We start from the raw sequence: 54,375 nt of genomic DNA on the forward strand, positions 1-54,375 counted from the left end.
TTAGCAAAATGGAGGGACTACTAGAGTAATGGAGGAATGGTGGGAGCAGACACGTGTTGAATAAAGACGTCATGAATGTAGTTCATCAATGCATAGCTCGACCTAGTGATGAAGGAGTCGTTCTTGCTGTTGAGCTTGACACTGAGCAACTTCTTTCAGTTCATCGTGTTCTGGCACATCTGAAGAGTTTGAGCTTACACCATCTCCTTCAATTCATATGTTGACGCCAAAGAGCAATTTGCTGGCTTGACAAAGAGTTTATTGATTCCATGATAGAATTGAGGACTGCATCATCGAAATACTTTTAAAGCTCTACTAAGCCATCATTGATCGAACTTAGGAATGTGTGTCATTATCACACTTCCAAGGACCAAATAAATTTGTAACTCCAATCTAACAACCTTAACAACACGAAGTATACATGGTAAGAAAGAGATCGTCCAGAAAGAATCTAATGATTGTTTAACCTAATTTTGAATTCGAGTGGTAACCGGGAGGTGGGGGAGGGTTTGTAAAGAAATTAATAAAATTGTGCAAGAATGTAAAAGTAGGAATGTAAATGAATAGTTGAAAAATCGAAAACTCGATTTTCTTTATTGATCTAGTTTAGTTAGATTTCCTTTTAATTTTTCTTGGTAACCATAGGCATTTAACAAAATCAAGATTCTTGCTAGTTATTCACTTAGTCTATACACCCTAAAAACATAGGAATTCATAACCCTAATTTATTGATTAAACAATTAATCAAACCTAAATTACCTAATTAATAAGAATCGAAAGCCACCTAAATAATTTTGTTCATTTGCATTAAGAAAGAGAAATTCTTAACTAAGATTGGATTAGTAGTTCGAAAATCCTAGGTTACTAGTCTAATTGTTCTTGAATTACTAATCATGCATAATTGTGAACAAGATTAATCCCAATAACCTAAATTCACACATTTTTAGTTTTTAGTTATGATTGCTCTAAGAAATTAAGCACATAGACATGCTATTATTTCTAGCATTCATCAAATAAAAGAAAGTTGATCAAAAATTCTTAAATCCAATGCATATAAGTTATTTCACATTCAAGAATCAATTTCAGCAAGAATTTACTACAGAATTTCAAGAAATTACATGAGAAATTATTGAAAATTCAACCTCATACCAAGAAAATTAAGAATCTAACCTAAACTAAACTAGATTACTCACCTTAATGTTGCATCTCCTTCAAGATTTGATCAAGGAATAACATTGATGCATCAAAGATAAGGAAAGAAACAAAGAAAAAGTGCAGAAAGATAAGAAAATTGAGAGAAAATCGAGTTTGGATATGATCTCTTGAGTGAAAATGCAAAATTTTATTTTTATATCAAGGGTATAGCGTTGCAATGCTAAAGAGAAAATGCAGACCTCAAGCGTTGGGGCAAGGCTGCAACAATGGTTCGACGCTTGTTTGCAACAAGGCGTGTGTGTGAAATTTTGAGTTTTTTTTCATGAATCTTTTTAGCGTTGCGACACTTCAGGGTAGTGTTGCGACGCTGCCCTAGTTTGAAGCTATTGCCTTCAAGTGTTGCAGTGAAGCGTTGGATTAGAGTTGTGATGTTATTTCTACTGCTAGATGCTTCAATTGAGTGACATTTTTGTAATTTTTGTGACTTTTTTTTTATCTTGATGTTTTTAGGCTTCATTTTAGTACCAGTTTAGCTCATTTTTAACTTAAGTGACTCCTTTGGCCCTCAGGATGAATTTACCTATAAAACAAATATTTTATGCATAAGAATTATACAAATATGGTAAAGTTAAGGACATAAAACTATCTCTTTTTGAGCTATCAAACACCCCCAACTTAACTCTTGATTGTCCCGAGCAAGGAAAAATAAAAGTATACATTCAAGCAAAAAGGCTTTATTCATTTTATTCATTCGTTTGATTCATTCAATTATGTAATTCACTAAATTGTTCAACTCAATCTTTTGATATGCTCAATCATGTAATTCTAGGAAAGTAAATCAACCAATTACTTAGATAGCTAAAGATTTGCAAACAATCAATTGAAACTCATTTTTCAAAAGAACTTTTTTGAGTAAAATCATGGAAGAAAGAATGTAATGCTCTCATCATTTTGGAGTCTAAGACACCGAAAAAGGGTTTATTTAACACTCATTTCCTCTTCCTTCTACTCTTGCTCGATTTTTGGCCTAAGACATACCACCTTGCAAAAAAGAGAGGTGATACTAAGACAAGGGTGTCTAAAAATACACAAAATGTAAAAAGGCATATTTTCTACCTAGAGGGCTAGCTTTCACACTCAACCATCGAAAACCTATCTACTCTTTTCTCGTAGGGCCCTAACTAGACACAGAGGTAGCTCTTTTCACCTCTACCCATGCACACACACCTTTTTTTGTAGCAAGCTTGCATTGTTTTTTTATTTTTATGTAACAATTTTTTTATACACCACACTAAGCCCTTTTTTTTATCCATTTTGTCTAGTCTTGCTTCTAAAATAAGTTGGTTACTCTAAAAGCTAAAGGTGGACCTTCGAAGTGTCAAAGAAAGTCAAGAAAGATAAAACATTTCTAGAAATCTAGGATTCTAAAATGAACTTGAAACAAGGCATTCATTTTTTTCATGAGATTGACAAGAAAAAATTAATGAAAAAAATGAGATCAAAATCTTGTTTGAAAATTTTTTTGTATATAAGGTTTTGAAAGCATACACTTAAATGAGTGTATCATCACTGTTCCTGCTGCCAGATGCTTCAATTGAGTGACATTTTTGTAAGTTTTGTGACTTCTTTGATTTTGATGCTTTTAGGCTTCATTTTGATACCAATTTATCTCATTTTAACCTAAATGACTTCTTTGGCCCTCAGAATGAATTTACCCATTAAACAAACATTTTATGCATACGAATTTTACAAATGTGGTAAAGTTAAAAACATAAAACTAGCTCTTTTAAAGAGCTATCAATCATCTTCATTGCTAGGTTCTTGAGGAAGCTACTTTGAGGTACGTCATTAGCGAGCAACAACCTTGCGTTTGTTTCCATATAAGGGATTTGAGCCTCAAGCTGTTGTTCTCGATGTAGCTAAGATTCCCTCATCGCATTCTGTTGGCTTAGGATTTCGTCGTGTTGCCATGCCAATTGACTGATTGGCTGACTTAAAGGATTTAGAATTTGCTTTCTCCAAAATTTCTCCAAGTCAGTCATATCTATGTCGATGAGATCTGCGGTGGGGCTCTGTGATATTCTGTGTCCAAGTGTAGAAAAGATGCAGAGTGGAGGAAGCTTGCGTCGTGCAGACTCCTTAGGATCCAGAGTCTGTTGTTGTGGTTGTGGAGGCAAAGGCAAAATGCGATAGAGAAAGGATGCTTTCTTTTGAGGTGGGGATGGATAGCCTTTCATTGAGATGAACCGCCAGCCGCAGGGATTTTTCCTTCAATGTTTCATGCAGGAGAGAAAGTATCTCAACCCCTAAGCTTCTTGTCTAAGCGACGGTAGGGATTTTTCCATTATTTCTTGGGGAGAAGAGGGTCTTGTGCGATTATTGTTGGATCGACACCAGCATGCAGTGGAAGATATTAGGATCCATAAGCATTCTAATTGTTTAATTTTGGCATAAAAGAAACATGCTAAAATAGAGTTTAATGGGTTTCAAGAACATACCTTGGCCGAACCGTTGAAATCTCTATTCCAACTGCAAATTCCTCCAAATCTTTGTGTAGACCACCACAAGATCTTCCCTAGTATCCTCTTGGTGCTCTAAATTGAGTTGTGGGACTCAAAATAAGCTGGAATCAGAGGGAATATGGAGATAGCTCACTGCAATAACCCAAAATGAAGAAAGCTCACTGCAATAACCCAAAATGAAGAACATCTTCTTCATCCGATTTTTTCAGAAAAATTCTATCGGTTCATCAATCTCAACTTCACTTCAATCTCTTCAATATATTGCAGAATATCATACAAAAAGATGTGTTGCATGGAATGCAACTCATGCTTGGAGTAAATCAAGGAATAGGTGGGTTTCTTTGTGAGCTAGTTGAAGATGAACTTGAAAAACCCATTTTTCAAGTTTGTGTAATTTTTCAATATCCAAAATCAAAATTGATTTTAAAAACATATTTTATTTCTAAAATCAAAATTTATTAATTTTAAAAATTAATTTCATAAATTAATTTTCTAATAAAATTAATAAATAATTATTTAAACAATTTAAATAATTCTAATTAATTTAATATCCAATATTAAATTAATTTTTACACAAATTCATCTTCATATATTTAAATCATATTTATATTTTCTCCAATTCCGTTTGATTCTAATTTGAACGTTTCAAATTAACTTATCACGCTACTCTAGAGCTTATCCATTTTTGAGCTAGTAGGGGGACCTGTGGACCGATAGATCATGGGCTCCAACGATCTGAGATTAATCGACTAAACTCATTAGATCGATCTAACCCTCATTCGTTAACTAATGGGTCACTCCACTAAAGTCCATAGTTGAACTCCCCTCACTATAGATATATTATATCCACTCGATATAACCATGATTAGTAAGTTAAACCTTCACAGGTTGCTCGTAATAACGGTTGGGTCAAATCTTTGTTTTACCCCCGAAATTACCTCTTGTTAAGTCCCCACTGATCCCCTAATGAACAATTTTTTTGTGATCCAATCACAAAACTGAGTCTCTCTCATACCAAATGAGAGGGTGGGATCCCTTGTTCAAGCCCTAGAATCAGCACTTAAGGGAATAACCTCTCTACTATCCCTAAAGCGGGTAGGAGTGAATTTCCTCTTGCACCCTATGTCCCCAGCTATCTATCCGGTCTTACCCCTGAAATGGGAGTCTTATTGAGCCGGCGCTATTGAGCCAACCCTTACCTATGAAAATCTAAGGGTAATCTCAAATAAACAGGAGTTCATAGTTAGCTCAAAATTAAGGTCAAGTTACCTAGGTCATCGCTTTGAAATAGTCAGTCTTAAATAGTAAACAACGTTATAAAGTAAGAGTGACTCATTTCGTAGTCCGATCTTGTACAAACCCTTTTGCACAAGGACACCCCCACTCCTCATGTCTAACATGAACGAATTAGGATCACTTCGTTTGTAGCACTTTACAACTCCTTGTAACAACTATAGAGTGGGTCGCATCCAATAGTGTTACCAGAATAAGGTACCCGACCTTATCCATATATTATAGATCATTTTAACTATTTACTCGAACCTGATCCACCTTTATGTCTCCACATAAAGTTCAAGTACTCATCCAATAGTCAAAGGACTTTTAGGTTTATTGGATTTCTATTCAAGCAATAGATCTATTCAATAACACATTTATTAAATTTTTAGAATAAGTTCCATTATTTACATACCATGAGTTTTAGGACATAAAACCCAATAATTGTCAGCCCTAAGAAGTGATAGAATGATGTCTCTATTCTTCTCTATTGGTGAAGAGATGCGCCAAGCTAGTCTTTTTCTTCAATTAAATTTTCTTTGGTGCTCAATACCTCATTCACAAACTTTTTCAACAAACTTTTCCTTTTAGGTTGCTGAGATTGTGAGAAAGAAGAAATCTCAGATTGAAAGGGTTGTTTTTTGGTGGTCATGGGTTTAACAGCTTCGGGTTGAAGCGGTGAGTCCCTCAACAATCGTCGAATGGTTTGATTAGTAATAATGCCTTTGACAGGCACCTCTTGTTCATCTTCCATCAACCCATTCTTGATGCAAAGTCTCATTGCTATTAAAAGGGAAGAAGAGTTGACCCCTCTGTTTGGAGAACATGACCTTAATATGGTTTGTGATGATGTAACCGACATTCATAGGGATGCGTTGCATGATGCAGTAGATGACCATCACCAAATCTCTTAATATGGAGTGGTTATGTGTTGTTGAGATCAACTTCTTCTTAACAAAGTATAACCACAAATTTGCTTCAAGCGCTAGGCAGTTTGGGGACAACGTCTTTAACCCTTTTGGTGAAATGTTCCAATTAAACCCTGGCTTTGCTAACATTGTTAATGCATCCTCCATTTCTTTCAATGTTGGCGATTCAATAATTTTTTTTCCTTCTACCTCGAGGTCATTTGGCAAGTTGAATAAGGCATTCACCTCTTGAAGAACAACTTAGTCCTATTGATTTTAACGTGGTGCCTTACTCGATGGGGGCATACTCTTATAAAAGGCATGCACTACTATAGGCATGAGCACTTCTTCACAGAATTCTTGCCATCCTAACGCGTCAATAATGTTTGTGATGAATGCGGGCAGTAGAGTATTTTCGGGGAAGAACCCCATCTCCATCAATAGGTCATCAAATTGCTTCTTTCGAGCCTTACCCGCATCCTTGAGCGCCTCTTCTTCCATCACCTTCTCTTTTCCCTTTTCTTTTTTTTCTTTTTCCTTTCAGGGCTTGCAGGTGCCCTGCTTCCTTCTACCACTTTTTTCCCTTTCTTTTTCACTGCAAGTCTCAAGCTCGTCGCCTGCTTCTCATCATTTTGTTTAAGCTAATTTTTCTTTTCCTTCTCAACCTCTTTACTCTTTTTCTCTGATCTCGACTCCTTTTTTTCATCCTTTCTTATTTCATTATTTTTTATGCGTTGGGCCTTTGACCGTTTCTCTAGGTCACTTTCTTCCATCATTTCTCGCTCAAATTCCTCGACGGCTTTTTTTACACTATCCATTTTTTCATTCAGTGTTCACTCTTAACGGAGGAGTTATAGTATAGTGTAGCATCAAGCAAGGATGTATTGCTGACTCTACTATAGAGGCAGAGTATGTTGTTGCTTGTGAAGCTTCAACAGAAACTGTCTTGCTTAGAAAGTTTTTTAAAGACTTGGAAGTGGTTCCAAATATGTCAATGTCGCCCCTATACTGTGATAATAGTGGTGTTGTGCAAACTCCAAGGAGCCTCAGAGCCACTAGAGAGAAAAACATATCGAGCACAAATATCATCATACGGGAGATTGTGCAACGAGGAGACATGATCGTCACGAAAATTGCTTCGGAGCACAATGTTGCTGATCCATTTACGAAGGACCTCACGACTAAAGTTTTTTAAAGTCACCTAGAGAGTTTAGGTCTATGGGATTTGAGTCATCTTGTCTTGGATAAGTGGAAGTATTATGAGGTATAGAGTGCCTTAATTTATTGTTGTATACTTTATTTTGTATGTACTGTACATTCCATTCACTTTAGAACAAGTGGAAGATTGTTGGATTTAGTGTCCTAAATCTCATGGATCTTGTATTTTGTAATTTGTAAATACAAATTATTTATTTAATAAAATAAGTAGTATTTTATTCATCATTTAGCACGCATTAACTCAATTTAATAAACTAAGATCCATGGATAAGCTTGAACAATATGTGGTAGACATACAAGTGGATCATCTTTAAGTAATAACCTAAAAGATCCATAGTATATGGATATAGTTAGGTGCCTTATCCTAGTGACACTACGAATACAACGTACTTTGTAAATGTTACAATAATTGTAAGTGTTACAAACGATTTGATCCAAATTGTTTATGTGGAGACATGTGAGTGGGAATATCTTGTACAAAGAGTTTGTATAAGACCAGACCACAAAATATTTTATTCTCTCTTTATAACACCGTTAAGTGAAGAGATTAACATTTCATAGGATGACCATAGGTAACTCGATCTCAATCCTAAGTGGGTTATGACTCTTATCTATAAAGGCAATCTTTTGATTTGTATGGGTGAGAATGGCCCGTGTCGTCGACTCAATAAGCTTACCATTTTGGGGATTTTTCAAAATAAGGAGCTAGGAACATAACTCCACAAGAGAGAATTCCCTCCTTCCCACTTTTAGGGAAAGTAGATGAACTGCTCTTTTAAGTGTTGCCTTCGAGTCTTCAACAAAGAGCTCCTCCCTCTTATTGGCCCCAAAGGGATTTGTTTATGGTAGGATCATAAACAAGCTATTCATTAGAGGATTAGTAGGACTTAAGAAGAAAGATGTAATTACAGGGGTAAAATGATAATTTTGACTTAGCTTTATTTACAAGCAATTCGTGAAGTGACTTATTGATGACTGGTTATATCCATGAACACAGAAATATATCTACAGTACGAAGAGTGCAATTGTGGATCTTTAGTGGAGTGACCCACAATTACTGAATGTTAATTAAGTTAATTAAAAAGTTTAATTAATTTAGTTTCGAATCATTGGGACTCCTAATTTGTAGGTCCATTAGGTCCTCCTGCTAGCTCACTAAGGGTAAAACAAGGATCAATTAACTTTTTGGATAATTTGAATTATTCAAATTATTTAAGGGAATTTTATATTATTAAGGATTAATATAAAATATAATGTATAATGATATATTAAAGTATATAGTTAATTATAAATATGATTTATAATTAAAATTATATAATAAAAGAATAAGATTTGAATATTAAATGAATTGAATTCATATTAAAACTATATAGTAAAATTTAATATGAATTGGATTCATATTAAAACTATAGGATAAGAGAGAGATATGCATTTTTAAATGATTTAAATGCATAATTAAATAAATATATGAATTTATATTGATTAAGTAATAGTAATAGTTAATTAATTAATTATTTGTTATATATTAAATATGATTTAATATATATTTATTATATATTAAATATGACTTAATATATATATATATTTATTAATTAAATAAATTAATCGTATTTTATAAAATAACTCCCCTGCAGTTATATAGAGGAATGGCCTCATGTTAGTTTATATGATACACAGAAACATAGAAACACAAAAGATGGTGGTGTGTTGTTCTGATCTCTCTGCTCTCTCTAAAAATCTCTAAGAGAAAAATCCTCTCTAAAAAGTTTCTTCAGTTCCCTGCCATTTGGATCCCACCATCCTTGATCCTCTCTGAGAATAGCTGATTAACCTCGTGGTGGTATGTTGTTGTTCGTGACTTTGAGGATCATGCAGAGGAATTTCACGGAGGCTTTTGAAGAAACTGGTCTTCAAAGGTATTGTTTCTATACTGTAGAAAATTGTATGCTAAACCTTTTAGTTCTATAAAATCAATTCTGTGATTTTTCCAATACCAATTAAAAAACACAATGTTAAAACGCTTTCGCATTGAGATTCAATCCCTTCAAGCCAAACTTCATTCAATGCAACAACTTTTTTATTACACTGGCAAAGTGCAAGTTTTCTTTTTTCTTTCTTTTTCTTTTTCATTCTTTTTTTTTTTTTGCATACGTTGATCGTGTTTATCCACCTTTGTTTTTCTTGCCCACACGGGTGTCCTACAAACATCCAACTACGAGTAGGTGCCATTTTCAACTCAACTCATATATCTGCTAGGTTACCCTTGCGTTGACATTGGAGTTTTTTTTTTTTTGTGTGTGTTTGTCGTTGATCCTAGTTACCCACCTTCGTTTTGGCTAGCCCGTACGAATATCATGCAGAGCATCCAACTATGAGCCGGTATCATTCTCAATTCAACTCTTATCAGGCTAGATTTCATTGTGTTGGCATTAAAGTCTTTTTTTCACTTATGCTTTATACTATTACAACCTTTCAACAAATGATGCATGTAGCTAGACTAACTAAACGCAAGGCTTTAAGTGAGGATGGACACATAATGTAGACAAATTACTAAAGTAAAATAGGGAGTCACATTTCTAAGCTAAAGGGCTAGTGAGTGGAAGAGATTTAATGAAACTTAGGTCAATTGTGAGTGCATAAATCATCCTAGGTGTCAAACTTGGACCAAGGAAAAATAGCTAAATTGAACATAGATGAGATATGTGTCCAATACTTAGCTAGCATGACATGAAGGCAAAATCATAAGAAGAGCCAAGGAAGTAAAGAAAACATAAGAGCATGCGTACTCAACATAACACCTACCTCAACAAAGTAAAAGCTTAAACGCAAGCTCACACTCAAAGCATACTACTAATTTAACTTAACACTGCTAGAATACAAGAAGCCAGGAAAGACCAATAAAAAATAGAATCCTGCCACCTAAGAAAAACAGTGCCAAGTCAAGAAATATAATTGGAATGCATATAGAGGGAAAGAAAGAAAGAGACAACTAATTCATTCTGTTTTAAACAAATTGTATCAGCCTAAATTATATGGACACTTGTCCACTATTGGTTAGGAGAATTTATTCCCATTCTCTTTTCTTTTTGTTGCCCAAAACTCTAAGGGAAATGGCCTGTATACGACTATAAATGCCACTGTGTACTGTGAGAAAATAAATATAGAAAAGGGAGAAATCGCTTGAGCTGCAGTCTCCTCTGTTTTTCTTCATTCCAGCTTGGAATCAGAGCGTTTAATGGCCAACGCCTCACACTCCAGAACATCGACAACAATGTCTGAAACCTCGAAGTTCAGCACTCCACCGTTGAACCAGCTCCTCAATCAAATTACCAGCACTAAGCTTGAATGAGGGAATTTTATGTTACGGAAAACTCTAGCCTTACTGATTCTTCGAGGATATCGGCTAGAAGGACATCTCTCAGGTTCAAAAGTCTGTCCTTCCATGTTCATTTCCCTCCCCATTGAAGGTATGTCTGTACATGAGGCAGAAACGACAGTCTCTGATCTTTCCGGAGGTGCATCAAGCTCCACAGGTGAGCAAATGTTGAATCCTCTCTATGAGGCCTGGGTCACAGCTGATCAACTACTATTAGGATGGTTATATAACTCAATGGCACCAAAAGTTGCCGTGCAGCTCATGGGGTTTGAAAATGCCAAAGGTCTATGGGATGCCATCCATGCTCTCTTTGGTGTTCAATCACGAGCTGAAGAGGATTACCTTCGTCAGGTGTTTCAACAAACACGCAAAGGGAACTCTACCATGTCCGAATACCTGAAACTCATGAAGCTACATTCGGACAACTTGGCTCAAGCAGGCAGTCCGGTATCCCCTCGAAACTTAATTTCTCAATAAGTTTTACTTGGTCTAGATGAAGAATATAACCCAGTAGTTGTTGTGATTCAAAGTAAATCGGATATATCTTCGTTGGATATGCAATCCGAGCTTCTTTCCTTCGAGAAACGGCTAGAGCATCAAAACTCGGCCAAGTCCTCTATTGCTTTTGTAGGAAATCCATCTGTGAATGTTGTGTTTAACAAAGGCAATAGTAGTGTCAAACCTACAAACTCCAACACTAATTTAGGTAACTCAAAGTTCCAGCACAACAACTTTAAACCTTCTTATCCAAACAATGGAGGAAGCAACCAAGGCAAGGGTCGAGGCAGGGGCAATCGCCCAACGTGCCAAGTCTGCTCCAAATATGGTCATGCGGCTGATGTGTGTTACCAACAATACAATAGGGAATATGTGCCCAATATGAATCAGGGTAGGGGTTCTGGCCATCAGCAACCACCCAACACCACTCCGTCAGCCTTCATGACCTCCTACTCCAACAATTCGTTCACTGTTACCCCTGAAAATTCAGCTGATGTCAATTGATATGCTGACAATGGTGCTACTAATCATGTTACAACAGACTTAACTCATATTTCCAATCCAACTGAGTATTCAGGTACTAATCTTGTAACTGTTGGTAATGGTGGTCAACTATACATTTCTGCTGTAGGAAACTCAAGTCTAAAATCTGATCAATGTGTCCTTAGCTTGGAAGATGTTTTTTATGTTCCATCTATTGCAAAGAACTTAGTAAGGTTCTCTAAACTAATGTAAGACAATGATATATTTATGGAATTTCATGGAAATTGTTGTATGATAAACGACAAGCATTCGGGCAACACTCTGGTGAAAGGCACACTTAAAGATGGTCTCTATCAGCTTGGAGAAGCAACCGTACGACCATGCGATGTCAAATCATAGAAGATTAGAACCCCTTAGACCTATGGACAAAAACAATGACTCAAAAGCACTTTTACCATCAAATGTCAGTGTAAATATTCTTTAGTCAATGGATCTGTGACATAGAAGGTTAGGTCATCCCTTCCCCAAAGTTTTGAAGTCAATATTAGATCAGTGTAAACAGTCTATCAAAGTTAATGAAAAAGCTCTGTTCTGTGACTCATGTCAGTTGGGCAAATCACATTCTCTCCCATTTTCTCAATCTGTATCAAGGGCCAAGGCCAACTTTGACTTAATTCACTCTAATGTATGGGGACCAGCCACAGTGCAATCTACGGCAGGTTTTCGATATTACATTTCCTTCTTGGATGATCATAGCAGATTCCTATGGACATACCCTCTTAAGCAGAAATCTGACACACTTGCAGCATTTTAGCACTTCACTCAAATGGTTAAAAATCAATTTGATGCAACTATTAAAATGTTTCAATTAGACAATAGGAGGTGAGTTCAAGAAGATCCATCAATTATGCTCCTCATTAGGGATCTTAAGTAGGCATTCCTGTCCCTACACTTCCGCTCAAAATGGAAGAGCTAAAAAAAAGCATCGGCACCTAGTTGAAATGGAACTCACACTTCTAGCACAAGCCTCTATGGCTTCTCAGTACCGGTGGGATGCGTTTGTCAATGCCAATCTTCTGATCAATGGCTTTATAACACCCCGTATTTTTTTTTAGTAATAATGTAATTTTAGTAATTTTTATTATTTGGAATTTCGGTAATTTTTATTATTTGAAGGGCATTTTTGGGATTTTGGACTTCAAGTATAAGTGCGAGAATTTAATTGTTGGCGCGAAATTATTCAATTTGGAAATTAATAGTTCTTTTTGAGAAGGAAAGAAATTTAATAGTATAAAGTGGAATAAAGAAAAGAATAAAATATAGTTAATATTTATTTCCTTTTTAGTTTATTATTATTATTATTATTTTATAAACCCCCCTCCCCTAAATTCCCTTCTCCCTCACCCACGACCAAACCCTCCCCCTTTTGGTTTGTTTTTCGCCAGCCACCGACCTCGACCACCAGCCCAAATCTACCCGCCGACCTTGACCACCAGCCCAGATTCGAGCCGCGAACAGACCAGATTCGACTTCGGCCTCTTCGCGTCTCAGTCGTTCGCGCTGCTCAGATCCGACTTTGGCCTCCCACGCCGAAACCGCCCGCGTCCGAGCCGTGAGTCCTTCCGCCGCTCGACTCATCGTGTCACCGCCTGCACCAGCGGCGACCCTGAGCATTCCCCCTTTTCTCTTCAGCTCGTTGCCGACCGAAACCTCCACCAGCTAGCCATGCCTGTCCGTGCCACCCAACTCCTATCGCCACCGTCGTTGCTTGTGCCGTCATCAGATTTATCAACTTGGGTAAGATTTCTGCTGTTTGGGGTTGTTTTCAATTGTTTCTTGACTGCTCATTTACTTTTGGCACCATTGATTGGGGCCTTTATGTGCCAACTTTAGGTTCATGCTCTTGAAGGTATTAAGGTGTTGTTAAGTGAAGTTGGAATTGCTTTAGCAGATTTGGTGTGCCTCATATCACACCTTGGGTGAGTTTACCCGGATTTTTGGCGGTACTTGGAGTATGTGTGATTAGGCCTTGGTTTTAATTTTAAAACTTGGTTGCGTTCTTATGTCAGGGTCTTACTTGGAGTTGTTGGCTTCGTTGGCTGTCTGAGTTTATCTGCAGATTTTTTATTTAGGTAAAGTTAAATTGAAGATCTTTAAATAATTTGGTTAATTGGATTTAGACCCCAAAGATGAGTTTAGAACTTTGGATTTGTTATTTTTGGACCAGGGGTGCTAAATTAATATTTGTAATATATGTTATAGGGTGGATTCGAAGCCTTCCAACAGTTGTAAGGGGGTTAATTACTTGGATTAAATTGTGACAAAATTTAAGGTAAGTAATCTTACTACTGGAACTGTCCACGGGCCAGTCACTGGATGTATGATAGCATGATGAACTGATAGTTTAGTATATGTTATGGTAGAATGATAGCATGATGAGTTGATAGTTTAGTATAACCGCTGTACGTTTTTGCTTTAGGATATGAAAGATGTATTTGTGCACATGTATACTTGAATGCTAGCATGAGATGATATTTGATTCCATGAGGTTGTATGTGATCTGTGAATATTGAGGCATGTGTGTTTGTTATAGAGCCATGATGTTGAAGCATATATGTATGTCATAGAATTATTGTGATAATTATGGTGTCGAGCCTATGCTAGTGATTTTACTGATTAGTTAGAATGCCCACTAGGTTTATGTTTCCTTTGGGATTCACCAGTTTGTGTTTCCTTCGGGATTCACCAGAGGTAATGGGCATATTTAGCTACAGTAGGATAGAACTCAGTTTTTCACGTATGTATATGTCCCCTGAGGACTAGGACAGTTTATATGTTCCATCAGAGGTAGGCATCTAAAGAACATAGATGCCTACCCTGATCCCAGTAGTGGGGTTACTTACTGAGTATTTTATACTCATTCTTTTTCATGTTATTGTTTCAGGTAAAGGTAGAGATGCACTAGCGATGGACAAGCGAAATTCGTGATCGAGCCACTGGGACTAGTTTTATGATTCCGCTTATGAGATTTAGATTTCTTTTCATGTTTTTCTTAACTTTCAGTTCTGATGTTTAAAACTTACTATTAAGAATTATTTTTAGACTTATTTATTATCATTTATGATTTATGGGTACCCTACTGTTGTTTTTAATATTTGAATTTAATGAAAGTCTTTTGAACTTACCTTATTTAATTAGTATTTATTTCACCATAACAGAGTGTCGTTTTAAGTTCCATGCATGCATGTATTTGGTAACGGCCTAACTTAAGTCCTAGGGGGTCGGGTCGTTACAGTTGGTATCAGAGCCCATGTTTTAGGTTCTGTAGACCGACATACTACGTAAGTCTAGATAGTCCCTATGGCTCAGTAACAGATCCCTCGTCATTGTCAGGTATGTCCTACTAATGAAAGTTTCAATGCATATATGAGATTAGTGACGGAGTGTTTTAATAGCATGATTTATGAGAAAGACCTAGAGATAGATAGTTAATTTATGAGTTCATGACAGGACATGGCACCTAAACCTAGAACAAGAAAGACCGTTAGAGAAGAAGTGCAAGAAGAGGGAGCTAAGAGTAACCAGACTATCCCGACAGCTCTAAATTCGCCTATGGCTCAAGTTAATGAGAAGGCAATGGAATCTAGAATTAGGGAAGTTGTTACATCCTCCCTAATGGGAAAACTGCAGGAGCTGATCCGTAGCATGATGGCAGGACAGACTGCCCAGACCCAGGCTCAGGAGGAACTAGTGCCATCCGAGCAGTTACAGCAGACCCGACCGTAGGACAGAGACATGCAGGGCCAATCTCTTAAGGTTAAGCATCTGAGGGATTTCAGGAAGTTTGACCGCCGCTCTTTTGATGGGTCGTTGGGGGACCCCATTAAAGCAGAGATGTGTTTGTCATTTATCGAGACGATTTTTCGTTTTATGAGGTACTTAAACGAGCATAAGCTTCAATGCGCCTTTTTCATGTTGATTGGTAACGCAAAAATTCTCTGTCTGACTGCGGTTCTTTGCAATGCGTCTATAATGGTACAAATAATTCACCGCGTCCTCTAACTAGTATCGCAAGGGTCTTCATACTTTTAATAGCTTTCTCAAATTGTGAAAGTCTATAGTTTTATTATGTGCAAACCTTTGCTTAAGAATTTGTTATCACATTCCTGTTGGGTTTGTTCTTAGCTTGCAGTGAGAATGCTGCCACCCTCTAAGTTTGGGGGTGGCAGCAATCTCGAAGAATTGCGTTCATAACATTGCGGTCATTTCCTTTAAAAAAAAAAAAAAGAGCTTTTGAAAATAACAACTCCACTGCTAATGCAATGGGGAAACCCATGTTGACAAGAGTTGCTTTGTGAAAGGCACTTACCCGTAGTTGGATGTCCGCATGACACCCATGGGGGCAAGCCAAAACGAAGGTAAGTCGCCAGAATCAACGTATAAGCGCAACTCCTCTGTCTGGCGCAAGCCAAATTAAGTAAGACATGAGTTGAGTTGAATATGAAATGCAACCGAAGTTGGATACCCACATGACACACGTGGGGGTAAGCCAAAATGAAGAGTGTAACCAGGTTCAATGTCGCGTTAGAATAAGTAAATGCATAAGCTTGAATTTTTTTGAACGAATGCATTCTCATGAGCTAAACACAAAGTTGTGAAGAATGAATAAAAAGTATTTGAGCAAAGGCTTGCCAAAATTTTAACTTAGAAAATATCTCTTTGAAGAAGCAGTCGAAGTAGAGGAGAGCACTGTGTCCATAGTTAGAGGCACGAGTAAATTATATTCTGAGAAGATGGTCATCAAAAAGACGCCGGAAGGTGAGTTAAGAATTTCTTAAGTATAACGCATGCTTGAGGATAAGCATGATTCTAAGTTTGAGAGGAGTGATAACTGGCAAAAATGCCAGTTATTATAAGCCTTTTATTTAAAATCATGAGGGCTAATAAGTAGAAAATGCGGTGATAATACTTAGAATTTGCGAAAAATTTAGTTTTGCGTCAATTAGCACCTAAATCCTCACTGACCCCAATATTATGCATTACTCCATGCCAAAATGTCTATTTTTGTAGCTATCGCAGGAATCAAACGCATGCGTTTGAAATAAGCAAGCAAAGACAAACACCTGCGCTGAAGCCAGGCGATCGCAAAGACAAATGCGCACGCTAAAGGTTGGATCATATGCGTCCATCGCATGGAAGTTGCAGTGATCGTATGCATCCAACGCATGGAATTTGCGGTGATCGTATGCGTCCAATACATAGAAGTTGCGATGATCAAGCGAATGCGGTGGTCAATTGGAAATTGCGGCCACGGAATGACCACCATAATAGAAGGACGATCATAAGATGGGTAGAACGCGTTGATGCTTCAGCTGAATCAAGCTCGGACGCATATCTTGGGAGTATCAACAAGATAAGGTGATGTGACATTAATAGAAGGACGATCATAAGATGGGTAGAACGCGTTGATGCTTCAGCTGAATCAAGCTCGGACGCATATCTTGGGAGTATCAACAAGATAAGGTGATGTGACATCATACCGCGACAAAAGCATCAATGAGCCATAACACAATCATTATAGCTGTCGGCGTTTAAACTCTATAAATAGCCTTTTGGACTTTCATTTCAAGACATCCGAATTTCTGCCTCAAGGCAGAGGTTTGTGATCACAGATGAGAGCTTGAAAGATATTTTCAGTGAGAATTCTTCATCTCCACAACCCAAACCGAGTGACGATAAGAGCATTCGCCGGAGATAGAGCTCGAGAGACACATCTCCACCATTCAACCATGGCACCACCGACAGCCTTGACGCAGAGTCCTTCCTTTCTCTTCTACTCTCTGTGTTGTATTACATTTTAGCTTAAATTATTAAAATATTTTGTGATCAATGCAAATCTTAACTCCTTCATTGTCGTCTTCTTCATCATCTTCATTTCTATCATAGTTTATCTTCAGTGTTTATTTATCAAAGACAATCGCATGCTTAATCGTGTAGCCTAGAGATAGGACGCATGAATCAACCCACTGAGAGGTGTGCGTTGTGGAGTATAGCGAGTTAATCCTCTTTGCTTGGTGAAAGGCTGTAGCAACACCTGCCTATGGGATGTTGTATTGCTTGTCTATAAGTTAAATAGTCGCGTCTAACTGCTTGAGAAAGTAAGAGATGGAACACACTAAAGCAAAGTTCGCATTGTTCCTAAAGATAGGCACAATCTTATGCTCGATGTAACTATGCACTATAGAGATATAGTCATGCAGCTGACCACCGAGAGGTGTGCGACGCGTTAGAGCAATGAGCTGGGAGTACTCAGGCGATTTAAGATAATAAACATTAATATGCATTAATGGTTGTTGTGTCTCTACTTATTCTCATTGCAAGTCTTCTATTGCTCAATCTATTTAGTTAGGAGTAGGAATAGTGTATACATCCATTAAACTTCTTTTTATTTTTCTTTTCATCACCTCAAACGCATTGCTTCACAAGAATTATCGAGTGACAGAGCCCTGTGTTTGACTTCTTGGATTACCCAAGCATTGCTTCACAAGAATTATCGAGTGACAGATCCCTGTGTTTGACCTTGGATTACCCAAGAAACTTGCGTTTGCGTTATACTTGGCGCGAGCGCAAGAAAACTTGTGATAGGAATGCGTGGTCATTGCATATTAGTTTAATGCATCTTCATTCCGACGCATGACCTCAGACACATGGGTGCAAATGCATAAGCCATGTCAAACGCATGAATTCATGTACAACCCTATCCGTCCTTAATAAAAATAAATAAAACAATCCGTTCCTAAATACCAATAATAAGTTGTCCTGCTTTACTCCTGAACTAGTAGCCACCGAGGCAGCAAGGACAGAGAGATTCATCTAGGGTCTGAGGAGTGGACTGTGAGGTATGGTACATGCCTTGAACCTCAAGACGTATGCTGCGAAACTGTGGGCCGCCGTGAGGATTGATGCTGACTCCCAGTTGGAAGAGGAATACAGGAGGTCGCTCGGGATTGGGACCTCTGCAGGTCAGAAAAGAAAGGCTGAGCCCAGGGCTTCTGAGCATCAGCAGAGGAATCAAAACACAGTGAATGCTCCACGTCAGTGAGAACAACAGGGTTCCTAAGTTGTGACTGGCAGGGAGGATAGGTCGATATGTACTACTTGTGGTAAGCGACACTGGGGACGTTCTCTAGCCGGCTCTGGGGTCTGTTTTCGATGTAGCCAGAAAGGGCATATGTCAGAGAGATGCCCAAGGAGGAACGTGCCTGAACACAAGGGCTAGCCCCTAAGCTCATTTCAGGGGGGGCCCGAGTCGTCAGTAGCAGCAGGGTAAGGTGTTCTCTACCACTCGGCATGAGGCCGAGAAGTCAGGCACAGTGGTGACAGGTACGCTTCCCATTTTGGGGCACCATGCTTTAGTTTTGTTTGACTCTGGTTCTTCGCATTCGTTTATATCTACTGCATTTGTAAGGCATGCCATGTTAGATTCAGAACCTTTGCCATTTACATTATCCATTTCCACTCCATCAGGAGAGATCATGTTAACTACAGAAAAGATAAAAGCATGTCAGGTAGATGTAGCAAATTGTGCATTAGATGTAACCTTTGATAATTTTAGATATGCGCGATTTTGATGTGATTTTGGGCATGGATTGGTTAGCTGCTAATCATGCCAGCATAGATTGCTCCTGTAAGGAGGCCATCTTTAACCCTCCTACAGGAGCCAGTTTTAAGTTTAAAGGGGTTAAAATCGTAGTCCTACTCAAAGTGATTTCAACATTGAAGGTCAGTAGACTGTTTGACCAAGGAGCCTGGGGTTTTATGGCCAATGTGGTGGACACTAGAGAGACTAAAGTCACCTTGACTTCGGAGCCAGTAGTGAGGGATTTTCCAAATGTTTTTCTAGAGGATCTTCCCAGACTGCCCTCGCAGTGGGAGATAGATTTTGCTATTGAGTTGGAGCCAGGCATAACCCCTATTTTAAAGGCTCCATACAGGATGGCCCCGATAGAGTTGAAGGAACTGAAGGTCCAATTGCAGGAGTTATTGGACAAGGGTTTCATTCACCCTAACGTGTCACCATGTGGTGCACCTGTTTTTTTTGTGAAAAAGAAGGATGGATCGTTACGTCTGTGCATTGATTACAGGGAGCTGAACAAGGTGACCGTCAAGAACAAGTATCCCCTCCCCAGGATTGATGATTTGTTTGACCAGTTGCAGGGAGCTACAGTATTCTTAAAGATTGATCTCCAATCAGGATACCATCAGCTGAGAATAAAGGATAGTGATATACCCAAGACAGCTTTTCTTTTGAGATATGGGCATTATGAGTTCATAGTGATGTCGTTCGGTCTAACGAATGCTTAGCACTGTTCATGGATTTGATGAATAGGGTGTTCAAGGAATTCCTCGACACCTTTGTGATTGTTTTTATTGATGATATCTTGGTATATTCCAAGATAGAGGCCTAACATGAGGAGCATTTGCGGAAAGTTTTGGAGACGTTGAGTGCCAATCAGCTATATGCTAAGTTTTCTAAATGTGAATTTTGGTTGAGGCAGGTGTCCTTTCTAGGGCATGTAATATCGAAGGAAGGTGTCTCTATAGATCCTACAAAGATTGTGGCAGTTACGAGTTGGGCTCGTCCAACCACAGTTAGTGAAGTGTGCAGTTTCCTAGGGTTAGCAGACTACTATAGACAATTTGTAAAGGACTTCTTTCGCATAACCGCCCCATTGACCCAGTTGACCCGGAAGGGAGCGGCTTTTGTTTGGAATGAGGCTTGTGAAGACAGTTTCCAAGACCTCAAGCAGATGTTGGTTTCAGCCCCAGTCCTTATAGTACCAGATGGATCAAGTGGTTTTTTCATTTACAGTGACGCGTCCAAGAAGGGGTTGGGATGCGTATTGATGCAGCAGGGTAGAGTAGTTGCTTACGCTTCACGTCAGTTAAAGAAGCATGAACAGAATTATCCCACTCACGACTTGGAACTAGCAGCAGTGGTGTTTGCTCTCAAGATCTAAAGGCATTACTTGTATGGAGAGAAGATACAGATCTTCACCGACCATAAGAGTTTGAAGTACTTTTTCACCCAGAAAGAGTTGAACATGAGGCAAAGAAGGTGGTTGGAGCTGGTGAAAGATTACGACTGTGAAATTTTGTACTACCCAGGAAAGGCAAACGTAGTGGCATATACTCTAAGTAGAAAGGTGGCTCATTCAGCAGCCTTCATTACCAGATAGACTCATTTTTGCAGGGAGCTAGAGAGGGTAGAGATTGTAGTGGCAGTGGGAAAGGTCACGACACAGTTAGCACAGTTGTCAATGAGACCGAGTCTAAGGCATAAGATTATTGATGCGCAGTGAGGTGACTCTCATCTAGAGGAGAGAGTTTGTAGGGTGGAGTCAGGCCAGGATGGCGAATTCTCAGTATCAGTGGAAGGTGGCCTCCTTTATCAGGGACGTTTTTGCGTGTCAGCAGTTAGTGATATTAAAGATGAGTTATTGACAGAGGCTCATAGTTCTTTATTTTTTATTCACCCCGGCAGCACCAAGATGTATCAGGACTTGAAACGTTACTACTGGTGGAATGATATGAAAAGAGAGATTGCAGAGTTCGTCAGTAAGTGCTTGGTGTGCCAACAGGTGAAAGCCCCGAGGTAGAAACCAGCAGGCTTGTTACAGCCATTGAGTGTACCAGAATGGAAGTGGGAGCATGTGTTTATGGACTTCATCGTGGGGTTGCCATGGACAGTCAAAGGTTTCACTGTGATATGGGTTGTGGTAGATAGACTTACAAAGTTAGCACATTTCATACCTGGGAAGTCCACCTTTTTCAGTGAATAAGTGGGCATAGATATACATGAAGAAGGTGGTGACATTGCACAGAGTGCCTGTGTCCATCGTGTCGGACAAAGACCTCGTTTCACGTCTAATTTCTAGAAAAGTCTTCAGGCAGCTTTGAGGACCCAATTAAATTTCAGTACAGCTTTCCACCCACAGACTGATGGGTAGACAGAGCAATTGAATCAAATATTGGAAGACATGTTGCGTGCTTGTGCCTTAGAGTTTTCAGGAAGCTGGGATGCTTACTTGCATTTAATGGAGTTTGCTTATAATAGCAGCTACCAGTCCACTATTGGGACGTCACCCTTTGAGGCCCTATATGGGAAGAGTTGCAGGTCCCCTGTGTGTTGGGATGAGGTAGGAGAGAGGAAATTGTTAGGACCTGAATTAGTGCAGACCACGATGAGGCAATACAGAAGATCAGGGCTCGTATGCAAACGACTCAGAGCAGACAGAAGAGCTATGCCAATGTAAGACGTATGGACCTAGAATTTGAGATTGGTGTGAAAGCGTTCTTAAAGGTGGTACCCATGAAAGGTATTCTAAGGTTTGGAAGGAAGGGGAAGTTGAGTCCGAGATTCATTGGACCTTTCGAGGTCCTGGAGTGGGTTGGCCTCGTAGCTTACCGATTGGCATTGCCTCCAGCATTGTCTTCAGTTCATAATGTCTTCCATGTTTCGATGCTAAAGAAGTATGTGACCGACCCATCCCATGTAGTTAACTTCGAGCCCTTACAGTTGAATGACAACTTGAGCTACGAAGAGAAGCCTGTAGAGATCCTCGCCAGCGAGGTAAAGACATTGCGCCGTAGGGAAATTGCTATTATGAAAGTCCTGTGGCAGAATCACCAGTTCAAGAAGGCTACCTGGGAGCGAGAGGATGAGATGAAGGCCTAGTACCTGGAGCTTTTTCAAGAATGAACTTTCGAGGACGAAAGTTCTTTGAGGAGGGAAGAATGTAACACCTCGTATTTTTTTTTAGTAAATAATGTAATTTCAGTAATTTTTATTATTTGAAATTTCAGTAATTTTTATTATTTTGAGGGCATTTTTGGGATTTTGGACTTCAAGTGTAAGTGCGGGAATTTAATTGTTGGCGTGAAATTATTCAATTTGAAAATTAATGACAGGAATTAATTTCTTTTTTAGAAGGAAATGAATTTAATAGTATAAAGTGGAATAAGGAAAAGAATAAAATATAGTTTATATTTATTTCATTTTTAGATTATTATTATTATTTTATAAGCCCCCTCCCCCCCCCATTAAGAATTGTTTCCAAAATTCCCTTCTCCCTCACACGTGACCAGACCCTCCCCCCTCCCTTTTTTTTTCCTCCAGCCGTAGTCCTTCTCGCCTCAACCACCAGCCCAGATCTCCCCGCCGCTCGCCGCTGACCTTGACCGCCAGCCCAGATTCGACTTCGACCTCTTCGCGTCTCAGCCGTTCGCGCCGCCCAGATCCGACTTCGGCCTCCCACGCCGAAGCCGCCCGTGTCCGAGCCACGAGTCCTTTCGCCGCTCGACTGGTCACGCCACCGCCTGCACCAGCGGCAACCCTGAGCATTCCCCCTTTTCTCTTCAGCTCGTCGCCGACTGGAACCTCCACCAGCCAGCCAAGTCTATCCGGTTCCGCCCAGCTCCGGTCGCCAACGTCGTTGCTTGTGCCGTCATCAGATTTATCAACTTGGGTAAGATTTCTGCTGTTTAGGACTGTTTTCAATTGTTTCTTGACTGCCCATTTACTTTTGGCACCATTGATTGAGGCCTTTATGTGTCAACTTTGGGTTCATGCTCTTGAAGGTATTAAGGTGCTATTAGGTGAAGTTGGAATTGCTTTAGCGGATTTGGTGCGTCTCATATCACACCTTAGGTGAGTTTACCCGGATTTTTGGTGGTACTTGGAGTATGTGTGATTAGGCTTTGGTTTTAATTTTAAAACTTGGTTGCATTCACAGGGTCTTACTTGGAGTTGCTGGTTTCATTGGCTGTCTGAGTTTATCTGCGGATTTTCGATTTAGGTAAAGTAGGGTGGATTCAAAGCCTTCCAAGAGTTGTAAGAGGGTTAATTACTTGGATTAAATTGTGACCAAATTTAAGGTATGTAATCTTACTATTAGAATTACCCACGGGCCAGTCACTGGATGTATGACAGCATGATGAACTGATAGTTTAGTATATGTTACGGTAGAATGACAGCATGATGAACTGATAATTTAGTATAACCGTTGTACGTTTTTGCTCGAGGATATGAAAGATATTTGTGCACATGGATGCTTGAATGCTAGCATGAGATGATATTTGATTCCATGAGGTTGTATGTGATCTGTGAATATTGAGGCATGTGTGTTTTTTGTAGAGCCATGATGTTGAAGCATATATGTATGTCATAGAGTTATTGTGATAATTATGGTGTCGAGCCTATGCTAATGATTTTACTGATTAGTTAGAATGCCCACTAGGTTTGTGTTTCCTTCAGGATTCACCAGTTCGTGTTTCCTTCGATATTCACCAGAGGTAGTGGGCATATTTAGCTACAGTAAGATAGAACTCAGTTTTTCACGTATGTATGTGTCCCCTGAGGACTAGGACAGTTTATATGTTCCACTAGAGGTAGGCATCTAGAGGACATAGATGCCTAATCTGACCCCAGTAGTGGGATTACTTATTGAGTATTTTATACTCATTCTTTTTCATGTCGTTGTTTCAGGTAAAGGTAGAGATGCACTAGTGATGGACAGGCGAAATTCGTGATCGAGCCACTGGGACTAGTTTTATGCTTCCGCTCATGAGATTTAGATTTTTTTTCCTGTTTTTCTTAACTTTCAGTTCTGGTGTTTAAAACTTACTATTAAGAATCGTTTTCAGACTTATTTATTATCATTTATGATTTATGGGTACCCTACTGTTGTTTTTAATATTTGTTTTTAATATTTAGTAACGGCCTAACTTAAGTCCTAGGGGGTCGGGTCGTTACAGGCTTACCCACTCCTGTACTAAAGGGCCAATCTCCAACTCAGACTTTAACAAGGTGCTGGATATAAGTAAACTAAGAACGTTTGGATGTGCGTGCTTCCCTTGCATTAGACCATATCAACATCACAAGTTTCAATATCATTATGAAAAATGTGTGTACTTAGGACCCGGTGTACTCCACAAAGGACATCGATGCTTAGCCAAATCGAGTAAAGTATACATATCTAGAAATGTTGTCTTTGAAACTGAGTTTCCCTTTTCTACTGGTTTTCAGGTGACCAGTGGCCATCCACAAGCCATCCCTTCATCACTGTCTTCTCAAATGCCAGTCCCTCTTGTCCAAGTCCTTCCCCAGCCATTACAAACAAGTCCAACTATATCGACAATCACTCCTCATCAAAGTAGTTCACCAAGCCCTACTAGTGCACAACAAACCATATCTCCAATTCCATCAACTCCAGCATCTCCTATCCACCAACCTGCAGCTCCTCAACTCCCTCCCCTATGACCGTTCCCTCTCCCATGTCAATCTCATCCTCTCAAATCATTGCAAACTCTCCACACATAGACCATTCACCTTCCCCTGCACCTATTTAGCAGCCCACTGTTCCCACTGAGCAACAGCAGCACATAGTCTCCCTCCAACCAACACATCCGATGATTACCAGAGCAATGGCTGGTATTTTCAATCCAAAAATCCTGATCACAGCTGCTAAAACCGATTGAACTATACAGAACCTACCAGAGTAAAAAAGGCTCTTCTCACACCTCAATGGAAAGCAGCCATGAACAATGAATATCAAGCTCTAGTCCAAAGGAATACATGGCATCTAGTACCACCCTCGGATTCATACAATGTTCTAGGCAACAAATGGATCTTCAGGTTAAAGAAACACCCTGATGGCTCAATAGACAGATACAAAGTACGTTTGGTAGCGAAGGGGTTTTATCAACATCAAGGGATTGGTTTTTTTGAGACATTCAGCCCTGTAGTTAAGGCCTCCACCATCAGAGTTGTTCTCAGTATTGCTATTTCTAAAGGCTGGGAGATTCGTCAGTTGGATTTCAATAACGCTTTCCTAAATGGAAACCTACAAGAAGATGTGTATATGAAGCAACCTACTGGCTATGTTAGCACCGAACACCCTGAGTATGTGTGCAAGCTCGACAAAGCAATCTATGGCTTAAAACAAGCCCCTCGGGCCTAGAGAAACACGTTAGGTGCCTTAATCAGCTGGGGATTCAATATCTCAAAGGCTGACAACTCATTGTTCATATTTCACACTCGTGAGTCCATTATCTTTCTACTGGTCTATGTTGATGATCTAATAATAATAGGTAGCAATCCTCAACTGATATCACAACTCATCAGTCTATTTGACAGCAGGTTTGCCTTGAAGGATCTAGGCCACCTTACCTATTTCTTAGGCATTCAAGTCCACTATTTAAGTCTGGCTTCATTCTCAATCAAGCAAAGTATGTGGAAGACCTACTCCACAAACTTGGTCTCACGAATCTTAAATCGGCAGCCTCTCCCTGTACAGTAGGTAAACACCTCTCATTAACTGATGGACAACCTCTATCTGATCCCTACATGTTTAGAAGCACCATCGGAGCTCTTTAATATCTAACACATATGAGACCGGATATAGCATACATTGTTAATCACTTGAGCCAATTCTTGAAGGCACCTACTGATATTCATTGGTAAGCATCTAAGAGGGTACTTCGGTACATCAGTGCCACTAGACATCATGGCCTTTTCTTTCAGCCTAGTACTGATTTACAAATCACAGCTTTCTCGGATGCTGATTGGGCTTCCAACATCGATGACAGGAAATCTATTGCAGCTTATTGTGTGTATGTCGGACACAATCTAGTGTCTTGGTCCTCCAAGAAGCAAACGGTGGTTGCAAGATCCAGCACAGAGTCTGAATATCGGGCCCTTGCTCATGCCACAGCTGAGATCATCTGGCTAATACAGGCCCTTATAGCCATTCCAACTAACACTACACTAGATATTATGAAAGCAAATAAAGGATAGTTAGAATGCATCCCTGGATGTGAGGCCTCTAAAATACTTAAGTCTCGATTTGTGCGATCGAACATTTTGCCAAATTTTGAAATTGTTGATTCTTGCTGAGAGATTGCATTTTCTTACATCCCAATTCAACATTTTTGCACTTCGATCCATGTCTTGCAACAACCTCTTTTGCAAGATATTGTTGGTTTGGGAATTCTTCATCTAGCACACATTTTTTTTCCGTCATCTATCAACTGCACTGGAACATCAACATGAAGATATGGCTTTGCTGCAAGTATCACAACATGCGTTAGAGCATCATGTATAGGAGAACCATGCATTGTGGTAAATTGAAAATTTTCATGTCTTCATGGACTCCTTCACTGGGCAACTTCTTCATGGCGAGATCATGTGGTGGAGTACATAGAGGTATATCCTCTAGTACGTCTCTCAATATCTTAGCACGACATTGTTTCGTGATCCGTCATAGATGCGCCAACATTGTTTGACAATTCCCCGTGGAATTGATTTTGCATTTCATTCTTGATTTTGTCTTTTTGCACTTACAAAAAGCCTAAGAGAGGTTGCTTGGCTTTGGAGGACGTCATTCTTTTTCATGTATGCTTTCAACATTGACTCCAAAGTTTCTGACAGCCCTTCACTTTGTTGTTAAGCATAAAGCTAATAGTCTTCATATTGAGCAACTTGCGTTGATATTTCAAAGAAGCATTGGTGTGTTGCCAACCATCATGGACATATTCCTCCATGCGTTGAACATTAAGCTTGTGTAGAGTATAGTCAATGTTGTTAGTATGGAAGTCTTGCGTTGAACATTAATGCGTTAACATTAATGATGCATTTGCTGGGAACGGTACCTGTTTAAACCAAGAAAACAATCAAAACCAAAATCAATCAAATTTTAAAATAAAAATCCCCGATAATGGCACTAAAAAATTGTTGTGTACTCAATCGTGCTCAAATAACCTAAAATAATTCTATAAATCACACGAGCTTTCTCTTAAGGTCCATGTATAAATCGATTGAGAGATAGTCTCAATGAGGATTGAGGTCGAATACGGAGATTTGACTAAATAAAAATAAGATTCTGTTAATGGTTTTTACTCAAAACTCACAGATGGTTATCGTACAAATGAAAAGGTACTCCACCTCGTGGTGAGTTAACTCTTAAACTCAACAACAAATTTTTGTTCATATTCATAACCTCTAGGGACTCCACCTCGTAGTGAGTTAGCCACATAAATCATATTTCTTGTAGGATTGTATCAGCAACAACGAAAGCAACAAGGATCATTAAGCACTCTAATTCATTAATTTTGGCAAAATATAAAGCATGCTCTTACAAAAATAAGTGAGTTTCATGACATACCTTTGTAGAACTTCTTCAAAGCTCGATCTACTACTTACTTGGTTGAGTGAGATCCACAATTACTTGCTCTCAGTTGATTGTTACCACTTGGATTCGATTAGCTAGATGGAATCAAGAGTTGAATTTAAGTACGCACTAAACTAAATGAACATTCACTTATCATTGAGCTCGCGGGAATGAGGACTAACTTATCTCAACTTGCTAATGATTTAGCTACTCATGAAAAAAAAATGGAAGAAAGAGAAGATAAAATAATGGAAGTCATGATATGTATTAAAATAAGTGAAAGATGTTTACAATATAACGTAGACGATATTCAAAGATAGAAATACAGAAAATGAGAAATAAAGTAAAGAGATGAAGAGAATGAAGAGGATGATCGCCGATAGCAATCCTTTTTTTTTTTTTTTGCTTCCCGTTGGTCTAAAATGGAGGATAGGTTGTGCTCTGCAGTGGAGTGAAAGAGAAAAAGCCTCTTTCGAGTTCTTCTTCTCCAGCGGCAGTGGTGGGAGTTCTTCTTGAGGAAGATTGCCTTGGAAATGGAGATGGAATGTCCTCTGAAAATTCTCTTGAATTCCAGATTTTGTCACCAAATGTCTCTCGTGTTTGTCTACGTATATGAATGTTTTCTTTCCCTCTTTTTAGGGCTGACATATATATAGAGTTGGACGCGTGGACTATTTCTGCCATACAGGACTGTGGCAGATGCGTCAGATAACTATTTTGTGTTCGTTGTTGTAGTTGTCAATGGTCCCCTTAGATGCATTTGGCTTTCTTGTTCATCACATAGGTTGCCTCGCCGCTTGACTTGCTTTGTGATGTTGTTCCATATAATGAGTCTTTGTCATATGATGAAAACCAATGCATAGCTCCTTCTCCTTTTATTTTTATCTGTATTCCTGCACAATTAGCGTATTGGTGATATAAATTTCACTTAAGCTCTCTTTTAAACTCACTGAACACATGGAAATGAATTTTGCTCTATTTTCTTATGATTTCAATGTTTTTCTCATCAATTACTTCTAAATATTTTAAATTTAAGAGACAATAACTTGTACAAATAAAACTTATCAATATCATCTAGAAATTGGAGGAATAAAATTATTCTTCTTCTTCTTTTTTCATTGAATATGTACAATTTAGGTTTTCTTATATAGGAGAAATGCCTCTTATAAATATGGAAAGACTAAAGACAATAAGGGATAAATATTTGACAATTAATATTTATGTACAAATATAGAAATTCTAACACAACTTTCAAGTCTATTAATAATACGTCCAAGATATCAAATATCAATCAACTTTTAAGGACTCTTTGGATTTTGCAGGTTTAGTTTTAGGTTGCGCTAGATGTTTTTGCCATTTATGCAAAATCTGGAAACATGAAGTCACTTGTTGAACTTTTGTTATGGTTTTTGCCAAGTGACCAATTGTCCCTTAAATAATCATAATCCAACCCTTAAGATTGATTTGAAATTTAATGAATAATTTTAGGGTTTGAAGATTTGTGAGAGGGGATCTTCAATTCCAACGTAGGACGTTCATTTTCTTGAGTAAGAGATTGTTTTGTCATATGTTAACTATTTCTATAACTTAATCCTTCTCAAAATTTATTTAATATTTTGGAGGTTGAAGATTAGTTGGAGAGAATCTTCAATTCTCTAGATCAGGATTTATATCATTGGGAAGAGATGATTTTTTTGTAGGTTACAGAAAAGATAGCTGAATGAGGAGGAACATATAGTGTAATAGAGGCACACATGAACGCATAATTGCTTTATTTATCTATTCGAACATAAAGTACGTAGATAAAAAAAAAAAACCAAAAAACATATTCTGAAGTTTGACTACATTTATCAAACCGTAATGAGACTTTATTGATAGATAAATCGTAATACACTTGAATCACAAACATAATTGGATTGTTTTTTTTTATCGCGTTTACCTAGAATTATGAATCTGTCACATTTTACTGTTACCGTTATCGTTATCATTGATGTTTGACCCTATAACATTAACGGTACTGGTAACAATAAATGTGGCAAATTCATAAACTTTATATTGTTACAATAACAATATTTGTAACGGTAACAATAATAGTAATAGTAAAGGTATTGGATCCCACATAATTTTCAACCATGGTCAGATTGAGCACCCTTCATTTCTCAATCAGATTATACGATTTGATTACAGATTTAAAAAAATATCCCATATCTCATTATGATTACAGGAAACAAGTAAACAATAACAAAAGTAATCAACTAAGGTCGTTACTTTTCAACTTATGTAAAAGTCACCATGATGTATAACCCAGAAGAAACGTAGCTGAAAAAAAATACGTAACTACAATTAAAAGACGCCGTCAATTCATTTCACAAGCAATGACTTCAGAATTTCTTCACTCATTTTCCTTGTGAATGCAAACAAATGGCCTGCACCAGGTAACTCATGGTAATGAATCCAAGGAAGTTTTTGGGTGATATAACGTTGCAGCTTAGCAGGCACAAGTTTGTCATCGTCGCCTTGCCATAAATGGACGGATCCTTCATTCTTAGGAGATATGTTTTCAAGAAGCATTGGATCGAATTCCCATTTCCCAAATCCGATCATCAGGTCTCGGTGGAAGGATTCAAAATCTCCTTGCTGCTTCACATATTCCTGCACCAAAAGACACCAAAAAAGAAAAAAAGAGATGCAGTTTATTCAGGAAGAAATTCTAAATCTAACTATAAATTATAATTATACACGATGAAATCAAAGCCTTAAAGAAGATAATTATATTTCAATGATTGTTTGTCCCTGTTGATTAGGGATAAATTAAGTCACGACATGAGAATGCATAATTTTGGGGGAAGAGTCAAAGCTGGCCAATTGAAAGGATGGAAAATGTCAAGTTTCGAAGGGGCTGCCAGTTCTGATCCTGAAAACAAATTATCCCCCATATTTAAAAGGTATGAAAGAAAGGGCAAAAGGAAGAATAGAGAGAGGGGCTCAAATGTAAATTGGGAAAAGAATCAAATTAGTTAGAGGGGACCACCAAATCTATAACAAATCGGTTAGTAGTGGGGAAGTTTGTTAGTAGGGAGGGAGATAATAAATTAGTATAAAAGATAGGAATATAGAGGAGGAGAGGCATCTTTTTTTCTTGTAAAAGCTTAAGGCTGTATTGAGGGGGAGGACTTACCTTCCTTGGCTATTTTGGGGCCAAAACAGTGGATAAATAATTGAGGTTCTATCATTTGGTATCAGAGCCATCCGATTCGTGGGAAAAGGGTATGGTGAAGAAGATGGAGGCATGATTAACAGCTATAGAAGAAGAACTTACCTTGCTTCAAGTTGGAATGGAGAACAGAATGGATCAAAGGTTCGGAGAAATGCTGCAGATCACGGAGAGCTTGTTGACAGCGAAAATCGAAGCACTAGGAGAGTCAATGGAGCAGAAGATGATACGAGCACTGGAGGTTTGGTCGAAGAAATCAGAAACAACCAAGGAGATGGGGTCGGATTCATCAGAAAGAATAGTGACTGATAAAGGCAAGCAACCGGCAAGTGAGGAAAGGGGAGAAAGAAGGGAGGTGCCCTTGTTCGATATGCGATTGAGAAAGTTAGAAATACCAATATTCAAAGGAGAACCAAGCAAGGATCCAATGGGATGGTTCCATAGAGTCGAGAGGTATTTTATTGTGAATAGGTTATCAGAGAAGGACAAAATCGAGGCTACAATCTTATGTTTAGAAGGAGAAGCTTTGGAGTGGCACCAGTGGGAGGAAGAAAGGACTGCGATGGATACATGGGCCAAATTTAAGGAACAACTATTGCTACGATTCTTACCAGTCAAGGAAGAGGACCGAAGGGCTCTGTTTCTCACCTTGAAGCAGGACGGTAGTGTGCAAGCTTACTGGCGGCGATTCGAGCAGCTTTCAGGACCGTTGAAAGACCTATCTGATGAAACATTAGAAAGCAAGTTCGTTAGTGGGCTGAAGTAAGACATCCAAGTCAAAATGAGAATGTTTAAGTTGATTGGGCTAAAAGAGAAGATGAGAATGGCCCAAATAATAGAAGACACAGAGGAGGCCCGAAGAAAGAAGTGGGGCAACCCGAATCCGGCAAAATCAACAAGCGCATCCTCGAACTTGGGATCTAACGCAGTCATGGGTCAAACCGGCCCCAACCCGAATCAGAACACGCACGCAGCTGCTCGGACGATCTCTCTTAACCCGACTCGGCTTTCTAGTACGTCTTCAAACTCTATTACCTTAAAGGATGTCAACGGAAAACCGTTCACGACCAGAGCTTTCAAGCGCTTATTCGACAGGGAGATGCAAAGCCGAAGAGACAAAGGACTTTGTTACCGTTGTGAGGAAAAATATACGCCAGGGCATCGATGTAAAAAGAAAGAGTTGAGCATTTTGCTTTACCATGACGAGGAAGAGGGGGATGATGATATGGAAGCAGTGAACGAAGCAGAGGAGGCCGAGATGCCCATGACAACTACCTTAGAATCGATGGTGATGGAAGAGAACGAACAAGAAGCAAAGCTATCCTTAAACTCTCTCGCCGGGATCGACTCACCTCGAACGATCAAAGTCAGGGGAGCCATAGGAGATAAGGATGTGATTGTCCTCATTGACAGTGGTGCTTCACACATTTCATTGACAACAAGTATCAGCCCTGCAACTACCACAGACGCTAACAACGAGTTATGGAATAATGTTAGGAACAGGGGTATCAGTGAAGACAACGGGCATTTGCAAGGGAGTAATTCTTAACCTTCCAAACTTAACTATCATCAATGACTTTTTTCCTTTGCCTCTGGGTAGTACTGATGTAGTGTTAGGAGTGCAATGGCCGATGACCTTAGGACGTGTTGAATGTGACTGGGGAACGTCCGAGATGGAATTCCAAGTAGGTGATTGGAGAGTACACTTGCAAGGTGACCGTAGCTTGATGAAGTCACAAATTTCACTGAAGACAGTGATGAAGTTGGTAAAAGGAGAGGCCAAGGTATCCTTCTCGAGCTAAACTCCCTCATGACCTCTGAAAAAAGTGGAGAAATAAGGTTAATAACTGAGCTGCAACTGGAAATACAAGACATTTTAGAGAGGCACCAAGCCGTTTTCAGTCCAGTAGAAGGGTTGCCACCTATTAGACACCATGAACACCACATTCAACTCAAACCAGGGGCAGGGCCAGTGAAAGTGAGGCCGTATAGGTACCCAATTCCAAAAGGATGAAATTGAGAAGCTGGTAGAAGAGATGCTTACTGTTGGGATCATTCAGCCTAGTGTGAGTCCTTTTTCAAGCCCAGTGTTATTAGTGAAAAAGAAGGATGGTAGCTAGCGGTTTTGTGTCGATTATAGGGCTTTGAATCAAGTGACAGTGCCAGGTAACTTCCCTATTCCAATGGTTGAAGAACTCCTTGATGAGTTGGCTGGTGCACGGGTATTCTTGAAGATTGATTTGAAGTCAGGGTATCATCAAATCCGAGTGGCTCCCTCAGACATACACAAGACCGCATTTCAAACTCATGAAGGCCACTACGAGTTCTTAGTCATGCCATTCGGTCTGAGAAACGCTCCATCCACCTTTCAATCGGTAATGAACGACCTCTTGCACCCCTACTTAAGAAAATTTGTGTTAGTATTCTTCGATGATATCTTAATCTACAGCTCTTCTTTATGTGATCATGTGCATCATTTATCTGTGGTATTGCAAGCTTTGGAAGACAACCAATTCGTGGCCAATCTTATGAAGTGTACGTTTGGGGCAAGGAAATAGACTATCGGGGCATATCATACCAGAAGAAGGTGTAGCAGCAGACCCTTCAAAGGTGGAAGCTATGCTCCAATGGCCAACACCTACAACCGTCAAGCAACTCAGGGGATTCCTTGGGCTAACAGGCTATTATCGCAAGTTTGTACCTCAATATGGTTCGTTAGCCTTCCCTCTAACACGGTAGCTCAAGAAGGATAGATTGGAGTGGAATGAAAATACTCAGGCAGCCTTCGAAGCCTTGAAGCAACACATGACCCAACTACTCACCCTCAAGCTTCCTGATTTCAATCAAACTTTCATAATTGAAACAGATGCTTCTGGAGTAGGAGTTGGGGCAGTCCTGATGCAAGAAGGAAGACCAGTGGCTTATTTCAGCAAGGCACTCCCACCCACACATCGACTCAAGACTGCCTACGAAAGGGAACTAATTGCCATAGTCATGGCTGTGCAAAAATGGCGCCTTATCTCTTGGGAAGGAAGTTTATTGTAAGAACAGATCAGAAAAGCCTCAAATTCTTGTTAGAACAGCGAATCATAGTAGGAGATTACCAGAAATAGGTTGCAAAACTAATAGGATACGAGTTCGAGATTGAGTATAAGAAAGGGAGGGAAAATTCGGCAGCAGATGCTTTGTCTAGAGTACCTACTTTGTTGGAATTGTCTATGATCAGTGTACTACATGCCCTGAATCAGGAGATATTCACGAGTCAAGTTGAGCAAGATCAAGAACTAAGGGCAATAAGGGACAACATTCGGGCAGAGCTACCACACCCCAGGGATATACACTGCAAGGGGAACTTCTATTGTATAAGCAACGCATTGTACTTCCACCTCAATCACCTACCATTTCGTTACTCCTACAAGAGTTTCACAACAATCCAATTGGGGGACACAATGGGGTAGTGAAGATGTACTAACGGCTAAAAAAGGAATTTTTCTGGACAGGAATGAAGGCAAGGGTAAGGGCTTTTGTAGGGGACTGTTCTATCTGCCAACAAGCCAAGTATTTGGCCTTAGCCCCTGCTGGGCTGCTCCAACCTCTGCCAATACCCGAGCTCACGTGGAAAGATATCAGCATGGACTTTATGGAGGGATTGCTGAAATCAGAGGGTTACAACTCAGTCTTGGTAGTGGTCGATAGGTTGTCCAAATATGCACATTTCATTGCCCTTCGCCACCCTTATACAGCAGCAATAGTGGCTACTTTATTTATGAAGGAGGTCATACGTTTGCATGGAGTACCTAGGAACATCATTTTTGACAGAGATAAGATGTTTGCTAGCCTATTTTGGAAAGAATTGTTTAAATTGATGGAAACACAACTCAAGAGAAGCTCATCCTATCACCCACAAACAGATGGGCAAACAGAAGTTGTCAACAGAGGCTTAGAGGCTTACCTAAGGTGCTTTACTATGGAGACCCCTTCACAATGGCACAAATGGCTGGCATGGGCTGAATATAATTACAACACATCCTACCACACAGCCATCAAACGTACCCCTTATGAGGTATTGTATGGTAGACCAGCACCTACTATCGTCTGTTACACACAAGGGAATGCCACAGTAGGAGAAGTTGATGTCCTACTTAAAAACAGGGACGAGATGCTCAAACAACTGAAGAAAACACTAAAAGCAACACAACAAAGAATGAAGGCCCTAGCAGATTCAAAAAGAAGAGAGGTAAACTTTGAAGTATCTGATTGGGTTTACATCAAGCTCAATCCCTATCGCCAAGGATCATTGCTGATGCACAAGTATCCAAAACTAGCACCATGTTACATTGGACCCTTTCAGGTAATTCAAAAGATTGGACCTGTGGCATATAAGCTTGATCTACCCCACAATGTCTCCATACATCCAATGATACATGTTTCACAACTAAGAAGGGCAGAAGGGACCATATTGCCACAATTTTCCTCACCAACAATAGGGTCCTTGGGGAAATAACCAAAACCATTGGCAGTTTTAGGAGTTAGGAAGATAGGTTCAACAATATCTTCACCAAATGACTTCGAAGTGCTTATACAATGGGAAGACCTACCGGTAGAAGATGCAACTTGGGAGGGAGGAGCTCAATTGGCTGAATAGTTCCCTGATTTTCGCCTTGAGGACAAGGTGGTACTTTGGGAGGAGGGTAATGATAGAACCCCCATATTTAAAAGGTATGAAAGAAAGGGCAAAAGGAAGAATAGAGAGAGGGGCTTAAATGTAAATTGGGAAAAGAATCAAATTAGTTAGAGGGGACTACCAAATCTATAACAAATCGGTTAGTAGTGGGGAAGTTTGTTAGTAGGGAGGGAGATAACAAATTAGTATAAAAGATAGGAATATAGAGGAGGAGAGGCATCTTTTTATCTTGTAAAAGCTTAAGGTTGTATTGAGGGGGAGGACTCGACCTTCCTCGGCTATTTTGGGGCCAAAACAGTGGATAAATAATTGAGGTTCTATCAGAATGTTGACATGAAAGCAACAGGGCAAACAAAGTGATTTTAAAGTACTTAGAAAGTCAATCCAAATATGCTCTAGTTGTATGAAGACTTGCGTAGCAATTTAGAAAGTTGCTAGTACAAAAGATTGTGATGTAATAAAGGACCAATCGGGTTTAGAACAACACTTGGAGTTGAGGGATTCGAACCTATGATCTCTTTATGAGGACATATGCATAAACCGGTTGAGTTAGTTCAAGTTGAACTATGTATGGGAAAACCAAACCCCAAAAGCTAGCTATTGGGTTGAGAGAGCCGAGCCACTTAAGTACCACATTAGTCATCCCATTCTAACCAACGTGGAACAAAGGTATCCCATACTACTTTGGTTCCTAACATTCTCCTACTACTTCGTTTTGACTTTCTTTCTTTTCTCCTTTAGAAGTCTAATCCTTTAAAAAATTGTAAAAGAGGGACTGAGAAATCAACAAGAGGAAGGAGACTTATTACCTGATCCATTGGCCCTTCAAAAGAGCGAATGATTTCAATATCTTGACTGGAAAAGATCTCATGCCTACCGGCTGAAATGCTCAAGGCAGGAAAGAGTTTCTGAGTGTTCCACCAATAAGTTAGCCATGGAAGATGATGAGCAACTCTCTGTGTCCACTGATCCTGTGGTAGTTGGCTGGAAAAACCTTCCTTAGATAAGTTTGCAGGAAAACTAGGCCACCAATAGTTGATAACTGGAGCAAGTAGAGAAGCTCCTGCCAATCTGCAACATCCAAAATTGAACTTTTTTTTATAGCAGAGTGCAGTAATGAAACATCCCACCCAATAGCTATAGTGATGACTACAACATTATCAATAATTAGTAATAGCTATGGTAACGCTCTTGCATGAGTTCCTGGTTTGCAAGCGCCTGCATGCATTTGTTATGTATAAATGTACGAATGTATGTAATGCAATCAACTTCTCGCAGCGAGAAGACAATGTAGTTGTGGATTGAGTTCAAATAAAACAATTGACCAACTATAAAATGCTTCTTACAATCATCAATAGGTTGTACTTGCCCAAGAGGTGAATATGGATGAATTCAGATTTTACCATATTAATGAGCAAAAATGTGTAGTTTTGTGATACCTATGAGGGATATACTTGAGACAACCCCAGACTGCTTGGCCACCCATGGACATGCCAATTACATAAAACTTAGGACCCAGTCCCAGCTGATCACCAAGTTCTTCAACATCTAATGCTAAACTCTTTACCGTTCGCTTTGGATCCGGATCACTTTCTCCATATCCAGGTCTATCAAAAGAGACGACATAAATTCTGTGTTCCTCAAGGAAGCCCTGAAAGTAAATCACCAAAGAAGAAGGAAATTAGCCATCTTACTTGAGTTGCAACAACATTGAGGAAAAAGTACTAAATCCAGGTTAAGTAGAAGCTGAATACTGGAGAAGGAAAAACTGCAACTGCTGCATCATGTCTGCTGTTAGAAAAGCCATGGATATATATGATTTTGTACTTGGCTACTGTTCTAGGGACACCATGCTCCTTATAAGCCAAATGCCTTCCATCTCTAAGTTTTATTCTTGGAGCAGTTATCGGCGGACCACCAACAGAACCACAGATTTTAGGAGCTGGAGGGTAAATGGCCGAAAATGCCCATGCTGACAGTCCAATCAAAATGATGCCTGAAATTCTTAGGAACATCCCTGAGAATAAGAACAAGGATCTTCAAACTTTAGTTTACGTAGTTCCAGTATAAGAAGTTATTAATAAATCCTTAAAAACTTTCAATTAATATATTTCCATCATTATCTGTTGTTTCTTGTTAAAGAAAAAAATGTTTCTATCATAAACTCCATAAGATTGTGTATAGCACGCCAACTCAATATTGTTCAAGGATTATATGGCGGGCTAATGAAAGGTGGGTTGAAGCCTTAAGCAGTGTAATCATTAACTAATGGAATCAACACACAGAGACCGATTAGACACAAGATTAAGGGGGTATATTTGGCCCACTATTGAAGTTTGCACATTTATCAACTCCATTTTTCCCTCACTCTATTTTGCATATTTACCAAGGAACTCCATCTTATAACTTTGCACTCCAAACACAAACTTCCGAACTCCAACCTATTAACTCCAAACCCCTCCTAAGGTTTAGAATCTATTAAAAACTTCTTAGAAGTACATATACAATCGCAATGGGTGAGAATTAGATAGAGTCTTGAGAGCTTAGGGCCGAACTTATAATTTAACCTAGAAAATGTACATAATCGACCACAATATAATCAACATTCTTATCATCAAAGGATCATCATATTAATATTGAAAATTGCAAAACAAGAAATAAGAGGAAGCATTTTCTAAACTGAAATATCCTCAAATGCCAAAATGAGAAAAATAAAAAATGGTATAGAAAGCAAGAAAAAGAGGGAGAGAAAGAGAGAGACCTTTGTGTTGAGAGCTTCAATTTTGAAGCAACTGGTAGATTCTGGCTTCTTTCTTCTGTTCTGTGTGAAGCATGGATTGGATGAACGTGAACCAAAAATCTTGCCCCACTAGTTTTTAAAGTCGGAAAGTGAAATTTTTTTATAATGAAAAATAAATCTAAGAAAACGACTTCTTCAGGAAAAAAGAAACCTACCCAGAAAATTCGAATTTATTATGAGAAGGAGAAACGTACCCACCAAACTTCTCCATATTTGTGGCAAAGACTAAACAGACAGCGATGAGAAAATTGAGAGAGAGGGGGGGAGAAAGGGACAAACAAGAGGAGCAGAATTAGAGAAATTGAATCTAGAAAACTGTTCATGACTTTTCTTTTTTTTTACTCTATATCTCTCTTCTTCCAGAATGAGTCAAAAACAGAGCCAACAACCCCAACGGTACAACTTCCACGTAAGCAGAGAACGAAAAGATAAAATGCCTTAGAAGAAAAATTGAAATTTTCCCAAAAGACCCTAATCTCAAAAACTTTTCTATGAATGACTTCTTCTTAAAAGTTTATCTATGATTAACCTTTTATCCATGTGAAATGCCAATTTTATCTCCAATTTAAAAAACTCTTCAAATCGCCTTTGCGAATGCTTTACGAAGGATTGTTCACCCCACTTTTCGCTTACCTCTCTCATTGTATGATTTTGCTCTCAAGTTTCTCTCGTTTTCTCTCGTCATCTTCCATCTTCATCCGAGCGTTTGGCCTGATTTCTACACATTTTCCACCATCGTCATGATCTGAAAGATATGTGACTCTTTTTCTTGAATGTAGGGTTCTCACCGGTCGTTTAGGGTTCACACAGTTTAGGATTCGCTTCTATCTTTTGTTAAATGATCTTCTCTAAACTTTTGTTAAATGATTGTATATTCGTTCAGAATCGATCACTTAGATAATCCTAAGCGAGCGTTTAGTGTTTTCAAAACGATTAGTTAGAGAAACTTAAACAATCATTTAGATAAAGATATGCTATCGTTTATTTTTTGTTGCACGATTGTTTAGTTCTTTGTTATTCGATGATTTAGTTTTTTGGTGATCATTTAGTTATTTATTACGTGATTGTTTAGTTTTCTTGTTACGCGATCGTTTAGTTTTATGTTGCGTGATCATTTAGTTCTTTGTTATGCAATCGTTTAGTTTTTTGTTACACAATCTGTTTGTTTTTGTTGCGCGATCGTTTGGTTATTTGTTATGTGATTGTTTATTTATTTATTTTTTTAGGCGATAGTTTACTTATTGTGGTAATGTATACGTTTGTTACAAATTGCTAAGATGGTCGTCCCTGCTAAGAAATATTTTTCTGTTATAGTTTCTTGCTAAGTCCACAAAACTGCATTGGTGGTTAAGAATAAGTTGACAAAAGAGCATATGAGAATGTATAGGAAAACAGTCTTTGGTCCACTGTTAGATGTAGATATTGTATTTAATAAGTAACTTTTCCACCATTTTCTCTTAAATAAGGTAACGGATGTGAACCTAGACGTTATATCATTCAACATACTGAGGAAGAAGGTAACATTCTCCTAAGACGATTTTAATTTGATAACTGGGTTGTGGCCAACCAAGGAAATAGTAGAAAGAGAAACAAGCAATGAGAGACTGTGACAGCCCATTCTTGAACCGAAGGACCCAAATGATAAGAATAGTTCTTGCAAGCATGTGGAGACCTCATTTGAGAAGTTCACTTTTACAAACAATGAAGATGCTGACAAGGTTGCATTGGCATTATTCATCGAAATGGTGATGATTGGAAAAAACAAGAAAACCCAATTTGATGTGAAGACATTTGGAAGTGTCAATGACCCTGAAGTCTTTACACATTATGACTAGTCATTCGTCTTTTTTACACGTACATTGAATCGCATGAAGACTATCATGCACGGGAAGAAAGAGGCACATGAGACAAAGAAAGCAAAAAATGATCACCATGCCTTATATTACTGTATAAAGGGATTTACACTTGCATTCCAAGTATGTACTTTCGTTTCCACTTCACTTTAATCTATATTGAATCTATGTGTTATGTATGTGTAACAAAGCTCCCATATTATAGGTTTGAGCTTACGAAATTTTATCCACATCAAGTAAGTTCATAGCCACCAAAGTCAGCAAGGCTACAATTCCTAGAATTCTTAGATGGACTTGTCCTCGTCTTCCATCTTATAAATATTTGAGTAAGAATGTTTTTCAACTAAAAAAAGTAAGTAACTGGCTGCTTAGTAACTCTTGGTATCTATCATAGTTTCATGCATTTTGATTTATTCATTCTCTTATGTACAGGCAATTGATTTTTCGAGACTTGTACCGAGCGCAAAGAAGATAAGGTACAAGGAGGACCGACTAGAAGGATTTGATGTGATTCATGTTGTTGAAGAAATAAGGATTGAGGATGTTGAGAGGCATGATCACTCTCTCGATACTCATAAGTCATTTGAGGGACACGATAGGTTCCATCGACATGTTGAGGACCAAGAATACATTCCATTCGATGAACCCCCATGTTGTAGAGAAAAATCAACAGACGATGAAATACTTGAACTCCTCATACAACCGTTCAATATTAAGTGCCACTTTGATTTGAATTCAACCAACGTTATGGAGAGTGCAACTCAAAAAGAAGTCATTGAAATCAAGGTAAGGTCGTTGTATGAATTAATTATCTTAACATTGTACTGTAACTGATTTATAATTTAAATGTAGGAGAAAAGTGGCCTCCCCAAGCACCGGAAAAGGAAGAAACCAACCAAGTTTTCACTTGATGATGTGAAAATGGGGAAAGTCACATACGACTAGTAATAAAGAGGGAAAAGCTCAACCACCTTCAAATGATCCTCATCTTTCAAGTGATCCTCAACTACCTCTTTCAAGTGATCCTCAACCACATCCAAGAGATCCTTAACTACCCCCTTCAAGTGATTTTCAACCTCAATCACCTTCAAACTTTTATCAAGAAGCTTAACCACAAGCACCTATGGTGGAATTGAAACCAGCCACATGTTTTATCAATCTCAACCCCTTGGTCCCTATACATGACTTTCCCGTAAGGACCATTAGTCCCTATAACCCGTTGTTCCCAATCTCGGATGTTCTATGGAATGTATACAAAAAATGGAAAAGTCATCTAAAAACTAAAAATGAGGAGCGAACGATGGTATATACATTTCAAACGAAGGAGTTCTACAAAACACTTGAGCAGAACACATAGGTGATTGGCCACATGAGTATTTCTAATATTATTTGTAACAACCCGGCCTTTTGAGTACTCTAACAAGGATCATTCTACTAAATGCACATTGTTATTCAAAATTTTTTGACCATTATAGCAAAAATTCATTGAAACATGGATGACTATTTCAAGTCAAGAATAAATTAATAAATAAACAAACAAATAAAATATTTATCTGAGGTCCCCTAAAAAATTTTACAAAGGAAACATTCAAAATATTAAAATTTTCTGTCTAACATTAAATTCTAGTTTCAAAACATTCAAATGACTAGAAAAAGAACATAAACTAAGCAGAAGAGATTTCTCTTGTCCCTATATGGCTTTGTCACGGGTCCCATCTGTCACTCGCCGGCCTATTCCTGTCATTTCCTGAAAAACATAAAGGAAGAAATGATGAGTATGAAATACTCAATAAGTGACCCACTACTGGGCCCTCTAGATGACCTATTAACTAGTCTATCTAGGCATCAGTGTACACCTATATCATTTCGATCGTAGTGATCCCAAAGGGTCACATATCAATTATAAATGCGATCCCAAAAGAACACACATCAGTCATAGTGTGTAACCTGAAGGTACACAGATCAGTCGTAAACATGAACCCGGAAGAACATGCATCGGTCATAGTGTAACCCAAAGGTACACAGATCGATCGTAAATATGAACCTAGAGGAATATGCATCAGTCATAGTGTGTAACATGAAGGTACACAGATCAATTGTAAGTGTGTTCCAAAGGAGCACATGTCAGACGTAGGTGTGTATCTCGAAGGTACACGTTCAATCATAAATGTGCACATATACAGTCATATGTGTATACTTGCCCAAATAAGAAAAGCTAATAAGAACCTTATAACTTAGCATGCATCAATTTACATATAACTCCTTTGTTATGTGCAGTCGTTTATCTTAGGGGTAAAATTACCAGTATATCCTCAGTCAACTTTACATATCCTCATGGTCAAAGTAGTCCATTCAATCAATATCATTAAATTATGTAGTTCAATTAATCAAAAAAATTAACAGTCCAAACAGTTTAGAATAACTAGTCTATTCATTCTAAAATAAACAATCCAAATAGTAGGGAGGACTGGTTAGCAAACAAGTAAAGAGACACTTACCTCAAATTTAAGCCTAAGTAACTAGTGAATCAAACTCCTCTTTATCCTTGATTACAACTCTTGAACCAGTCCCTAAAATATTAAACAAATTTAATTTCAACATTTATGGCCTAATTTCAAGCACGAAACTAACTAAAACACGTTCGAACAATTTACCCAAAGTGTGGCTTGATGCAACCCATGCACTAGCAATGTTCCAACCAACCATGAACCAATGACGCCCAAAAATCGATCTTAAATATGCTAGACAGCACATTAATTTCCTTCAAAACTCCAATCTAAAACCAAACCAACAAGAGTCAAGCATAATTTAGCCCTCAAACTTTATGAGTAATCAACCCCCAAGCCAAAATTCTACAATAAACTCATAAACTCACCTTAATCTTACCAAATTTTGCTGAAAATGCCCCAACAGTGTCGGACACCTTGCTTTCGATTTCAAAACTATTTCAAACATCATGATAGTCACTAATTTAACCCAAAATTCAATGGCAAAACAAGACTCTGTTGGGCTTTGTCAATATCCCACCGAGGCTCAATCTTAAAATCAAATAAGCTCTTAAAGCTGAAAGAAAACTCTAGCTTGAAACTGTGTGCTAAAATCACAATCAGTGTGAAGGCTAAATCTAGCCTTACAAGTTGATGGCAAACATTCAATCAATCCACTTATCAGAATTGGTTTGCTTTCTGTATGTGTATTGTTTTCATTTTTACTCTTTTATGATCAGTGTGAGCTCAAGAGAGAAAGAAGATAAAAAAGGAGGGAGATGTTGTCAAACTTTCCTAAGAAATCTGATGAAGAGGATGAAAATGTAGTTATGCATGAAGAGAGAAGAGAGTAAGAAGAAGAAGAACACAAGTTTTTACGTGGTTCGACAACAAGATGGCCTACATCCACGGAGGAGCTGGATTTTTATCCACGAAGTAGCTAGGAGTCTTTTTTCTTTTTCTTTTTTTTTTTTTAGTACATTTGATGAAGTAACTAAGATGTATATATATATATATGACTTTACAAAGACAGTTGTAACAGATTGTAAAGGTTTATTTCAACATGATATTGTGGATGTTCAAACCAATGTATGGTACTTTAATTATCACAATAAATCTTGGCAGTGCCCTATTTAATACCAAAATCAAGTAATAGCCCCTTAAGCCATAGACCTTCCTTAACAGCTTCTGATAGGGCTATAATGTAGCTTTCCAACTAAGTACACAACTTCCATATAAGAAGATATAGTTTGATAGAGACCTTCTTCTGTCTAGGTACCCTCGTAGTCTGAGTCAATATAGTCAATTAGTTCTAGCTCACTATCAAAAGCTTGTTGATATAGTAGTCTAGCACTCATAGTGCCTTTTAAGTACCTCATAATCCATTTAGTAGCCTTCCAATGCCTCTTACCAGGGTTAGTCATGTACCTACTGACTAAACTTGTAGCATAAGCAATGTCTGGCCTAGTAGAAATCATAAGATACATAAGACTTCCTACAGCTTGGGAGTAGGGAACAATAGACATTCATTTTAGATGCTCAACATCTGTTTCTTTTGGTGAATTCTCTGCTGAAAGTTTGAAATTATGTGCTATTGAAGTGCAAATTGCTTTAGCCTTTGTCATATGATACTTCTTGATTAATTTCTCACAATATTGTGTCTGATCAATGCATAAATTGTATGTTGATCTGTCTCTTTTACTGTCTATGCCAAGAATTCTACTTGCACTGCCTATATCTTTCATTTCAAATTCTGATTTCAATAAATCTTTAACTTGTTTCTAATCTTTCATGATAGTTCCTAATAACATCATATCATCTACATATAGAGTAAATAGAGAGGATTAGCATAGGTATTAGTGTTTATATGAACACAGTTGTCATAGGAACTTTTAGTAAACTCATTCTTCTGCATGAATTCATTAAATCTTCTGTTCTAACACCTAGGAGATTGCTAAAGTCCATAGAGAGAATTCTTCAATAGACAGTAATGGTCTTCTTTTCCACTGACTACGTAGCCTTTAGGTTGACACATGTAAATGGTTTCATCTAGAAGATAATGTAAGAAGACTGTTTTAACATCCGGTCGTACTAGCTCTAGGTCTTGTTGTGCCACAATAGATAGAAGTAGTCTAATTGAAGCTTGTTTGACTACATGCGAAAATATCTCATTGTAATCAACTCCTTATCTTTGAGTGAACCCTCTTGCAATCAACCTAGCTTTATATCTAGGTTCTTGAACATTAGGAACACCCTTTTTAAACTTGTACACCCACTTGGATGCAATTGGCTTGCTTCCTTTAGGTAAAGGAATTAGGTCCCAAGTGTCATTTCTAATTAGGGACTCAATCTCACCATTCATAGCCTCTATCCACTTCCTTGCTTTAACACAACTCACTATCTCTTCAAAAGTGGAAGGTTCTGATTCATTATCCAGTTTTGAGGCATTTAGAGCTAGATTGATGTAGTCATCTTATCTTAAAGGTAGTACTATAGTTCTCATTTGCCTATCTCTAGCTAGGGTATAATCCCTTAGGTTTGGTCCCTCTTGCTCAGTGTCAGAAACTGCCTCTTCTACTTCTTCTTCATGATGAGACAACTGATCATTAAAAGTATTAGAATTTGAGCTTGAGGGATCTATTGTAGGCATTAGTTAGTGTTCCACCTAAATTGTTCCTGTCTTCTCTTGTGGTGTTGAATCAGTAGAGTTAGTTTTTTGCATAAACATTTTTGTCTCTCTAAAAATGACATCTCTACTTGTTATACACTTATTCTCAGTAGGATGCCACATTCTAAACCCTTTCACTCATTCAGTGAACCCCAAAAACATACATTTTACTGCACGGGCAGCCAACTTACCTTTATTCTGATGCACAAAACCAGTGCACTCAAACACCCTTAGATTACTTAGGTTGGGTGGATGTTTGGTCCACTTTTCCTCTGAAGTGAGTAAGTCAAGTGAGGCATGAGGGCATCTATTTAGTGTGTAGACTGTATAAGAGGTTACTTTAGCCCAAAATTTCTTTGGTAGGATAGCGTCTGATAAGAGACTTCTAACCCTTTCCATAATAGTTTTGTTTAGCCTCTCTGCCACCCCATTTTGTTGAGGTATGTACTTCACAGTCTTGTGTCTAACAATCCCTTACTGTCTACAAAAAAACATTGAACTCTTCTACACAAAATTCAAGTCCATTATCTATTCTAAGACATTTAATTTGACAATAGTCTTTTTTTCAACCATAGCCTTCCATTCTTTGAATTTCTCAAACATCATATCTTTAGTTTTAAGAAAATATATCCAGCGTTTCCTAGAATAATCATCAATAAGAGTTAGGAAATACCTGGTATCACTTAAGGATTGGAAAGGTAAGGGACCCTATAGATCTAAATGCACATAGCCAAGGATAATCTTAGTTATGTGTTGAGCCTTAACAAAGCTTTGTCTAGTTGCCTTCTCTATCACGCAATGCTCACAGAAGGATAGGCTTTGATGAGCCCCTTTTGGTAGGATTCCTTGGTTGGCTAGAGCTTAAAGGCCTTTGGCACTAATATGTGAGTCTTTTGTGCCAAAGGTCTCCTTCAGTAGGCTTCTTGGTGGTCATAACTAGCGCAGAGTGCATCTTCTGAACTTCTTGAACTACATAGACACCATTTATTTTGATCCATTTGAAAATAGGTTTACCATTCTTCAAAACTTCACAGTAGCCTCCTTTCCCTCTATATTCACAGCCAATTGAGTCAAGCATGCCTAATGAGATCATATTTCTTTTTAATTTAGGCACATGTCTAACATTTCTAAGTAGATTAACTGTCTCATCTTCTAGTTTAAGAGAGACTGAGCCAATTCCAACTACCGGATATAAGTAATTGTTACCTATGTATACAGAGCCTCCATCTAGATCCTTATAGGTTTTGAACCAGTTGTAGTGAGAGGTTATATGAAAAGAACACCCTGAATCAAGAACTTAATCTAGGTTCTTAGTTGGTCGGCCATTTTCTGCCCTTTGGTTTGAAGTAGCTAGGGCATCTGAGTATAAGAATAAATCTTCCCCTACTGAGGGTTCTCCAGACTAAGTGAACTGAGCTTTCTGTTGTTGTTGTTGTTTATTTTTTTTATTCGTTCTTCCATTTTAAGGTTCTGCAATCCTTGATTAGATTCCCAATTTTTTTTGTAATACTTGCATCTAATCTTTGATTTTTACTTGCCTTCTTCGATGGAATTATGCTTGCACTTTTCTTTGTTGTGGTGCTTTGATTTGCCTTTCAAAAATAACCCTTCAGCACTAGGTTTTTCATCTTTGTTGGTTAGCAATTCCATTTCCTTAATCCTAAATGTTGAGATGATTATATCAGTAGTGACCGAATCTCTTCTATATTTTAAAGTTCTCTTTACATCTTTGTATGAGTCTGGAAGTGAATTTTGAAGCACAAAAGCTTCATTGTCTGCCCCAAGGTCTTCATCTTGAGTCTTAAATTTTGCTGTAATCTTTTTAAATTCATCAAGATTTTCTGTCAAAGTTTTGGAAGAACTCGTTTTATAGGTGAAAAACCTTTCTCTCAAGAAAAGATTGTTTAACAAATTTTTTGTTTCAAAAAGTTCATTTAATTTTGTCCACATTTTAGATGATGTATCTTGATCAATAACCTGTCTAAATACACTGTCTGAGAGGTTTAGGACAAGCGTTCCATGAGAAATTAGCTCCATATTTTCCCTTTCTTCTTCTATTGTAGTAGTAGGGAGCTTCGTTGAGTCTTCAAGTGCTTTGTGTGTCTTCTGTTGCCCCAAAACAGCCCTGATTTTTGCCTTCCATAAGTTGAAGTCTCCTTTCCCATCAAATTTCTCAATGGCATACCTTACAACAACCATCTTTAGCTTTCTTTAATGTTCTAAGTGCTTCAAGATTTTCTTTCTTTGATTCTTGACTGATCTTTCTATTTTTCTCGCAGGCTCTTATACCAATTTGTTGGGTTTTGCTGATATATTTGGTGGGCTTTGTCAATATCCCACCTAGGCCAAATCTTGAAATAAAATTAGCTCTTAAAAGCTGAAAGAAAACTCTGGCTTGAAACTGTGTGCTAAAAGCACAATCCATGTGAAGGCTAAATCTAGCCTTACACGTTGATAGCAAAGATTCAATCAGTCTACTTATCAGAATTGGTTTGCTTTATGTATGTCTATTGTTTTCACTTTTACTCTTTTCTGATCAGTGTGAGCTTGAGAGAGAAAGAAGAAAAAAAGGAGGGAGATGCTTCCTGAGAAATCTGATGAAGAGGATGAAGTGTAGTTATGCATGAAGAGAGGAAAAAGAAGAAAAACACAAGTTTTTACATGGTTCGGCAACAAGATGGCCTACATCTACGGAGGAGCTAGATTTTTATTCAATCTTACAGAAATTTTGAAGAATACAGAGAAGTAGCTACGAGTCTCTTTTCTTTTCTTTTCTTTTTCAGTACATTTGATGAACTAGCTAAGATATATATATAGGACTTTATAAAGACAGTTGTAACAGATTGTAAAGGTTTATTTCAGCATGTATTTCTTTAACAGGCTCATTCAAGAAAACCATGAAACTTGCCAAGATCTTACCCAAAACCCACTTTCCATACACCACAACGGCATGCAAACTGCCTATGGACGACCAAGACGACAGACGGGGATGGTTGAAGCAGTCAACGGTGGTGGCTGGCACGACTGGGACAGTCAAGGGAGGCAGAAGACAGATCTGACAACGTGTGGCGGAAACCTCACCACGACCAAAACCCAACCGACGCTCGTTAGATCCCAATGAATGACATCGACGTGACTCAGATTTGACGTGAAAGGCGTTAGTGACTGTGCGGGTGAGATCGGCGAAGCTTCCATCGGACGGACCTGGCGACTGCATGTGGCTGGTGCTCGAGTTGCTGAAAAAAACGAAGAGGGAGAACACAAGGGGGAAACTGGCGTGGGGTTACAGAGAGAGAAAAGAAGGAATTTTAATTTATTTATTTTTCACTGCACATTTTTCGAGCTCTCTAAATAATATATATATATATATATATATTATTCTTTAAAACCCCCAACTTCACACATAAATATAAATATATTTATAGTTTTTAAACCCCTTTTCCTTTTGGGAGATTTTCAAATATAAAAAATTTGGGCCAAACTTTTTACATTTTATAGCAAAAAAAAACATTAAGAATAATTGCAGCCCAATCAAATCCAAAAATGATAAAATATCAAAAAGGCCAACCCAAATGAAAAAAAAAACGAAAAACATAAAACCCGATTAATTGACCCAATTTTCCCTCTAACGCTTCATCTCCTCCAATCGAAGAACACAAACGATTCACCTCCCTCCTGTCGTCTCTGTCAAAATTCTTCTTCTTTTTCTTTTTCTTCTTCTTCTTCTTCTTCTTCTTTCATCATACTGCTTCACGTCCTTTTTTTTTCTAGTTACGTCATTTTCTTCCATCGAAGTTGCTTTATCTTTCCCCATTTTTTCTACATAGGTCATTTTCTTCCATCAACATTGTTGCTTTTTTTCCTCTATTTACATCCTTTTTTGTCTATTGTTCATTTCCATTCTAATCCGTCTTGGTCCTCTTCTTCTTCTTAATCCTTCTTCCGCAGCTACTTCTTCTACCACTATACTAGTAATTACTTAACATAAAAGGTATAACTCTTTGTTTTTTCTTCTAATCAATTTATGAGTGATTATAGTTATTAAGCCTAATTCTTATTTCTTGTTTAGTGGTAATATTTATTAACCCTAAATTTTGTGTACAAATGGTAAGCAACAGCAAAAAAAAAAAAGAAAGTTAAAGGAGAAGAATCATCAAATAAACAAAAGAAGACAAAAACTCAAAAGGGAGAGCAATGGAAACTAAAACGGAAGGTATAAACAAACTATGATAGACAATGATAGTGGTATATCACTGTCTATCAGTGATATGAACATTTTCTCATATATGTTTGATGGCTACTATAAACAGGTAGTATCAGTATCTATATATGACATTAAGTATTTTATATTGTCTATCATTCATACAACTTCCAATGTATATACATTATGTTGGTTTTGATATTTCTTTTACAGATGGTGTTTTTACCATTCATACACTACTTACAACTGTCATGCTTTAGTATATAAAGAAATACCATCATTGTCTATCACATTTCATGATTTGCAATAGACAGTGATAGAATTCAGGTTTCCATCATTGTCTATCGATGATAGATAGTGATAGAAGTCATTAAATGATGATACAACTTCCAATGTATATACATTATGTTGGTTTTGATATTTCTTTTACAGATGGTGTTTTTACCATTCATACACTACTTACAACTGTCATGTTTTAGTATATAAAGAAATACCATCATTGTCTATCACATTTCATGATTTGCAATAGACAGTGATAGAATTCAGGTTTCCATCATTGTCTATCGATGATAGATAGTGATAGAAGTCATTAAATGATGATAATGAGTGATAGTTAATGATAGAATATAGATATATATCACTTGTTTATTGTTGATAGTTGTATGTTTAAACAGGTGGAACAAGAACATGAACATCAAACAATGATGCAAGACCAGAACAAGCATTTGAAGATAACAATATACATCTCATTAGATGCAATACAAATTATAAAAAAACTAATTAGATGATAGGAATTTAAATACTATTAGAAATGGTCCTTTCGGCCACTTTCTAAATATAAAAGTTGAGAAAATGCCCACAAGATTCATAAACTATCTTCTAAGAAGACAATGCATCACAAATAAGTCAAATGTCCTAGCATTTAACTTTAATGGGCATATAGCAGAGTTCATATTAGTTTTGTTTAATCATAAGTTTAAATGGTACTCGACTACCATCAATAGATTTGGAAAAAAAAGAACAAATTTCTGAACTTAGAAAAAAAGTCTTTAAAAGGACATTGAGAGAAGCTTTAAGTTCTTACATGATTCTAAAAGTGATAGTGTAAAGGTTAAGTTGGCAAACCTCCTTTTCTTAGAGTCCTTTTTAATCCCTAGGCAAGGACATAATGTTGTTAATTAGAAACATGTTGACATATTGGATAATGAACAAGAATTTAAAACCTATCCTTGAGGACGATTGTCATGTAACTTGACATATCAATTTTTCAAAAAGGCTTCTTCTACTGAAAAGGAATCTATATGCCTTCAAGGTTTCCCTTTAACACTAGTTTATTGGTTGAAATAATACCAAAATTTTCAGCAATAGATATTGGATTTAGAAGAAAAATTGCAATCAAAGTCCAGAAATAATATCGTGGGAGTGCTTACAACCTGATCATTGGAGAAATCTTAAAGAAAATATCTTTCAAAGATATGATGTAAGTATATTCTATAATTTCTTAGCTTCATTTTTATTACTTACAATGGTTTCAAACAAAAAACAAATAGTAGTCTATCACTAATAGACAGTGATAGACAATGATAGAAGTCTATCACCATCTATCAACGAAAATAGTGATAGACATATATCATAAAAAAGACTTGTTAGTCTTTTCCTATTTTTGATCTAGTGATTTAACATGTGTTTAAACTTGTAGTTTTGTGTATTTCCACTAGTTCAAAAGAACAAGAATCATAATCAACCACCATTAAATATTTGATAGATTTGGAAAAAATGAGAAGGAAATATAGAAAGAGAAAGAAAAAGAAAAAGAAGAAATAAATGAAGGAAGAGATTTAATTGGAGGAAAAAATGAGCATGGGAAAAATATAATGGAGGAAATAGAAGAACTGAAAAATGGCCAACATAGGGTAGAAAAAGAGTAGAAAAGTCTGAAACAATGCCAAGAAGAGATCATCAGAATGTTAAAAATAATCATCGAAAGACAGAATGATAGACTTCCAATTGAAAAGCTTCCGCAAGAAGAACAAGAAAAAGAGGTTAAGGAGACAATAGAAAGAAACAAATCTCCTTGTAACTTCCAAATTCTTGAAAGAAATGATGAAATTGATAAGATGGTGAATTATGCTGCAAATTAGGTAGCTCAAGTAAGTATTTTGCTATGTGCTATTTTATTTTTAAATGTAAACATACATTTACTAACTAAACTAAAACTATTTTTTCTTGTAGACTAAAATTGGAAATCAAAGAAAGGTTTGTATACAAGTTTTTGTACTGATAGAAAGTGATAGAAATATATCATTGTCTATCAACACCTTTTTCTTCTTTTGATTTGTGTCTTTTATTATAAGAATCTCATTCTTTTCATTATCTTTGTGTTTGATTTATGTTTTTTGTTTTAGGAATCTTATGCACCAACACAAGATGATTTTGACCATATTCAAACTCTACATTTGGAAACCCCAAAGACACAAGAATTAACAACAGAGTTCAAGGAAGAGGATGGAAAGGAAAAGGTTTGCTTCGTCTCTTAAGCTATTTGTTTCCTCTTTTAAGCTACATTGTCATGAAAGTCAATTAGATCTATCATTGCCTATCACTGATAGACACTGATAAAATTCTATCAGTGTCTACCACTAATAGAAAATTGTATCACTTTCTTGATTCTTATATAACAATGACACATTACATTATACTACTGCAGCAAAAAGAATTTGAAGCTAAAGAAGATATGGAAAAAACTGATCATGTTCAGCAAAAGGATAAGGTAAATATATAGATGCTATGAAAGAAAATAAAGTGATAAGTTATCTTCTTAAGTATTTTAGAATTTTGGATCTATTGCAGAAAGTTGAGCTTGAAGAAAAAGAAGAATCTGATGTATCTGACAAAGAAGAAAAACAAAAAAGGAGATGAGATCAAAACTAAAAACTGAGAAAAAGATAAATATAATTCATTAATGATATTTATAAAATACTATCAATGACTAACACTATATTATTACTTTATTTATTATAGCCGGTTGATGAAGGAAAATTGTTGTTGAACAAGAATAGCATGTTGAAGAACAAGTTATTGAGGAAGAAACTGAAGAAGAAAATGAGAATGAAAAGAAAAAAAAGACTTGAAAATAAAAGAAAACAACATTAAGGAAAGAAGGTAAATAGTTGTCTGTTGTTTCAATAGATATTTTATATCATGATAAATAGAATGGTAGTGGTCTATCACTGTCTATCATTGATGATAGGGAGTGATAAACGACTATCATTGTCTATCAATGGTAATACTGATATTTTTTTTATAAATGAATTTGTATATTGATGTTATGTTATTATGTTTCTTGCTATATAGATCTAAATAGTTGTTGTCAATTATATCTAACTAGATATTTGTAGATATTAGTTGATATAACCATGAATAGAGTGATAGTTGTCTATCATTATCTATCATTTTCCCTTTTCCTTCACCTTCAACAACCTAAAATAGTAGTAACAAGAAAAAAAAGTTAAATGTTAGAATTTGAAACTTCATATCATGGTATCATCAATTATTTATATCCATGTATCAATAAATATATGAACGTAATATTAACATACAAATTGATTTATCATAAATCTCTCACTATATACTGTTGATAGACAGTCACTATATCACCGTCTATCAACAGTATATAGTGAGAGATTTATGATAAATCAATTTGTATGTTAATATTACGTTCATTGATACATGGATATAAATAATTGATGATACCATGATATGAAGTTTTCAAATTCTAACATTTAACTTTTTTTTCTTGTTACTACTATTTTAGGTTGTTGAAGGTGAAGGAAAAGGGAAATGTACAAAGTTTAGATCAAAAGTATTAGATGATGACAAGAAAATTGTCAATGAGAGACCCAAGAGAGAAAGGAAACAAACAACAAAGGCAAAGCAAATGAACAAAGCACCTCCTAAAAAGAAGAAAAAGAACAAAATGACTTCATTGATGGACAATGCTCCAAGCTTCAGCTTAAACATCTCTCAATTAAACTTTCAAACTCAATCTCAACCTTCTCGATCTGAATCTCAGCCTTCTTAAACTTAATGTTAGAACTTGATTTTAGAATGTTATTGAAAAAGATAACAATACTAATAACAATGAACTATGTTATTTTGTGAATGATATTTTGAGAATGTTACAATACCAGTGACAATGAACATTGATGATAGAACTATATCTATAAGAATTCTAGTAGTTTATACTAATGATGTTATCTGCTACTAATGATGTTATCTACTGTGATTTTATCAATTTTATAAACTTTTGTATATATGTTGGATAAAATTCTATCAGGTATATGATGAATAAAACACTATCAAATATATGTCCAATGTAATTCTACTAAGTGCATCATAAATTCTATCATTGATAGACAATGATAGAAGTCTATCAATGTCTATTAGTATCCAAAAAGAAAATGATTGTAAGCTCCAACTCACTTGGGGAAAAAACTGCTTGCTGGAAGTTACTTTAATTATGAGCTCAATCGAAGAAAATATGCGATGTTATTCTATGTAATGTTATTATATGTCAAATATGCAATAGTTGTTCATTTGCTGGAAGTTACTTTTAATTACTTTCTATCAATGATATACACTGATTGAAAGATATTAGTGTATATCAACCAATGGTATATTTGTGTGTATAAATGATAAAGACTGATAGAAATTTATTAGTGTCTATCACTATATATCAGTGTTTGTATAAATGTGTATATCACATGTTTCAATCTAGAAAAGGAATATAAACAAAGAAATCCGAG

The 54,375-nt window shown here is 37.4% G+C and overlaps 3 protein-coding genes and 4 long non-coding RNA genes across 12 annotated transcripts; 6 read left to right on the top strand and 1 right to left on the bottom strand.

Annotated features, from left to right (window-relative positions):
• The first annotated feature begins 10,547 nt into the window (after positions 1-10,547).
• Positions 10,548-11,456, top strand: LOC150033301 (uncharacterized). Its single transcript, XM_090306368.1, has 2 exons — positions 10,548-10,893; positions 10,948-11,456. The coding sequence occupies exons 1-2, from the start codon at positions 10,548-10,550 to the stop codon at positions 11,454-11,456; spliced, it is 855 nt and encodes a 284-aa protein (XP_090162494.1).
• Positions 11,457-21,756: 10,300 nt separating this feature from the next.
• On the top strand, positions 21,757-22,173 carry LOC150033302 (uncharacterized). Its single transcript, XM_090306369.1, has one exon. The coding sequence runs from the start codon at positions 21,757-21,759 to the stop codon at positions 22,171-22,173; it is 417 nt and encodes a 138-aa protein (XP_090162495.1).
• Positions 22,174-22,537: 364 nt separating this feature from the next.
• LOC120088590 (uncharacterized) lies at positions 22,538-24,172 on the top strand. The gene is made up of 4 exons (XR_005484974.2): positions 22,538-22,963; positions 23,076-23,145; positions 23,231-23,372; positions 23,983-24,172. It is a non-coding gene; the product is annotated as an uncharacterized LOC120088590 (long non-coding RNA).
• A 1,226-nt stretch (positions 24,173-25,398) lies between these two features.
• LOC120087989 (uncharacterized) lies at positions 25,399-26,391 on the top strand. Of its 2 annotated transcripts, none has more exons than XR_016523713.1 (3): positions 25,399-25,535; positions 25,633-25,955; positions 26,085-26,391. It is a non-coding gene; the product is annotated as an uncharacterized LOC120087989 (long non-coding RNA). The 2 variants fall into 2 exon arrangements; XR_016523712.1 differs by having other exon boundaries at positions 25,636-25,955.
• A 3,396-nt stretch (positions 26,392-29,787) lies between these two features.
• LOC120088293 (uncharacterized) lies at positions 29,788-38,695 on the bottom strand. Of its 5 annotated transcripts, none has more exons than XM_039045492.2 (6): positions 38,557-38,695; positions 38,324-38,383; positions 37,317-37,579; positions 37,002-37,213; positions 36,372-36,633; positions 29,788-30,316 (listed from the first exon to the last, which is right to left on the bottom strand). In XM_039045492.2, exons 3-6 carry the CDS (start codon positions 37,575-37,577, stop codon positions 30,026-30,028), a joined length of 1,026 nt encoding a protein of 341 aa, XP_038901420.1. In that variant the 5' UTR covers positions 37,578-37,579; positions 38,324-38,383; positions 38,557-38,695; the 3' UTR covers positions 29,788-30,025. The 5 variants fall into 5 exon arrangements, with proteins under 5 accessions (XP_038901420.1, XP_090162145.1, XP_038901417.1 ...); XM_090306019.1 differs by having other exon boundaries at positions 38,561-38,674; XM_039045489.2 differs by having other exon boundaries at positions 38,324-38,431; positions 38,557-38,674.
• Positions 38,696-38,793: 98 nt separating this feature from the next.
• On the top strand, positions 38,794-43,005 carry LOC120088294 (uncharacterized). Its single transcript, XR_005484889.2, has 4 exons — positions 38,794-40,338; positions 40,421-40,567; positions 40,648-41,001; positions 41,068-43,005. It is a non-coding gene; the product is annotated as an uncharacterized LOC120088294 (long non-coding RNA).
• A 2,440-nt stretch (positions 43,006-45,445) lies between these two features.
• LOC150033303 (uncharacterized) lies at positions 45,446-48,762 on the top strand. The gene is made up of 2 exons (XR_016523947.1): positions 45,446-48,114; positions 48,250-48,762. It is a non-coding gene; the product is annotated as an uncharacterized LOC150033303 (long non-coding RNA).
• The last annotated feature ends 5,613 nt before the right edge of the window (positions 48,763-54,375 follow it).

Source organism: Benincasa hispida, chromosome 10 (genome assembly GCF_027475165.1).
Source record: "Benincasa hispida cultivar pf3 chromosome 10, pf3_genome.v1.1, whole genome shotgun sequence".
Lineage (NCBI taxonomy): Eukaryota > Viridiplantae > Streptophyta > Magnoliopsida > Cucurbitales > Cucurbitaceae > Benincasa > Benincasa hispida.

Bases quoted from the DNA above. Each gene is read 5' to 3' on its own strand.
- LOC150033301 (XM_090306368.1), top strand. From the start codon at position 10,548: ATGTCTGTACATGAGGCAGAAACGACAGTCTCTGATCTTTCCGGAGGT. The intron at 10,894-10,947 runs GCAGTCCGGTAT...TACTTGGTCTAG, and splicing joins GGACAACTTGGCTCAAGCAG to ATGAAGAATATAACCCAGTA.
- LOC150033302 (XM_090306369.1), top strand. From the start codon at position 21,757: ATGGACCTAGAATTTGAGATTGGTGTGAAAGCGTTCTTAAAGGTGGTA.
- LOC120088293 (XM_039045492.2), bottom strand. From the start codon at position 37,577: ATGTTCCTAAGAATTTCAGGCATCATTTTGATTGGACTGTCAGCATGG. The intron at 37,214-37,316 runs GTATTCAGCTTC...ATTTACTTTCAG, and splicing joins TTGCAGTTTTTCCTTCTCCA to GGCTTCCTTGAGGAACACAG. The intron at 36,634-37,001 runs GTATCACAAAAC...TGGATGTTGCAG, and splicing joins CTCAAGTATATCCCTCATAG to ATTGGCAGGAGCTTCTCTAC.